At 34.4% G+C, this 72089-nt stretch overlaps 1 pseudogene; it reads right to left on the bottom strand.

Annotated features, from left to right (window-relative positions):
* Positions 1–14946: 14946 nt before the first annotated feature.
* Positions 14947–35460, bottom strand: LOC149561355 (uncharacterized; annotated as a pseudogene).
* Positions 35461–72089: the final 36629 nt, after the last annotated feature.

A 72089-nucleotide genomic window follows, 5' to 3' on the forward strand; every position in this document is an offset into this window, starting at 1 on the left:
ACTTTTGTTGGTTCAAATCTCTGTTTGGTCCTTATGTTGGTTCACTGGTAAGCCTTTCATTGTCATCTCTAATCTTGATATGCTTAGACACCCTTCGAGCAATTAGTCTACTCTTCTCATCAACACTTAAGTCTTCAACTCAAATTCACTTATTAACAACAACATCTACAAGCTTTCTTTTTTAGCTTTGCATCTGTTCACTTGTGTATTTTTTATCAACCTTTCTCTGTATGACTTCCTTCACATACAAACTCACACACACTAGTTGGGGTTGGACTGAGCACCAAATGTTTGGTTCTATATCACCTTAAATAGGCAATTCATGCTTTATCATTTTCTACATCCACCGTAGATCTCAGGGTTTACGATCATGCTCAACTCAATTTAATGTATATGTACATCTTCTTGATCATCTTCTAGAAACTTCTCTAGAATCATTCTATTAGGTCTTTACCTAATCACCACCTTGAATTTAATCATCCAACTCATCAATATAATCTTCAACACATCTTACATCTCCCAAGAAATCAACTAAGTTGATTTGATCTTACGATTTCTTTGAATTTGATCTTTTACTGTCACTCAACAATCACTAAATTCTGACACTCGATCAATATTAAAATACTTAGTCGTTATTTAAGCTTTCTGGCTCGACATTAACTAACTTTCTTGGTCAACACATGATTTTCTTGACACTTATTGTGGCTATGCTCTGTCAACACTGGATTTGCTTGACACTTATTGTGGCTCAGTTGACACTAGCATTACTCAACACTCCTTAGTATTTTACTCTTTCGCTCAGTTTGGCTTAGCTTTCTTGACATAAACAATTAATTTGCTTTATCAAAGTCTATCTAATGAAAAGTCCATTGTAGCTTCCTTTTCATAACTTCAACCTTTCCTCTAGGTCCTATGGTTATGAGTAACTCTCAAATCCTCTTCATCAATCACCTAGATAAGACATTTAGATTAGGTAGCAATATGTTTCATCCATAAATATGACATCAATGACAAGACAACAATTGTTCCAATTGTAAGTTTCCAACATAGCTATATTATATTTTTCATCCTAGTCAATGCATTAGGGAGAAGAGGGTTGATCCATTGTATTGTTGGAATGAGATGGCAAAAGTTTGGTGTAGATTTTATAATTTTGATTATGAGGTGCAATTTATTTGTTTCCATTGATAGTGTTAGAGTTTGCAAATACAACATTAGTTTAATCACCTAAAACTAGTACTTCAAAATAGATACCCTTAATATCAATTATCAATAAAAATAATCTAACCAAAAAGGCATCTCAACTTCTATCAATAATCTGATTTGAGTATTATTATTACAATTATATAGTGGAACTCCACTTTCACTTAATTTTTTTAAGCTAATCTGAGTATCAAATTGCATAAAATCCTTAACTTTCAATAATCTCAAAAAATAATTTAATTACTAAATATTGACACTAATTGACAATTAAATTTTCCTAAATTAGTTGATTTAATCAATTGTCCTAGCACATTAATTAAATCTAACTCATTTGCCAATTACACATAAAAAATAAATAAATTTGATTAAATTCAATTAAAAATATCAACTATATCAATTATTAAATTAACTCTTTGTAAATTGAGAATATCTAATTATTTAAGATAAATATTCAATTATCCTCTCAAAACTTCTACAAATCCTAAATTTGAGGGAAAAGGTGGGTTTATATCAATCAATCAATCAAAAAAGGAGACAAATCAGTTAACTCAAGATCTTAACCAAGCTTTCTAATTAGATGGAATAGTCAACTCCTTAAATCACTCTCAATTATGAAAAGGTGATAATGTTGTTAACTAAGCTTCTCAGATCTGATTGCTCTATTAACTCCCATAATTGATTTGTTAACTCTCCTAATTGATTTGTTAACTTAGGTGTGACTCATATTCAACTCAACTCTAACTAAAACTGAGGCTTACTATAAAATGAGGCCTCTCACCTCTCATTTCAATATGTACAATTAAAGAGTAAGGACACATTGTTGGAATTGCTTGGGAGATATTGCACATCAAGCTTGAAAATCACATTTACTATTTTGTTTTGTTATCATTTAGATTCATCTTGTACACTAGATTATTACTAGCTCATCTAGATTCATTCATCTTACTTTCATTCAAAAATACAAAAAAATAGCTTATATAAATCCTTCGTTACAATGGTGTCTAGAGTCACTGATGGCTTTTGATTCTTAGAGCATTCATACTCACGTTAGATAGAAGGCAATAATCGACTTTGTTAGGTTATTCATGCTTATTTCATTTGATCATTTTATTTGATTTGCCTAAATTCTTATGACTTATTGAAGTGTGTTGTAACATCTGGAGGACCACATTTTACACACACATTTCTAACACCCATAGTGGGGCCTAAAAATTAAATTTCTAGCCTCATTTTAATTTAAATCCATCTTTTTTATTTTTCCTACATCATCATAAACTCTCATTTGGGAAATTCTTTTATCATATGAGGCATGAGTTTTGTCGTATTGTGATTAATACTCACTTGTTCAAGCATTTGACCTCTTTAATATGTCGTGTAGAATCTAATCCAGAGTTGTATGAGAAAACATTATGTCGTATGAGTTTTTTCATTAGTCTATTCTATTATTTACAATCAAAGAATTTTTTTTAGGGGTTTTTCAATTGTGTTTGGGTTATTATTGGCATTGACTCTTGCTTGGTTCTTTATTGTCCTAGTTTTGAACAACATAACACTTTTTTGCTGGATGTTTGCCAAAGATACTATAAAAAATTTCTAACACTTTCTTGTAGGACACTGATAGAAGACACCTTAGTCAAAGGATATCATTCAAAACTTCTAAGACTAAAGCATGATCAAAGGACACTTTTCAAAGATTATCATGTGAAACTACTGACAATTGCGTGCAAGTTCCCTTGTGGAGCTTGAAACATTGTGTCTTCTTTAGTTGTTTTGCTTAAAAAATAGTCTATATAGGCCTTATTAAAATCCTCTTAGGGTCTTTATATTAAGACAAGGGGATTATGCTATTTGTTGCATAGAAGTAATGACCATGGACAAAGTACAAACCTAGACCTCTTTATGAGATAAACTATTTTGGGAGTAAGGAAAGGTAGTGAATCACTTAACTTGTTTATTAGTGAGGCGAGTATGTTCTTTTCTCCTTGAGGGAAAATTAGAAACCTAAAATCTTTTGAACTTTGTTGAGAGAAGAACTAGCTCGGTAATGAGCATGTTCTATGTGTTTGAGGTGAAGTGAAGAGGATAGAAGAGTATGCTCTTCTCCTTTTAGGAGAATCAAAAAAATTGAACCCTTAGATCTAAACCATTTAGTACCAAGAGTCACCTTTAGAAGGCCTACCAAACAAGGGAAAAATATCTCCGAGAGCGACCTAAGTGGGTACACTCTTTGCCAATGATTCCACCCCTCTATAATTAATAAATTTTCTAGAGCCAAAAGACTCCAAAACCATGTCAGTTTCATCCTCTTCATTCATTATTTTCACATATCTTGGGGATGCCCTATTCATTGTACTAAGCAACATGAATCCCAATCTTGATTCATGCCAAGGGTACCCTATTTTTCATCATTTAATGGACCCTCTAAGAGGGAATAAAATGTAAATACTTGAAAGATAATATATCTTGGATGCTTTACCTCTATTGTTGCTTAGTCTACTATCATAACAACTTTGATTATGCTTTAGATTAATCCTACAGGGTAGGAAACAAGGGATTTTTTATTTCTCTCAAAATAACCATTAAAAACTTCTAAGATTGTAAGATATGGTAGTAGTCCCAAGTATCTAGTCATTGGATTTTGTTTCATGATTAATGTAGGCATGTGAAGGATATGGTGAATCCTAGCAAACTGTACTACTAAAATTTTGAATCAGTGACGATAAAAGGATAATATTTGGCATTAATTCTTATTTGTTAAAATGTTGATAGTGTGTGTGGTCAAAGGAGTTTAAAGTATGTTTAGACAATCTTTTTAACATGATAAATATCCACTATTAATGAGGAACATATTTAAAGATAATGAACACAATGAAGGTCCTTATTGACTGTTTGTTATAATAATAATAAACTATAATGTTTGTAACAATAGTTTTATTTGCAATAACTTATGAATGGGCATGATCAATGGAGTAGTGGAAATAGTGATTGATGTAACACCTAGTCTTGCTCCTTCCCCAATTTCTTCTAGGGTATCCTTAGGTATTTATCTTGACCTAATAGGGTTTCTAGCTACCCTATCATCCTTAGGATCTTATCTGTGAGGTCATAGTCCCTTCAACGAGTGAACACCAAATAGGTAAAACAACAACTCTTCCACTACTTCCTAGGCTTGTTTAGCCCCATCTTGTTTTCTTCACACCAACTCTACAATCAACCCCAATGTCTCAAATAACACTCCAAATTAAGGAATGGTCATCTAGGAAGGCATTAGGATCCCCTTCAAGACCTCTAACCACAATTGGAATTGAATCCCTAATCTAGTTCCAAGAATCAGGCAAAATTGCACAAAAATGCTTGCAATAGGGCTACAAGCAATTAGCCCTCATATTGAAGAAAATTCTGAATATCTTGCAAAATTCCTTAACAAGGAGGTGAACTAATCCTTGATCTAGAAACCCTTTTCAAAGAACTTAAGGATTTTGATGGAACTTAAGGATTTTTGTGGTCTTGGGTTCCCAATTAGTCCATACAATATGACCTAAAAATGTGCCTAAAAATAAGGTTTTAAGGCTTTTAAAGCATGATTATCAAGAACTTGACTTTGACCTCCTTAGATATTTCACCAATACCTCCCATTGAACTTGGGGATACTACTCTCATGCTACTACCTTCCTCCAAGCTTGATTGAAGCTATATGTGCATTCAATCCCTCCTAAGAACTATGTAACTGTGGCTTGCCTAGGGCATCACCTTAAAAACTCCATGCATGCTTCCTAGGCCCCCTCCTTTACTATAAAATATGTACATGGAGTCATTTTCCTAATCCTAGAAGCCTATATAGATCCTACAGTAGGAAGAAGCTCTATAACTCCATCTTTACTAGTTGCCTGGTTTAGGACAACAGATAGGCAGGAAACTAAACAATTTGATCAACCAACTATAGACCTACAAAATCACAAACTATTTGTATATGGAACCTTGAAATTAATTCGTCTAACACTTCCAAACACCAAAAAACCAATTTCAATCCATAGAAATGCCAAAATACTCAAAAAAACATAAACTATATCTATATTCTTATTGTCCAGTCTGTACACACAAATCAACTAAAACTTCCAACCCATTGAATAGGTCAAGAATGACCTTATATAATTATCCAATGGTCAATCCTAACTATTTTAGATAGTTATCAATCCCCAACTACAATTTTTCTCATATGCAACAAAAGTTGTCAATGTTGTTAATGACAACATTGACAAATTTTAAACAACTTTTACATATTTTTGAGTTTGGTCCTAAAACTTGTTCTAAAGACTACCAAACTTCACCAAAAGCTCCAAAAGGACTTAAAAGATGTAAGAAGGACCTTAAATCACTTATTTGGCCATTATACCCTCCAAATCACAAAAATTCCCTGTTAGACCAAATCATGCAACTAGGAACAACTAAGGCCTAATAAGGCTTCCCACACTTAACATACCTCAACTTAGGACTACACTAGTACCTTTATTGTCCTAGTGGTATGGCTAGCACCACTACAATCCAAAACAGACACAGGAGCCATAGGTCTTCATGAGCCCACCTAGGCACCCTTGCACCATACTCCCCCATAGAGAAAAACTATGTCACTCCTATAGACAATAGATCTTTGGAGATGCCCACCTTGTTAAAATCTACCTTAGCAACCCAAGTTGCCTCTGAATCTGGCTTGTGTCTCCACTTGATGAGGTGTTCCATGTACACCTTGTGTTTGGTGGCCTTCTTGACTATGGAGTCCAACACTTGTTCAACTTCTAACTTGCTTGGTGAAGGCACTATTGTAGGTTCCAAATCACCATTGACTCCTTGACTATTGTGAGCAATCTCAAGTAATGGACCTTTGAACTGAATCAAATCTTTCACATTGAAAATAGGAGAGATGCCCAAATCTAATGGCAAATCAACCTTATATGCACTGGCTCCATATTTTGCTCTGATTTTACAAGGTCCCACTCTTTTCGTCTGCAACTTAGTTGGCACACCTTTCTATAATCTAGATTTGTTCAAGTGCACCATGACATAATCCCCAATAGAAAATTTAATGTCTTTTCTCCTTTCATCCACCTTGGCTTTCAACTTTTCGGTGCTATATTGAATGGCCTTGTTCACCTGCTCCTAGATTTCCTTCATAGTTTGGGTGAAATCCTCAGCATGTGCACTCCTATATTCCATGCCTCCAAGATCTCTCAAGTCACATACACCCCTTGGATGCATCCCATACATAATTTCAAATTGGCTTCTGCATGTGGTTCTATTCTTACTGTCATTGTAAGGATACTCTACTTAGGGAATGATAACATCCCATGTTTGCCCATACTCCTTAGTTAGGCACCTCAAGATGTTACCCAATACCTTTTTAACCACCTCAGTCTAGCCATATGTTTGGGGATGGTAGGTTGATCCAAAAGAAAGTTGTGTACCAAGTCTGATCCATAAGTTCTTCCAAAAATGACTCATGAAATTCACATCTCTATTTGAAACAATGCTCAATGGAAGTCCATGAATCCTTACAACCTCCTTAAAAAAAAAGTGTGTAACGTGGCTAGTATCAGTAGTCTTGGATGGAATGAAGTGTCCCATCTTACTGAATCTGTCAACCAATACATTTATACAGTCATATGCCTATTTTGTCTTGGGTAGACCTACTATGAAGTCCATGTTCACACACTCCCATGGGCTATTTCAAATTGGTAAGGATTGATATAAACTTGCATTACTCATTCTACCCTTGGCTTTCATACACCATGCATTACTCAACATACTTAGTCACATCCCTGGCTAGTTTTGGCCAATAGTAGAATCTTTGGACTAATTCTAAAGTTTTGCTCACACAAAAGTGACCACTTAGGCTCCCACTGTGATTTTCTTGAATTAGGTTTTCCCTTATTGATCCCCTTGGTACACATAACTGGTTTCCCTTAAATAACAACCCATTCTACAAGGTAAACTTAGAGAACTTGCCATGGAAATGATTCTCAAAGTCAAAACATACCTTGTAAGCCTCTGCAAAGTTTTCATCCTCCTTATAGAGACTCTTCAAGCTCTCTATCCCAATGCTATGTAACTGAACTTCTTGGATAGTTAACAATCTCCTACTCAATGCATCTACTACCTTGCTCATCTACCCTTTCTTATGCTTGATTGTGAAAGTTAATTCTTGCAAGTAATCCATCCATTTCAAATGTCTATTACTCAACTTTTCTTGAGTGTTGATATAGCTTAGGGCTTGATTGTCAATAAACACAACAAATTCCTTGGATAACAGGTAATGTCTGCACTTCTTAGGAGACTAAACTAAGGCATAGACCTCAAGGTCATAAGAAGAATACTTCTTTTTGGCTTCATTTAACTTTTCATTGAAGAAGGCTATTGGCCTACCTTCACGACTTAACACTCCTCCTAGTGCTAAGTCACTTGCATACTTCCATCACATTCTATGGTGAAGAGCTTCTCAAAACTAGATGATTGCAAAACAAGTTGGGTAGCTACTTATTTCTTTAGAATCTTGAAGGATTTCTCTACCTCTAAAGTCCACTTGAACTTCAACTTGATTCCACTCTTAATGGTATCTAGAAAAGGTGTGCACGTGCCACTAAAATTCCTAATAAATTTTCTATAAAATTGAGCTAGACAATGAAAACTTCTTACCTCAGTAGATGTAGTAGGTGATAACCAATTGATAATAGTTGCAACCTTCCCTCGATCCATTTTAAAGGACCCATTTGATACATAAAAGCCCAAATACATAAGCTCTTGTTTGAAAAAGTCACACTTCTCAAGATTGATGGCAGGCTTCTCCTCATGCAACCTTTGCAGTACAACTTCCACATGCTTAATGTGCTCCTCCTTTGTCTTGTTGAAGATAAGTATATCATCTAGATATACAACCACAAAACTTCTTATGAAGTCTTTAAGCACTTCATTCATGAGCCTCATGAATGTGCTAGGATCATTTGAGAGGCCAAATGGCATCACAAGCTACTCATACAACCCAAAGGTTGTCTTCCATTTATCTCCCTCCTTAATCTTGATTTGGTGATATCCACTCTTCAATTCCAACTTTGTGAAGTACATTGCCCCTCCAAGAAAATCCATGAGATCCTCAATTTTGGGTATGGTAAGCCTATAATTGATTGCGATCCTATTTATAGCCCTTGAGTCTATGCATAGTCTCCATTTTTCTCCCTTCTTGGATGCTAGTACAACAAGGAGTACACAAGGGCTTATACTTGTTGGAATTTACAAGTGGGAAGATTTACTTCTGAGAGGGGGGGTGAATCAAAAGTAACAAACTTTAACCTCTAAAAACTTTTTAACTGAGATCAATAACATGCATCTAACATATCTAATAAACATGAAAGTAAAGACATGCATGAAAAAGATAACACAATATTTTGGTCACCCAGAAATCCTCCAAAATGAGAGGGTAAAACTGGGGTGGGGATGACACCCACAACTTATCACTGCAACAATATGTAACTAGTTGAGGTTACAAAGTTTGACCATCAACATTGGTCTACCCTATGAAAGGCTTGCCCTATTAAAGGCTTTACACCCTATTAAAAGTGACCTAGTTAAAGGATTTACAAACACTCACTTGGAATGTTACCTTGTTAAAGGATTTATCACCTTGTTAGAGGTTCTACAAAATAGTTGTTAAGCCAACCTATCTTCATAAGATTTTCATTCTCCTAATACAATGGTTAGAAAGTATAGTAGAATGTCTTGACCTGATGACTTACAGTCTTCAATTGTTGATTCTAGATCCTTGTTCTGCTCAATTTGATCCAATCCTTCCTGATCTGATATAACTCTGTTCGAAGTGTTGATACTCTATTCTTGACCAACTTGATTCTGCAATGTTGCTCTTCCTTTAAGTCTTCTCACCCCTTTCAAAAATTTGCTAGCATTTACTCATGCATTCCCACACGACCTCTTTCTCTTCCACTCAACAACAAATTATGGGGTTTCGACCTCCTTATAAAGGCTTCGAGACTTAAGGTTAGGTATGAATCTACAATCAAGATTCATCCATCTTTTCTTGCTCAAATCTTTCACTTTTCCAATTGGTTGCATGATTTTTCCATTTTTTTGATTGGCTGCATGCTAATTACATAGGAAATGTAATAGATTTGATCTTATCTTTTAGATCCTTCGAGATTCATCTTGAGTTGGCTCAAAAGTGGTTTATATATGAGTTTGTGAAGGCACAAACTCATATGTTGATTCTGTGTTACTCGACACTTATTGATTACTGATGCTCGACACATATAGGATTTATGTCTCGCTGAGCTGCTACAGTAACTCTATCTTGCTTGACATCTATACTTTACTCAACATCTATTATTAGTGAACATCACTTGTCACTTGGCACTTGAAACTTTCTTAGCATCTGAAGTTGACTCGACACCTGTTGAATTTCTGGCTTGGCACATGCTATAGCTCAGCATCTATATTATACTTGACATCAACATTAGAATTTTCTTAAGTGTGTTGACACTCAATTGTCAAAACCAATCTTAGACCAACAATACTTTTCTTGATCAGACCTTGATGCAAGAGTTCTTGTACTTATCTTTCTAATTCCAGGTTTTGGTCAAGAGTAAGCTTATATGTTTCCTTTTTTGGAAAAGATGCACCAGGAACAAAGTCTATTTGGTAGCTTATCACTCTTCTAAGAGGTAAAGTGGCAGGAGTTCCATCACTTACAATGTCTTTATATTTCTCAAGCAATGCTTGTACCTCTACTAGCAATGGTTCTTTAACTATCTTTTCCTCTCTTTTGGACTTCAATACAACTACATAGATTTGACTCTCTTCATCCTTGAGATCCTTGACAAACTATTTACCACTACATAGCAACACACTAGGTATCTTGGACTGTGGTTCATCTCCTTCCAACAAAGATTGAATTTTAAAAGTTCTACCACCTTTCTTAAAGGATATGGAATTTTCCTTTCCATCATACATTGCCTCTCTATCAAACTACTAGGGTCTACCTAATGGTAGATGGAAAGAATCCATGGGTAATATGTCACATAACAACCTATCCTTGTACCCTGCTATGAAGAAATCAACCCAAGTTTGTTCATTCACCAGTATAATTTGACCCTTGTTGAGCCAAGTCACCTTATAAGGATTCACAAGGGTATCTTGGTTAGTTTAAGCTTGCCAACTACCTCTTTTGATACGATGTTATCAGTAGATCTAAAGTCTACTACTACCTTGAAAACCTTCCCAAGAATCTTGCATCTGATCCTAAACAAAGCCCTCCTATGGTTAGGTTCATCAGGAGCTGGTTGCTTGATCAATACCCTTCTAAACATGAGGTTCTCACCTTTTTCTGATTCTATGTGATTCACCTCAGGTTCCTTACTATTGGAGTTATCCTCTTTGTGCATATGTCACTCTCTTTTCATGGATAGAAGAAGAAGGCTTATCAGGGCACCTATATGTTGGATGGCCTAATTGACTACAGTTATAACACTTCATGCTAGCAAAGTAGGAGTTACTTTTGCTTGATCCTCTGCCTCGATTAGAGCCTTCTTGGTTACCCCTTCTTCTACTATAACCTCCTCTAAGAGTGCTTTCAGTGGTTTGTTCAATGAGATTGGTTTGACGTTGGTTCCTCTACTTATTATCTTTGTATTAATATCCTCCTCTTGTCCCCTCTAATTTCTTCCCTTGCCTCTGTCTTTGAATTTGGAGTCCCCTTTCTTCCTATTCTTTCTTCCACCTTTAGGGCTAGTTGATGGCACCTTTGAATAGTGGTAGGTGTCCACAAACTGAGCTCCTCTTAGATATTCCACTTTAAACCATCCAAGTACCTAACCACTTTTATTAGCTCCTCTTCTTGCTTCTTGGACCTAAGACATAACCTTTGAAACTCCTCTGTATAAGATGCCAAATCCATGTCTTCTAGTTTTAGTCCTTGTCTCCTCTTGCAAAGTCAAATCTCATAGTCCTTTGGTAGGAAATTCTCCCTCAATTTGATTACCATTTCATTCCAATTAGCCATGGGCTTCTTACCCATACTAATCCTCTCATCTTGGACAGGTTTCCACCATATCAATGTTGAGCCTCTAAGTTAGACTTAGCTACTTTGACCTTTTGTGCCTTTGTCACTCCTTTACATTCAAAATGTTTCTCCATCCCATCTATCCAATCCATCATTGCATCAATGTCTAATTTTCCACTAAATAGTGGCACACCTTCCAAAGCCTTCCTTCCTAGGGCTTTTATGGCTTTCAAGAAATGATCTTCATTCAAGACAAGGTCCAGCTCAAGGACAATATCTTCCTCTGCTACCTCCTTACCATTGTCATTGCTTTCTTCATCATTTTTCTTGGTTGCATTAGCAATTGCATCCAACTTTGACTTCACCTCTTCCAAGGCTTCTTGAAGGAGTCTATTATTCTCCTTTTTCTCATCAAATTATTTGGCTAGCTCTGCATTTTTCACCATGCTTGAATCACCCACTGACTCTCCAGTAGCTGTAGACATACACTAGATTCCCAAGTCTTTAACCTGCTTTGATACCACTCTAATGTAACACATAGTCTTGCTCCTTCCCCAATTGCTTCTAGGGTCTCCTTAGGTATTTCTCTTGACCTAGTAGGGTTTCTAGCTACCTTATTCTCCTTAGGATTATATCTATGAGGTCCTAGTCCCTTCAACTAGCGAACACCAATTAGGTAAAACAACAACTCTTCTACTACTTCCCAGGCTTGTTTAGCTTTGTCTTGTTTTCTTTACACCAACTCCAAAATCAACCCCAACATCTAAAATAACACTCCAAATGAAGTAATGGTCATCTAGGAAGGCATTAGAATCCCTTTCAATACCTCTAACCACAATTGGAATTGAAACCCTAATCGAGTTCTAAGAATCATGCAAAATTGCACAAAAATGCTTGCAATAGGGCTACAAGATATTAGCCTTCCAATTAAAGAAAATCCTAAATAACTTGCAAAATTCCTTAACAAGAGGGTGAAGTAATCCTTGATCTAAACACCCTTTTTAGACAACTCAAGGATTTTGGTGGTCTTGGGTTTCCAATCAGTTAGTACAGTACGACCTAAAAATAAGGTTTTAAGGCTTTTAAAACTTAATTATCAAGAACTTGACTTTCACCTCCTCAAATATTTCATCAATACCTCCCATTTAACTTGAGGCTTCATCTATGCATTCAATCCCTCCTAACACCTATGCAATCTATTGTGATCGCCAACCATGCAATTGTGGCTCGCCTAGGCTATCACCTTAAAAACAACATCCTTGCTTCATAGGGCCCCTCCTTTATTGTACAATATGTACATGGAGTCATTGTCCTAATCCCAAAAGCCCGTATAGATTGTATAGTGGGAAGAGGCTCTATGACTCCATCTTTACCAATTGCCTGGTTTAGGACAACAAACATGTAGGGAACTAAACAATTTTATTAACCAACTAGAAACCTACAAAATCACAAACTATTGCTATATGGAACCTTGAAATGAATTCCTCTAACACTTCCAAACACTGAAAAATCAATTTCAATCCATAGAAATGCCAAAATACTTAGAAAGCATACACTATAATTGTATTCTTTTTGTCAAGTCCGTACACACAAATCAACTAAAACTTCCAACCCCTTGAACATGTCAAGAATGGACTTATATAATTGTCAAATGGTCAATCCTAACTATTTTAGATAGTTATCAAGCCCCAACTATAAAGTTTCTCATATGCAATAAAAGTTGTTAATGTTGTTAATGACAACATTGACAATATTGAGCAACTTTTACATTTTTTTGAGTATGGTCCTCAAACTTGTTCCAAAGGCTACCAAAGTTCACCAAAAGCTCCAAAAGGACTTAGAACATGTAAGAAGGACCTTAAATCACTTATTTGGCCATTCAACCCTCCAAATCACAAAAATGTCCTATTAGACCTAATCAAGCAACTAGGAACAACTAAGGCCTAATAAGGCTCCCCATACATAACATACCTCAACTTAGGACTAGAATAGTCCCTGTATTATCCTAGTGGTGTAGCTAGAACCACTACAAGACAACACCAACATAGGAGCCCTAGGTCTACATGAGCCCACCTAGGTGCCCCTGCGCTATATATATGCATGATTGGAAAGAAAAGTTTCTTTCATGTGATGGTCTTGAACAGTAAGGTCAATCTATATAATAGTGGTAGATTGTCATGATTTGGACAATAGAAATTTTTTACATTTCATGGTTTTTGTGGGAAAGAAGTTAAGCACAATTGTGAAGGTCTGCGTACCTTGTAATAAACCTTTGTCATAATATAGTAAGATAAAGTCTACAGTTGGATTAGACTATGATAAGTGTTGCTCATTTGTTTTCATTATCTTCATGAGAGAAATTCCTATAAGGGATTAACTTAGATATTCGTGAAAGGGTAGATGATTTAATGAATGAGGTGGTTGTGAAACTAACCTTTTGGTAGCAAGACTTAAAACAGGACATGGCTAGAGCATGGTAATGAACTAAGTGCATGTGGAACAAGGAATCAAGGACCTAAAATGAATATATATAAGAATGATAAGGTTGGTGTAACCAAAAGGCATAGAATTTGATCTATGATTGGTTATATTTTACCAAAGTTGGAAATAATGACCTATGTGAATTAGTTTGTTTGATTTGGAAAACCTAAAGAGATGTGGTATGGAGGTGATTCAAAGTATTCATAGATCAATTATGTGGAAAGATAATAATTTGGCCTTAATGTAAAGTGTTTGCATGTGTTAATTTTGGTTAAAGGGATAAGGAGACTTAATAAAGACTCAAGAAAGCCTCAAGAGTACAACCTAAGGAATAGGTTGATGAACTAATTTTGGATCCTAATGAGATGACTTCTCATGCCTCTACATCACTTTTAGTATTAAGGTTTCATGCTAGAGATGTTTATTTCTCTCAATTTTGAGATGCACCTAACCCAACACCCATTGGAGGTGTCATACCTTCACCCACACCATGAAAGAATATTAGTTTGGTAACATTGGTCATTCTCATAATAAATTGAGAAAGCATTAATTTGTTAAAATGATTTAGAGTAGGCATGACATGGTCCATAACTAGGCATAATACAAATTATTTCATTGACCTAAAACTAATGGGGTGTATTATCTAGCAGATCTCACAAACCTCAATTTGGAACCATCGTCATCATTTTCATTATCTTCCTTTCTTTGCTTCAATCTCTCAAATATGATATCTAATGATTCAATTTGATAAATTTATGGTATGAACTTCTATCTTTCTTGAAACTATTGTAAGGGAACAAATCTTTTGGTTCCAAGATTTTCTTTCATACTTCATAGACTTGACTTCATTGACTCCCCCTTTGTTGCTAAGCTAGAAGGAATCTCATACTACTATCTATTGTTAGGCATGTTTTTAGAGTTACTGGGTTGAGTAGCATTCCTTATATCTTGTCTCTATGGTTGTATTACTCTTGATTGAAGATGAGACAATTTACTCCAATGTTCTCTAAAATCAACATACTTATAATAGAACCCTTACTCCCTTGGGTATGAATCTCCTCTTTCAAATTCTTTGACTGAATACCATTTACATCATATTTTTTAAGTGCTACTTTCACTTATGTGCCAGTCTTACCACTCCATTTTGATTTCATGGGCATATTCTCTACTTTAATGTCCTCACTTAAATTATTAAAGTTTCAGTTCTATGGAACTACTTTCTCTCCAATCTACCTATCATTGTTCTAGCCAAGTTCTTTCTTTTTTAAGGATTATTGAGCTAGATTGGTCAAAACCACCAACATCTTTAGTCTCTATTTCAAATCTAAACTTCCGCCAGCTCCCAAAAAGGTCAATGACTTGATCAAAAAAATGGTTGTCTATTAAAATTGTATAGGTAACCATGAACAATGAGCACATTTTTTTGAATTGTTTTGGAAAAAATGGGACAATATCATCCATGTTAGCCATTGTCTTTTCAAATGTTGTTTTTTTGTATTCTCACCAAGGTGAATCATATTCAATAAGTTAGATGATATTAAAGGAGCATACCGAGCCACCATTGAGCATACCATAAGAAAGCTCACGTAACTTGTTTGTTTTGGTGTCAAAGATTGAAAAGTGAACATTCCAAGCTTAAAAAGTGAATAGTATGTGCAAATGCACTTATACATTAGTGGGATGAATGTAGTAACCTACACAAGCATCTCTTTCTTTCCCACAACTTTGAAAAGGATAGAGAATAGGGGAAGATAACCCTACTTGGAAATTATGTGGCTTTTTTCTAAAAGAATGAGATCTAACATACAACATATAAGAACTACCAGTACATTCTCAAGATGCTCCCTAAAGATACACCACCGAATCCACTCTATTGCATCTATGTATTGTGCAAGAGAACTAGTGTGAGGAGGATAGAAACTTAATATGTAGTGCCAATCTATAGAGCTATCAAACTCATAATTCTTAATCATATCCTCACGTTTAGGGGCATCATTGGCATTGCTCATATGTTCACTCTTTTAACAATAATATTCCTCCCTAGCTTTTCTTAGTTGACACCTAAGGGTGACCATTGATTTTTCATTGACATCATAGTCTGTATCATTTTCCCCCAATCTTCCTCCTGGTAGTTTAAAGTTTGGATCTTCTCTACTCATTTGTACTAGCATATTATCAATATCATCCATATAGGGACATAGTGGATCTTGCTTGGACATCTGATTTGAAGTACTTATCCCATGCTATTACAATTTTATTTGAGAGTTCTTGATGACCATCATCAAGTTTAATAGCCATTTTAGCAACTCAATGCAACAAAACTTTCTATTGAGAGATCTAATTTGCATTTCTCCAAATGTTGCTAGGAATTTCAATCAAACCATATCCTAGAAGAAAGGTACCCATAAAAATACCAAAAGTATTTGAGCATGTCCTGGCCAAACCAATTATCGAACATCCCCAAGTTTTGTGCATGATAATAAGAATGATAATTCCAAGCAATCCATTAATAGAGCCCACACTTAAATAGAAGACAATATTTCCTTGGAAACTTGTTTTTAATCTCTCTATGACTATGAAATTTGTGGCATCTTCATAGCTATTAATAGTTGGTAGTATAGACCATGTAAGAAGAAAAACACTCTAGTAAGATCAACTCTAAAAGAAAATAGTTTTTCCATCATCTTTCCCAAGAATAGTCATCTAAATATTTGTGGCCACAAATATAATGATATGCAATGAACAAAAATAGGCATATTGTTAGAAATTATTACTCATTCACATCACTTAGCTAGTTATAACCAAACTATTGAACTTGGTTATTCAAATACTTACCAATATATCATGCTATCCAACTAACTATTGAATAAATAATTAATGTTGTTGTAAATGAAATGATGGATTACTTCTACTACAGCTTGAATTTTTCCACATAGAATAGTTAGCAATTAGTTTTAATCTAAAATCTAAAAACTTATCCTCTAGCATATGACTATTAAAAACCCTCTATAAATAGAGGCACAATCTGGTGCAGGAGCACCTATGGTAAGGTCAAACCCTAAGTCTAATTTTTGGTTTTAAGATGTTATAACAAACCATGGAGATAATAAGGACCAGTTAGAAAGTCCCAAGGTGTGTTTAGCAGGTTTGAGTTGATAGGTTTTGGTTTAGGAATATAGTTTGGTCAATTAGGTCTTGATAAGAGGAAATTGCAAAAAATTGCTCTAGGAGGAAAAATGAGGTGGAATTCCATGAAAAGGGGCAGAGAGGTGTGTAAATATGGCCCTTAGATGGTACAAGGTCATCATAGGAGGGGATAACATTCTTTTCAAGTTTGAAGAGTCTAGGAGCAAAATTACAAAAGTTGTCAAAAAGTTGCTTTGATAACTTTGCAATTTTGCAAAGGTGCTTGACAACTTCTTAGACAATTTTTGCAAAACCAATGAATTGGGTAGTTATGGTTAGAATTTTAGTGTAGAATTAAGTATGAAGTCTACTTAAGACTTTTCCAACTCAGTTCCAAGGGTTGGACAATTGGATGTACGGACAACACCTGTAACAGGACAATTTTTGAGCATTTGAAGTGTAGTTTGAAGTTTTGGTTGGAATTTTGGATTGAATAAGGAACTATTTTTTATGGAGTAGGATCTTGTGTTCACGTCTTGAACCTATGTGTAGTTTTCTTTTTTTCAAATAAGCATTTAATAAGGTTTAGAAAATTGTTTGTTTTTAGTAACCTTGCTAATTAGTTTTATGTAACAAGTATCGAATGGGCTATAGCTTGAGTGTCCTTGGTCTAATCAACATGGATCTTGGAGACCAAGAAATAACCTTTTTACATAATGTAAATATGGTTTGTGGAGGTTGTGGAATGCCAAATTCTATTTTTACAAGCAAGACCTAGGCAAGCAGACAAGCTTGGCAAGGTGCAAGGAGATGCTTGTAAAGAGTTAGTGTGAAGAACACATGATTGGTATGGGTCAATTCCAAATTGGTAATGTATGAGAAATATTTTAAGGAAGAAAAACTCAAAGGAGGAGGTTGGATATGGATTTTGGCACTTGTGGAGAAGAAAACACAAACATTGCTTCCAAAACCCTTAAAAGTAGGGTTGTTTGAATCTGTACAGTACAAACATTGTTGGAACCCTAGAATTGTAATGTCTTCAAGGGTTGGTCAAAAGGAAAAAAATTATAGTGTACACCAAGGATCCTTATTAAGGGTTTTTGTGAGTTACAACTCCTTCCTTGTTTCTAGAAGGGCTAATAGGTGCTCTTAGGACTACAAGGCTTGACTAGTCATCTTGGTGATTTGGGTGAGTGAGACTTGAAATAATGGTGAAAAATGATGTGGAATGAGCCAAGGATCTTAGAAGGAAGGTATAATATTATTTTTGAGGCACCTGATGTACTTGAGGAAGTTTTGGCAATCTAGGTCAAAGAATGCATTTTGGGTGAATAGGGAGAATGGCAAAGAAGTTTGACTTGGTGGGTGACATTCTTGGAGAACAGAATTGTAGATGGACCCTCTAAACTAGGGTTAGGAAAGAAGAACCTATAGTGGGCTAGGAGTATATTGGGAATAACTAGAAAGCTCTTAGTTGAAGAAACTCCCCATCAAAGTGGTATCAGAGCCATAAGATTAGTCTCATGGTGGCATGTTGTATTCCATTGAGTCAAGTGGATCTTCCAAGATGGTTACCAATGCAAAGTTGGCAAAGGAAGTAGATGAGCAAAATAATCTCGTAGAAGATGAACAGGGCTCTAGATAAGGCCCTAGAGGAGATGAAAGATAAGTTGAAAGAGATAGAGGATGCATCCCTAGCTAAGGAAGATGAAGAATTTGGAAAAGGTAAAGAGAAGGTGAGTTTAGAGGATGAAATACCTGAACCAGATCCTTTGAACCATTCCTAAAATCTCTCAGATTATTTGGAGGGAAGAGTCTAGAGAATATTTCTTTATTCCATGGAAAGATGGATGTAGATGTAGTCTTAGAATGGCTAGAAAGCATTGAGAACCACTTTGAATGTAAAGGAACAATAGAGGCCCAAAAGATGAGGTTTACATAGTCTATATTGACAGGCCAAGCTTTGACATGGTGGAAGTTTGTGCAGGAAGAAAGAGAAAGTGAGGGGAAGAACCCTATAGCTAATTGGAAAGAAATGGTGGCAAAGATCAAAGAAAAATATCTACCAGAGGATTATGAGATTTAGATCCATAAGGAGGGGCAGAATCTTAGGTAGAAATATCTTGATGTAGCTACCTATACTGAGAAGTTTCAGAAGTTGGCACAAAGATCAAGGGTGCAACAAGTAGAGAGTATCAAGTTGGCAAGGTACCTAAATGGCCTTCAATGGTCCATACAAGATGAGTTGAGTCTATTTATCCTTACCACTCTTTAGAATTGTTTTCAAATGGCTAGGAAGGTGGAAGAAAAGTTAAGGAAGAAAGGTGACTCCAATTCTAAGAACAGGGGCAGAGTTAAGGACTTTAGAGGTGGTTCAAAGGGAGGTTCTAGTGGCAAGGGTAATGAGAAGAGAAGCTATGGAGACTCTAAATAGAGTGAGCATGTAGTGCCTACCCTCGTTCACATCTTTTCTGGACATTGTTGTTGTTATTATCAGACTATGTTGGACTAGTTTTATGTTGATAGATTAGTAGTATTGATTTGAGACTATCAGACATTATGTTATGGATTTAGTGGTTATATGATGAGATCATTTAGACTTTACATTTCATGTATGCATGATGATCATTACATTACTTTCAGTTATTGTTGATGATTAGTTAGATGGTTTATTATTTCATGTGCTTTATTATGGATACTTACTCCATACTTGCATGTGTATGGTGTGTGTGTTTTCTTATTGTATGGCATTTCTGATGTGGTTAAGGAAGGGAGTCGTAGTCACCTGCTTAGTTGGGATCTACACGATGCACCACTTCCTGCCATTGTCTGTTTAGCTTAGCATTATATATATTGTATGTACATGCATGGTTTTTCTGCAGGTTGCAGGTACCAGGTATCGACTTCCCTAAATTGCCAAGATGAGCGTACCCTATTATACTATCTCAATGATAAGAGAAGGGATATGAATTCTCAAGTCCAAATCCCAAACCCTTAAACTATTTGTCCTAGTGAGATAGGATAAGTATCTGGATATTTTACCCACCAAATGTGTTAGATGACATATTTCGTGACTTTTAACCTTTTAGACTGATTTTGTGTGAATTGCTCTATGATGGGTTTTTATATTTTATCTTGGAGGTCAATGGTGAATTTTCTATTAATTAAGTCTTAATAAATGGATTTAATTAATAAATTAATTACTTGAGAAAATTAATATAAAATATCATGATATTTGATATTTTGTTTATAATTAATTAAATGAGAATTAATTGAGGAAAAAGGAATTAAATTAAAGAAAATTAGAAATTAAAATTAATAACAATAATAAAATAATAATAAAGTAATAAATAAATGATAATAATAAAAGTTATAAAAATTAAAATGAAAGTTATAAAAATTTAAATAGAAATTATATAAAAAGTAAATTGGAGTTATAAGCTTGTATGGGAGTTAACGCACCTTTTCATTTCTCATATGTCAACAACACGGGGGTTAGTGCATCAATTAAGCACATGGTGTCTACAACCCTATGACTCATCTAGAAGGTTGGAAAAGACACATGCTTAGTTGGTGACACCTTCTAGCTATTTCTAGAAGCATTCTAGATGTTTCCTGGGAGCTCTTTATATTCAAGCATTTCTAGAAGCTTAGACATAGCGTTTGGAGAGCAATTGGAGCATTGGAGGACTCGAGAACTCTGAAGAAGTGAGGAGCTTGCTCTGCGAGTTTTCTGAGGAAGAATGAATTAGCATCAGAATCCGGATAGATTCTTGTGATTTTACTTATGCTATTTTCACATCTTGCATTCCCTGTCTTGTTCGTCTCTTCCATATGTCTTCTGAGAATTTTTTCTATTTTAATTCTATATATTCTCAATATGGGTAGTTACATTTATTTGAGAATCTTATATGAATAAATCTGAAAAGAACACGGGGCTAGGGTTTAAATTGTAGCAAAATCCATTAGATTAATATTTGGATAAATTTGAGATTAAAATTTTATAGGAAAATTCTGAAAAATGGAATTTTTAAATAAACTGTTGATATTTTTGAATCTGCATACACACACACATGTATATATACATATATATATATATACATATACATATATACATATATATCTATATATATACATATATATATATATATACATACATATATATATATATGTATATATATATGTATGTATAAATATGTATATATGTATGTATATATATATGTATATATATGTATATGTATATATATATACATACATATATACATATTTATACATACATATATATATATATATGTATGTATATATGTATATGTATATATACATATATATATACATATATATATATATATGTATATATGTATATACATATACATATATATATATGTATATACATATATACATATATATATATATATATATGTATATACATATACATATATATATATATACATATATATATATATATATGTATATGTATATACATATATATATATATATATGTATATGTATATACATATATATATATGTATATGTATATATATATATATATGTATATATATATATTTATACATGTTTATATGTTGCGATGTTTTAAACTCTGCATGTATATATATATATATGTACATATAGATATATATACATATATATACCTTAATATATATATACATATATTTATTTATTTAATTAAAAATCAAATATCATACCATTAATCAAAAACATTTTTAAAAAAATGTTAAACTTTATTATAATCGAAATCGCATACCGGAGAATGGAAAATCGCTTATGCGATTTAAAAAAAAGAAGTGATATGCATTAAATGGAAGGGGACGAGACCCGCACCCCCGTGCCCACTGCGATCGCAGTGTACCAGCTGTCGCAGGTACTGCGACGGCAGGGGTACACAGTACCCACTGACGCGTACCGCCGGTGGTACACACTAATATATATATGTGTGTCGATTCATATGAATTCGACTTTCATTGTTATTAAATTTTCATATGGTATAAATCAAAATTATTAATTCGATTTTATAAAATGCAATAATAATAATTATTTATATATTTATATATGTATGTATATATATATATGTGTGTGTGTGTGTGTATATATGTAATATGTAAATATGTTATTAATAATTTGAATTATTATTATATAATTGATAAATGATTTATATCAAAGGTTCATTTTTATAATGGTGAACTCTTGTATAATTTTCAAGATTTAATTAATTGTTTTATAAAGTGTATGAAATTTAATTGATAGTTTGGTGGGGGACATTTTCAAACAAAGATTATAATTGGAAGATGGATTTTAAGGAAAACTTTTATTCATCCAAAACAATACATGTGTTAGGAAAACTGTACAAAATGTTCCTCCATTCATTCTCCAAACTTGGAAACATAAACTGAGACCTCTACATTTAATTCAAGTTTGTAAATTTAGCAAAACCAAAACATGTGTTTTCATTGTATTCTTTATGCTATTGTTTTGAGTTTTGGGTTGACTAGTGTTGACTAGTTATAGGACATCTACCAGAGGCTTGGGGGTTATGTGATTGTGATGTCATGATGATATTTTAATCTCGATCTTTATAAACCCAACCATGGTTATGTGATGGAATGCTCTATGTATTGGTTGTAATTACTGATTATTATAGTTGAGATTCTTATGTATGAGACACTTGACTTAACCATTTTTGGTCATCAATCAGTTATCCTTGGTTATTTTCTAGTCGCCATGATGGAACTGTAATGTGGATTTATTCTTGATGATGTCATGTTGTGACATGCTTGACTCAACCATTTTGGAGTCTTGGATCAGTATGATTGAGATATATTTTGGTTATTGAGAACCAATGGATACTTTTGATTATCAGTGATACTTCAGTTGCCAATAGAGAGCTGTTGTGATCATGATTTTCTATGGATGCTTGCTCATGGAGATTTGATGCTTTTATGCATATTTGATGATTTTATTATGGATTATCTTTTGTGATTTTGAGATTTATGATTCCATGAGCTTAAGGTAGGATATCTGCATGTAGTGTCGGGAAGTGGTTTGCAATGGGGGTCGGGGCCCTAAGAGGCTGCCAGGGTAACTCATTGTAAGTTGGATTAATAAGTGATAACATTCACATCTAATACTAACTATATGAACCTAAAAAGATAAGTGTTTTGGTTCTCTCCCATGCCTTGAGTGCTTGTATAGACTAGGATGGGAGTAGAGAGAACGCATGGTTGCGACCTTGCATTCCATAGTATGCCTCGTCCGTATGAGAGGATACTAGTGGCCGCATGAGATCAGTATGGACCCATGGAGTTTAGCTAACTACCAGTGTTACTTGTACGTGATAAATGCGATGACACTTTTCCGCTTGCATAGTAGGTTCCTACATGTCTTTGTGTGCCTCTAGGATTAGATGTCGATTTTGTGTTTGGAACCTTTGAGTTAGTATACTTTTAGGATTCCTGGACTTATACAGATTTGTGTTATGTGATTTTGATAGCCTGTTTGGGACTTGAGATTATCTCCTCAGCACGGTGGGAGTGGACCACTTAGGTACCACGCGGTCGGGTGGTAGTATTTTTTCCACTCTTATCATTTGAGATTCATTGAGACATCATGGCTGATGCGTCCTTCATGATGGTGGATATGTATCCTTTCATTGATGATTATCATATGTTAGATGATGTTATCTTATGCTTATATTTGCATGTTAGATTACTTTCTGTATATGATATAGTATATGTTAGGAGTGACATTCCTACTATGTTAATAATGATGATCTCTTCGATGATTTGGAATGTTACGCACGGAGGGATGGCTAGGGCCCACGATGGTCTAATGATGCTATTAACAGTTGGGAGGAACCGTGCACTTAGTTTATTATGTTTGATTTTTATGATGGATGTATATGTCTTCTATGATAAAGTATCATGTGTATCATGTGATTATCTTTACTTTGATGTATCATGGATTAGAATAGGATGCTGTACCTTATTCTACATATGTATATTCTTTTGAGCTTTTCATACCCTGTGACATGTGCAGTGGATGATTGAGCAATTGAAATGTAATGTATGAACATTGGACGTATCATTATTATTTCATGTGGTTATTGTGTTAGATGGATTCAATAATGTTAGTTGACTTGGATGTAATTCAACATTAAGGGATCTTAAAGAATGTAATCTGTTATGTATGTTATGTTTATTTTTAGATGGACATTGCTATTGCTTCCGTTATTTTGCATAAGTTATACGTGGTATTTACTTTCTTAAAAAAGAAAAAGAAAAAATGCTACCAATCTTAGTGAAATTCTAGGTTAATTCTTTGAATCCCTTGGCAGGGCATTACAGAGCAGACTAGTGAAACCATTCAAAATGAAGGCTCTAGCAGAGGCAAAGGATCATAGCAGAGGTAGCTATGGAAATAACAATAGAGGTTCACATTTCAGCAACATGAAGTGCTATAACTGTGGTAAGTTAGGAAACCCTGCTTATAGATGTCCAGAAAAGTCATCGTATTCTTTTGGGGAAAATAAAATTACATTTGTTCAAGAAGAGGACATAAGGTAGGAGAAGTGGACCTTGATGTGGAGAAAGGTGAAAACCTCATATTGAGGAGGGTATTGGTTAAGGAGCCAGTTAAGGATGAGACAAAGCAAAGGAGAACATTGGTTAGAACTACATGCAAAATATTGGGCAAAGTATGCAAAGTGATCATAGACTTAGGGTCTACTGACAATGTCTTGTTAGAGGAGACAATACAAAAGCTTGGTTTGACTAAGATTCCACATGTATGTCTATAAAAAGTGACTTGGTTGAATAAGGGATAGAATATCATAGTGAATGAACAAGTGTGGTAAACATAATATTGGCAAGTATTAGGATAAGATCTTGTGTGATGTGCTTCCGGTGGATGTTTTTCACCTACTATTGGAAAGACCTTGGTAGTATGATAGAGAGATAGTATATCATGGGAAAGAGAACAAATATTCCTTTAAGAAGGATGGTGTCACTTATAGGATCCAGTCTATAGTGCAAGAAGACAAGGTGGAGAAGTCTACTGCTAAAGCATTACTAATGAGTGGAAAAGAATTCCTTAAGGAATTGAAGGAGGGTGAAGGAGTAGGCTATGCCATTATGATAAAACCTAAGGAGGAAAAGGTATCTTCATCTACAATTATACCTACAAAAGTGCAAGGGCTATTGGACTAGTTTAAAGACATCATTTGTGATGAGGCACCACCAACATCACCACCTAAGAGGGCCATAATTCAGCAAATTGAATTCATACTAGGAGCATCACTACCAAAAAAAATTGCATACAAGATGACTCCAAAGTAGAACAAGGAGATTGCAAGGCAAGTTCAAGAGTTGCTTGATCAAGTGTTGATTAGGAAGAGCATTAGTCCATGTGTTATACTTGTGGTCTTGACACCTAAAAAGGGAGGTAAGTGGAGAATGTGTACTGATTCTAGAGTAATTAATAGAATCACAATTAGGTACACATTTCCTATTCCTAGGAGAAGAGACTTGATGGATTATCTAGGTGGAGCTAGGTACTTCTCCAGAATTGATCTCAAAAGTGAATACTACCAGATTAGGATGAAAGAGGGGGATGAATGGAAGTTTGCATTTAAGACTATCGAGGGTCTCTATGAGTGGTTGGTAATGTCATTTGGCCTTACCAATGCACCAAGTACCTTCATGAGAGTCATGAATGAGATCTTGAAGGACTATATAGGGGTATTTATTGTGGTATATGTTGACCTTTAATTTTACACGATGCTTAACAATAAGAATCCTTTCCAACTCCTCACTTGAAAAGATAATCTGGGATCAACTCCAAGGTTCTAGGTGATCTTGGGACCTACCGAAATCTGCTCAGTAGAAGATAAATGTGAGTGTTCATGAGAAGGCCTTTGTTGGTTCTGACCAATTTTGGATAAGATGTTGAATCTGCTTGTTATCTCAAAAATAGCAACCACACAAAAGTAAATATATTTTTGTATTTTTTCTATTTATGATGAATGTAGTTTTAAATATGCAACTATTTGAATTACTAAATTAACCAAGTGTTTGTAAAAGCAAATAACGAAGATAGGGTAAGAATAAGTTTAAGCAAATGACTTGAAAAATAAATCCCTAACAAAGATAAGCCATGGAAACAACACGTCTATGAGTTAAGCCTTTAAAAAGATCAGTAGCTAACCAATAAAATAAGATCAGTGCTTCCCTAATTCCACTAATGCAATCATCAATGGGAATTTAGTAACTGTAAGATGTTTCACTTTTCATCAGATTGCAAGGCCACAGAAAGTGCACTCATGCGAGACAAAAATCTATGCAAGAACAATAGGGTGATCTCTTCTCCAAGTAAGTATGACAATGGAATATGTAAACACATGGAAAACACATGAATTAAAAGATCTCTCAATCAAAATAACACAAAAAAACTATTGACTCCATTACACTCCATGAACATACATTCACAAAATATAACACACTCAGGCAAGAATAACTACACTCTGAATGAGAGAACCAATAGCATATATTATTGCATCAAAATAATCACCTGGAGTACATATTTAATTCCTTAATTTATAGGAAATCTTCTCCTCAATTTGTGTTAAGAGTGAGACATCTCTTCATGCAAATATATGCTTCTAAACTAATAAAACAAATCTATTTATGTACAAACTAACTCTCTAACTAGTGCTAAGTAGGACTCCACCCTTATTTATATCATTTAATGGGTGCAAGAGCCTTTACATGTCTTAATACAAAGAAAGCATGAGAAAATAAGAAGAAAGCCATTAAATGATGTAGCGGTCTCTGCAAATGCCAAAAATAGAAGCTTAACCTTCTTTGGACATTTGTAGGAGTTAAACTACTATCAGAATATGTTTTTGATGCAGGGAAAGCTCTAAATTTGGAACTGGTAGTTAATTGTCAGTGCACCTCCGACTTCTTCAAAAAAATTCGGCACACTTTGGAAGATAGGTCCAAAAAATGCAAATTTTTTCCCAAGTGTCAAAACTAAAATTCTAGCTTCTCGATTTTGTTCCCCTTCATACCAAAGCTATGTTTGGATGTTTTCTCTTGAATTTCTCAATGATCTCTATCACTTGGGTTGAATTTTGCAAATCCAAAGCATCATACTTATCTTTTACTACTTGTTGATAGCTGCCCACTTCTATATGAGGCTTCGCAAAATCTTCGAGCTTTACATCCAACTATAGCAATGCCTCCTCCATCTTGAATGCTTGTCTAATGTCTTTATTAGTTGACACTTTGTCAAATATCTTTTGAAATTGTTTGACAACTATTTGCATTGGCATGAGTTTATCTCGACTCATCTTCAAAAATGTCAAGGCACACATCACTATAATATTTCTCTACTTCCAAAATTTTCTCTTGGGTTTGATCCTTGAGCCCATGAATATCCACATGTAATGTTTCAATTACTTTATTACCAACTGCAATCTTCTCAATCCAATCATCTATTTTATCTAACTTATCCCCTATATATACATCTGTCAACATACAATACCTTTGACCTTTTATTGACTACAAGGATTGAAGGTCATTTCCCCAGGTATGTACCTCATCCATCAACCCAAAATCTTGGTTTAAAATAGCAATTAGTTTCTCCACATGATTCTAAATATGGTGCAATAACTTGATTCCTTAGAACTTTCTTGCCATAACTGACAAGCCTTAAAAAATTGATCTACCTGTATAACTATCTTTTCTTTATCTTTCTCTCTAAAGCTGCTTCAAGAGTGGCCTCTAGATTATCTGGGTTAATAGGACCAACCAACTCATGCAAAAATCCCCTCATGATTTTATTCTAGTTTCTCAACTTAATCAATTTAGCCTCATCTTTATCTAAGTGATTAAACACTTCTTTAATTCCTGTGGTGACCATTAATTTAGTCGTGTCCACAATTGGCTTTCCTAGCAAGACTTCTTAGATCTAATAATCATTTGTGGTCAAATCTTCAGTATCTTCATGTAGAGGAGGAATAGCAATGTGAGTGAATAAGTCCTGATTTTGGTCCTTCATAATGAAGGCCAATGTACGCGCATCACCGTTAGGTAATTCAGGCTTCTTAAAAGCTTTAACTAATTCTCTCATTCCCTCTTCCTCAGTACAATATAGTTGCATTTTATGCCTAACCATCACCTCTTTTCTCAACTACCTCAGAATAATTTCCATCGACAACTTACACTTGGGTGAAGAGGGGGTTTGTTTTGCTAGAAACTTTCCCTTATCTCTCCTCTCTGGAGTCCTTTCTTTCTATTAGGGATCTATATCAGGCATCCCTATATCTATTGAGTCCACCGTTTGTACCTCCATATCTTGAGAATTGTGTTGGGGTTCTTCATATATTTCTACATCCTCTAATACTTTATTAGTAGATATTTGTTGTGGCTCTTCTTCTTGCACTGGTTGCACCAATTCTTCATTGACCAGAGGGAGAGGAGTGGCTAAACCTTTATCCACTAAAGATACATCTTGAGTTGGTGATGGTAGGGCACCTAGAGGTCCTTGTGGAGAAGAAAGCAATTGACTCTAATCCTCTTATGGAGGTTGATTTGTCAGTGTACCCCTTATCTTGTCACCTACCATTTCAGTGCCTACAGGGATGAAATCAAAATCTAACATCTTAAAGATATCAACCCCTTGGTCCTCTTGCCCATCAATCGAGTGTTGTAACTCATCCTACAAAGGTGTGACCTGAATAGGTTGTGTAGAAATAAATGGCATCATTATAGTGGAACTCCTTCTTCATTCTATCTTAGTAGCACTAGCTAGACAAGTCCTTTGACTCAAGGGAAGGTTATCCTCTTTATTTTATTCATCCTCCTCAGCTCCTTCAGGAATAACTTATGGGACTAACAGAAAAGGAATAACCTTTCTTATCACCTTTTGTCTCCTTGTCATTTTTATTGGAGTTTTCATCTTTTTCTTCTTGAGAGTTGATGGAGAGGCTTCTTCTTCTAGAACCCATGGAGACACCTCTTGTACTTGATCTTCGGATCCATGTCCCTATTCTAGTGGTGGCACTTGTGGATTATCTTGAGCTTGGGTGGCTTCTTGGGCTTGATTCCCATCAACCTCAAGCTCTACTTGTTGTGGAGAAACTCTTTTCCTTTTATTCTTGCCCTTTTGTGCCTTGAAGTACCCAACTTCCCTATCATGTTGATATACTGTCTCTGGCCTAATTGGAGATTGAGTTGTGAATGTTGGTATTGTAACCTTTGTTCCTCTACCTTTCATTGGACAAGTTGTAGCTCAAAAAACTACTATTTGTGGAACTAGATTTGGCTTGAATGGTCTCTTAATCCACTCCTTGGTCAATTGGATGATATGCCTTGCCCTATGATTGATATCTGCTTTTTCTTCTCTATCAATTTCAACATTCATGATTAGTCGATGACATATCCTATCTCAATTATATAGGGGATCCAAAACATCTAAAGTGTCTTGTTGAACAACCTCCAATGGGACCTTTATTTTCAAGGCGTTTCCTGCCAAATAAAGAGTCATCCTACAATAATCCCTTATTTGAATCTCATAGTCATCTACTACATTCATTTAATGATCCTCTATGGCATCTTTGTGTTTGAACTATTTTCTTGCCAAGTACCAAACTCTACTAATGTTGTCAAAACATGGACAAGAGGAATTATAATCCTCCAAGGGATACTAGTCCCATTTTGACTCAAAAGTTGTGATATCCTACTTCTACTTGACACCAAACTTACCTATGGTGATGGGGTATACCCAAGTCTTCTTATGTTGCTTCCTTACTCTATCATATGTAGATGAGAGTTATCGTGCAATCTTTGGCAATATGAATCTATCACATAGATATCTAGGGAGCTTCTTAGGATTTACAATTGTACGCAACACCCTTAAGTAGGTGAATGTCTTGAATTGAATGTAGCAGGTGCCTATTTCTGTAATTTTTGTTGTTGCCTCTTCTGACATCCTTTTTGCATAGTCTTCCTCAATGAACCAGATGATTGCAAAAATGAAGGCATCATTCACTATTATGTATTCTTTATTGTGATCTGAAAGCTTTTTCTTTACCAGCTGGGGGTATATCACATATGGCCATGCATTAGCATCTTTCATATTACCCCTCTTAAACAACCCTAGGTAGTGTATAGTCCTGGCTACTAACAAATACACCAAATAAGATGTCATATAAAACCTTAGACTATTTTTCACTACCACTAGCTGTTCATCTAAATTCTCACTGAGAATAGTGGCCTAGTCAATTGGGACCTTGGTTGTTATGATGGTTTCAATGAAGTGTATAATCCATATGTTTAAGTGTCCTGTTGTTGGTAATCCCATGATTCTACTTAGGAGCACTATGGAATGTCCAATATCATCCTTTATGTAACTTCTTGTCATATCAACTTGTTAGGCTTTTCTTCCCAAAGATGTTCTATCAATGAGATATGAAGATTGAATATTTTTTGTCACTTCTTGTTCATGATCTCTATACCACCTTTTTGTTTGATGGTATGTCAGTCTTATGTATTGATCTGCCCTCAGAAGATGAAATACTTTCTCTATATTCTTGGGTTTTAGATCGAGAATGATCTCTCTAGTTATGCTTTTGGCCACCCTCTCTTTTGAAACATAATTCTTAGCCAAAGCCATGATCAACTCAGAAGATTATACTAAAACTGGGTGTGAAGCTACATTTACTAACCTGATCTTATAAGTCTAGACACCATTGGGGGCCTCTCATTTGGTTTGTTGCATAGAACCAAGAATACATTCCAGTCAATGTGACCCATTTCTGTATCTCAAATTTTTGAATGCACATCCTAGAAGTGTGATTTAGGTTGGACACCTTGAAACTTGAAAACCACCAGTTTTGGAGCAATCTTTGTAGCGAGGGGGGACGAAAAGGAATCTATCTTATCTACACAAAAATAGACATACATTAGTCTAGAAGATGGAAAATAGAATCCTAAACAAACCCTGTTTAGGAAAAAACAAAACCATGAACCTTAAAACATCATAAAATACTTTAAAAACCTATTATTTGCCTTTGATAGACAAAACTTGGTGCACCTTGTACACCTTAAAGGTGCATTAGATGTGCCTTTCTCCTAAGGGAAAACTTTAATCATTAAGAGTGTGCACCTAGTGCACCTTATGGAATGTGTTATGTGTGCACCCTTATGGTGTAAAGAATTTCTTTAAGTGATAAAAAAGGATGTGCACATAGCACACCTTGTGGGTTGCATTATGCGCGTAACCTTTCAATACTTAGGAGAAAGCTATCTTTGAAAGGTGGACATGTGTGCACCTTGGATAGGCATGCACATGGGTTCCTTTCACTTAGGTTAATGTGTTCTTTATTTTTAAGTTTCATTAAGTTTTGTAAAAAAACGGTGCACACCTTGGATAGGTGCGCACCTTTTTCCTAAGTGTGTTATGTGTGTGCAGGTGCAAAAGATTGGCACACCTCACAAAGTGTTGAGGTGCGCTCACTGTGGATGTAGAAGGGAAAATGAGGTAAGGAAGAGAAGGGGTCCTGGGCTTTTGTAGGCCCAGGATGGAGCACACCTTTGGAGGTGCACACCTACGCATGTGCACACTTCCAAAGGAAAGCATTCCCACACTAATGCACTTAGCACACTAGCGCACCTTGAAGGGTGCACTGGGTGTGCTAGGTGTGCTAGTGCACACCTTTACTACCAAAGTTCACTTTTCTCTCAAAATCTCCAGTTTCTAACAATTGGGTTTTTTAGGTAGAGGGCTAGAATAGGCTTAGACACTAGGTAAAACCCTAAAAAAGACTAAGACCTGAGACCAAGGAGCCTAGAAAAGCAAAAAATTGCTAGGGGGTCCCCATTTCTAAGGAGAAATGGGGTGTGCATTGTGAAAACCACAACAATATACCTAGATGACATTCTCATCTTCAACAAGACCAAGGAGGAAAATATGAAACACCTAGAGTTGGTATTGAGGAAGCTCCAAGAGGAGAAGTTGACAGTAAATTTGGAAATAAAATGAGTTCATGAAAGAGGAATTGGTGTATTTTGGGTTTATAGTATGTCAAGGGAGTCTTCAAATGGACAAGGAGAAGGTAGAGGCTTTTTTGAGTTGGCCTACACCTATATCTGATCTGAGGTCAGGAGTTTTCATGGATTGACACAATTCTATAGGAAGTTTGTAAGAAGGTTTACTAAAATGTGTGCCCCTATGATCGATACAATCAAAGGGTGCATGAAGACTAAATATATGTGGACCAAGTCTGTAGATTAGAGTTTTGAGAGGTTGAAGAAGGAGGTAGGAACCCAACCTATCTTGGTTCTACCTAGTTTTGAGAGATTTTTTGTGGTGGAATGTGATGCTAGCGATATAGTAGTTTGAGTAGTTTTGAGCTAGGAGAGAAAACCAATAGAATTTTCAATGAGAGGCTCAATGAAGCCAAGACAAGGTACTCAACATATGACCTAGAGTTTTATGCACTTGTCCAAGTCATCAAGAAGTGGAGGCACTACTTGTTGCTTAAGTAGTTTTTTGTCTTCACAAATAACCAAGCTTTGAGTTTTATTAGCTCACAAGAGAAGCTAAGTTTGAGATGCATAAATTTGATGGAGTTTGTATAGTCCTATACTTTCACTATCAAGCATAAGAAGGGGACAAACAATAAGGTGACAGATGCTTTGAGCAGGAGATTGCTGACAGTGCAAGAAGCCAAGTTGCAAAGCATTGCCTTGGATAGTTTCAAAGATCTATATGAGGAGGACACTGAATTTTTAGAGGCTTATAAGATATGTATTGATTTTGCTAATCATTTCCATAATGATTTTGCTAAATATACCCTGCATAATGGACTATTGTTCAAGGGTCAACAGTTGTGCATTCCAAGGGGATCCATGAGGGAGAATCTCATATAAGAGAAGCACAATGTGAGCATGAGTGAGCACTTTGATCTAAACAAGACATTGGACCTTGTGGAAAGTTTTATTACTCACCTAAAATGCAGAGAGATGTTAGTAGGTATGTGGAGCAATGCAACATATGTCAGAAGGCAAAGGAACTTTCATCAAATGCAGGGCTCTATCAATCTCTCCCCATTCCAAATAGGCCTTGGGAGTGCATCATCATGGACTTTATAGTGGGATTACCAAGTACTAGGACAAGGATGGATAGTGTCTTTGTGGTAGTAGATAGGTCCAGTAAGATGAGCCACTTCATACCATGCAAGACTACACATGATGCAAGTAATGTTGCATACCTATTCTTCAAGGAGGTGGTTAGAATACATGGCTTGCCAAGGAGCATAGTAGCTGATAGGGATGTTAAGTTTATGGGGCAATTTTGGAAGACCATGTGGAAGAGGCTTGTGACAAACCTAGCACATAGCTTTTCCTACCATCCTCAAACTGATGGTTAGACATAGGTGATAAGCAGGGTATTGGGCAACCTGTTAAGGTTCCTCACCAAGGAATATGGTCAAAGTTGGAAGCAAGTTATTCCCCAAGCTGAATTTGCATACAATGATAGCAAGAATAGGACAACAAGGTTAAATCATTTCCAAGTGGTGTATGACACTCACCCAAGAGGTATAATGGAGCCGAGGGACCTACCTTCATATAACAAGATTAGTGGACAAGCTGATGACTTTGTGTAATAAATGAATCAGGTACATGATCAAGTGAAGCAAATTTGATGGAAGCCAATTAGAAATTTAAGGAGAAGAAGAATGACGAGAGGATGGAGTCATAGTTTCAAGTGGGAGACTTGGTAATGTTGCATCTCAACAAGGCTAGGTTACAAAAGGGAATCCCTAGCAAGTTGTAGATGAGGAGGATTAGACCATGCAAGATCCTTGAAAAGTATGGACCCAATGCCTACAAGATAGATCTACCAAAGGACATGTATCTTTCTCCAATCTTCAATGAAAGATCTAGTACCACACAGAGGCACTAATATGAATGACATTAAGTATCAGGAAGATTTGAGCAAGGATGTAGTAGACATGAAGATACCTGAAAAGAAGCAACCATAGGTTGAGAAGATATTAGACTACAGGGTAAAGAAGAGCACAAAAAATAAGGTCTACAAGGACCATTTGGTGAAATGGATGGATTTACATGAGGTTGAGGCAACTTGGATTGTTGAGGGTGACTTCAAGAATCTAGGCATCAGTAATGAGTTCTTATCTCCACCACTACCTTAATTTCTTCATGCAGGGGGAGAATGGTGCAGGAGCACCTAGGGTAAGGTTAAACCCTAAGCCTAATTTTTGTTTTCTATATGGTCTAACTAAACATGGGAATAATAAATACTAGTTATAAAGTCCCAAGGTGTGTTTAGGAGGTTTGAGTTATTAGGTTTTGGTTTAGGAATCTAGTTTGGTCAATTAGGTCCCAATAAGAAGAAATTGCAAAAAATTGCTTTAGGAGGAAAATGAGGTGGAATGCCATGAAAAGGGGCAAAGAGGTGTAGAAATTTGACCCTTATATGTCCTAAGGTCATCCTAGGAGGTTTGATAAAATTCTTCTCAAGTTTGAAGAGTCTAGGAGCAAAATTGCAAAAGTTGTAAAACCAATGAATTTGGTAAACTTTTTAGGCAATTTTTGCAAAACCAATGAATTTGGTAGTTATGGTTTTAACTGTAGTCTAGAATGAATTATGAAGTCTATTTAAGACTTTTCCAACTTAGTTCCAAGGGTTGGACAGTTGGGTGTATAGACAACACCTATAGTAGGACAATTTTTGAGCATTTGAAGCGTAGTTTGAAGTTTTGGTTGGAATTTTGGATTGAATAATGAATTGTTTTTGATGGAGTAGGATCTTGTGTTCATGTATTGAACATGTGTGTTGTTGTTTTGTTTTCAAATAAGCATTTAACAAGGTTTAGAAAATTGTTTGTTTTTAGTAACCCTGTTGGTCAATTTTGTGTAACAAGTATGGAATAGATTATAGCTTGAGTGTCCTTGGTCAAATCACCATGGCTCTTGGAGATCAAGCAATAGCCTCTATACATAGTTTTAGATTTTGAATGCAGTAATAGTATAAGAGAAATTTCCTCCACGTGCTTCATTATGAAAAAAAATTAATAGCTTCTCCTGCTGTTGCTTATCAACACATCTTAGAAATGTACCATCAATAGCCTTCCAATAGAAAACATCATAACAAATTACATACCTTAAGGCCTTTGTTTTCAGATCCCTTATTTTCTTAGTATTCAATCCATCAAGGAATTCACCATATGTCAGAAAGTATGAAATATTTGAAAACCAAGGATCCCAAAGACTTACCATAAGAACCTTTGGAGTATCTTCCTCACCAACTTGTTGATCTTCTGCTAAAGCTCTACAAAGTGCATTTCCTCTTACTAGTTTAGTTGGCTTGATATCAATATCACAACCTTGGACCTTTTTTATCCAAACACCTCTATTGTTGCAGCTAACCTCTTGCAGTGTCAAGATGCTTTTGACTACGGAATCTGGCACATATATCATTGAATGAGAATGCAAAATATAAAACTTGAAATTTGTAAGTGCTCTCCCCACTGTATATGCATGTTTCTCCATTTTTGAGTATCTCAATTCTTGATTTTTTCATGGCATGCTCATAAAAGCAATTGGGGCTTGTATTCCTTCTTTGTTTTCCTGCATCAATATAGTTGACATGGTATGTTATGAAGCATAACAATATATAATGAATTCTTTAGTGTAATCTTAGTGAACAAGAATAGGGGCCTTGGCAATAACACCATTGATGTCTTCAAAAGACCTCTTTTCAATATCACTCCATTTGAAAGTCTTATTACCTTTCATCATATCAACTATACACTTAACTATTTCTAAGAAATTAGGCACAAACCTCCTCAAGAAATTTACCTGGCCAAAGAAAGATTTTAATCCAGTTTTGCTCAATGGTAGACTTAATTGCTAAATGACCTTAAATCTATCTGGATCAATCTTCACTCCTTCTTGAGATACAATATGACCAAGTAATTTTCCCTCGGTTACATGAAATACTAATTTCATGGGATTCGATGAGACAACATGATCTCTACACCTTTGTAGCACCCTTTCTAGGTCTTAGATATGATTTTTTCTCTTCTTGGAAAAGACTGTCAAATCATCATGATATATGACAATGATTATATCTTTTAAATCACCAAAAGTTGAATTCATTGCACACTAAAATGTTGCACCTAGATTAATTAAGCCAAAAGACATCCTACTATATGCAAAAGTACCCCATGGTATGGTGAAGGCTGCCTTGAATTGATCTGCTCCATCTACTTGAATCTAATTATACCTTAAAAATCCATCTAACATAGACATCATCTTTGACCCTACAACAATCTATAAGAGATGATCCATGTTGAGGAGTGCAAAGTTATCTTTGAGAGATGCCTAATTTATATTTCTGAAATCCACTCAAATCCTTATCTCTCCATTCTTCTTCCTCACTAACACAATGTTAGCAACCCAAGTAGAGTGATGAATAGGATATATAATCCTAGCTTGCAACATTTTCTCAATCTCCTTAAAGATTTCTCCTTCAACTATAGGGTTATAATTCCTTTGTTTATGTCTAAATGGTGTTGCTTCTAGTTTAAGAGGGATTTCATGTTTGAATTTTCCATCCATAATTTTTTAAAAAAATCTTTGTAGCTCCAAGAAAATACATGTTGAAATTCAATGAGTATTTTTCTTATCTCTATCCTCTCCTTTTGTGTGCAACACTTTCCTATATTTATCATTTTTGGACTAATTTATGTCCCTATGTTTATTCCATCATACTGACCATAGGATTTTCCTTTTTTATCTCTTTCTCTCTTAATGTATGCATCATTTCTATCAAAAATCTTTTCCAAAGAAATTAGATGAGGTGGAATCTTATTACCTTTCAATTGAATCACTTCTAGCTTTGATTTCCTTTTGCCATCTATCACTGATTCACCACTTGAATTAGTGTTTCTTTCAAAATACAAAATTGCAAAAGGTTCAAACCCTTCAATGAATTGTTGTATGTGTTTTTCATCCTCAACCACCTGCCAAGAATCTTCATTATCAGGAACACTTGGCTTGAATAGAACTTCCACTTTATAGATTTGATCTTTAAAGTCAGGATGTGGTAAGAGCAATGATGCGGAGACTGCCAAAGAATCAGCTCTTGAATTAAATTCCCTTGGTACTAAAATAATTGAGAAAGCATTCAAACTCTCAATTTCATCCCACACCTTATTACAATAATTTTTCAATCTTGATTTCTTTACTGCATATTGGTTTTTGACTTGTCTTACCACCAATTCTTCATCTCCTTGAGCTTTGAGTATCTTGACACCTTTATGCTTTGTTGCAATTATACCAAGGAGAAGGGATTCATACTCTATAGTATTGTTGGTATTTTTGAAATATAACTTATATGACAAAAAAGTTGTTTCTCCACTAGGTGATGTTAAAACCACTCTTGCACCTGAACTAGCATTAGTACAACTACCATCAAATTCCAAAGTCCACAACTGATCACCTTTAGTTTGCTTTGGTTCTTTTTTAATATAAGGGATATCAAAGAATAACGTATAATTACCAAATTGCATTTCTTGATATAAATTTTGAGACCTAGGATCATTTGATTTTAGGACAGTGAATTTTGTCTTTTATTCTGGTTCTAATTTCTCCCTCTTGTTCCAACTAGAATAATAGCATAGGACCAATCTAGTTTTATCTCTCCTCCCATGTCCTTGCAAAAACAATTTACTTAGGAGCATTCCATAACTTGCAAGGATGTTTGCCACTAGAATGGTGAGTTTAAGTCTCTTGGAAGGGTAGGCAACAAGGGCAACTTGAGCATCTTTTATCTATCCAAGCAAGGGTACTTGTTTTGCATTCATCAAGTAAAAATGGCCAAAGGTTTTAATCAGTGGATGCCCTAGAGCTTTAGCTACAGAGGCAGGCATTACATTATCAAAAGCTCCTAAATCTATGATACAATTACTCAATCCATTTCCATTGATAAAAAAGGAAATGTAAAAAGGTTTTGGTTTTTTATTGGGAGATGTGGCCAAGAAAATGGATTCTTCTTCTTAGAATAATTTAGGTAGGGTAGAATCTTCATCAACTAAAGGATTTCCACTAGTACTGGCTTTGTTATGATGATCGATATTAGCATTAATACTAACATGTCCTCCATCTTTATTGTTGCAATGCTCAACTAACCTTTATAATTGATCAAGATTAGACTTCAAGTAATCCAATGGAGATATCTAAATTATCACCTCTTTACAATATTGTATTATGTTAAAGGAATTAGATGACTTATCTTTGTGCTCCTTTTGTGAAGTTGAAGGTACCATGCCATTGTCTTTATCTTATTTGTTTGATGATGCATGATTTTTAGCAAGCACTGCATTAGAGGATTGATTCTTATTCTTCTGACCCCTGGTCATGATTATCAATTGAGGTCCATCTAGAGTTGCAAAATTGTCACCTCCTGTCTCTGAATCTAATTCATACTCCAAGAATTTTTTTTCATATTTAACTACTTGTTCTTTATTGTCCACCATCTGCTTATATCTGATCATATCAACACATGCATCTCCATCATGATATGCCCTTAAGTGGAAAGCACACATATTTTTTCTATTTGGAGCAACTTCAATCGCTAACCTTTTGTTGAGTAGGTGGTATTTGCAAGGTCTTACCTCCATTTGGATGTTTGGAACCTTCTTGATAAGGTCGATGAAAAGAATGAGCAGGCTTATTGATCTATTTCTTCAATGAAATAACCTCATTAGACAACTTTTAGAGCATGGAATCTATATTATTTGAAGTGCTAGCTACATTACCCATGGTTCCAGATTGAAATTCTATTTTCTACTTACCAGAGGATATCATGTCATCTTCTATCTCCACAGCTAGTGTTTGGGTAGCTTGTAAATTTGCTACATTTGCTCTTCTAATTTGATATCCCAAATCAAGAGGCATAGAATTAATGTAGAAGTTCTTCTTATTGTCATCTATTGGTGCACTTACAATAGGTATTCTCTTGATGAGTTTATTAAACTTTGCATTAAAATCTCTCATAGAAACTGATGGTTCTTTCTTAATTTGTGCTGATTGTAGCAACAACACTTGTGAATCTTCTGTACTTTTATAACATTATTCAAACCTTTGCTTCATGTCAATCATACCTATGACAAACCCTACAAGTAAATCTTGGAACCAATCAGCAATATTTCTACAAGGGTATCTACAAACATCCTGATAGCCACATCTTCATGTTGAGGATTCAGCACACCATAGGCTTTATAAAAAGCACTTAGGTGTTGTTCTACAGAGCTTGTGTCATCACCATTGAATCTTTGGAAATTATTTCTTGATACTCTGGGAAAATCATTATTAGCTATAAGGGTGAGAGGGCCAATTGCATTTCCCCAAGGAACTGCCATAGTTTTTGGTACAATGATCTGGTTTGTTTGGAAAGTAATAGAAATAGGGAATGTTGCACCAATTAACAACAAAACATCAAAGGTAGGAGGAATAGAAGTCTTAGCAACAAGAGGAGAAGAAGATTGACTTCTCCTTGTTCTAGTAGGAATAACTGTGGATAAGTGAATTTCTTGAAGTTGTTTAGCTACAAATTCCCTTGCACGTGTTATTCCTCTTCTACAAATATTTTCTAGAATAGGAAAGTTGACCTTCTTGAGTTCCTCGTATATTGGGTCAATCTTTCTTCTTTCCTTAGCACTCCTAGTATACTTGGAATCTAGGATGTATCAAATGCTTAGAAAATGGTGTTTTGAGTTTACCTTAACCTTTGTGATCAAGGAAACTTTACCAATCTTCAACTTTGAATTAGCTTCTTATTTTCTAGCAAGTTGAGGTTGTAAAACTGGTATTAGTTTCTTATGAAAAAAACTTACTTCCACAAGACCTGTCCTACAACTCAAATATATGGAATTAGAGTGAAAACTAATTATGTAGGGGGAATTCTTCGAAGCTTTCATTTGAATTTGTCCCAGTAGAGTGCCAAAAATTGTCGATTAATAGTTTGTTCTCCTATTAGATTTTATAACCTGACTCTTCTTATTACCCAATGTTTTGGAGAGACAAAAGGATTTTACCAACAAATGGGTCAGTGTATGTGTTCTATCACTGCCCTTTAAATTACAAGGTACAACTCCCTTAATATTTGCAATGATAGGCGATGAATATATCTTTCTTATATTAGAAGTTTATAGCAGAATAAGCTCTTAACCTAATAGCAATAAAAGCTAACCAAATTTCTTGTAGGCACAAATAATTTAGGCAAAATAGATGAAGAATGTTAGAGTGGGGTTGTTGTTGCACCAGAAGAACAAACTATCAATGCCCGATACAACCACTCAACTTATAGTACACAGGAGGTGGTTAAGCCCTTGTCACAAATCTTGAGGGGAGCATTGACCAAATTTCCAACAATCTCCCCCTCAACATTACCTGAGGGTCTAAGGATTTGAACCTTGACCAAGCTCTAATACCACTTGTTAGAGTGGGTTTGTCGTTGCACCAAAAGACTGATCTATCAATGCCTAATACAACCACTCAACTTATAGTACACAAGAGGCTGTTAAGCCTTTGTCACGAATTTTGAGGGGAGCACTAACCAAATTTCCAATAGAAGACAACCTATAACACCCAATGGAATGACTATAGTAGGTTATCTTGAGATTTTTTGACTCTTACTCCCATTCTAAATGTAGATTAATTATCTAAATGCAAAAGAGGAAAGGAAGAAGAGATGCACATGAGGGCAAATGGAATTGCTTTCATTATTAGACCTGGATGGAATGGAATCCAACAAGTTACTAATAGATTCAACCACATTTATTCTTCAATTCCCAATAAAACTACTTCTAACATGCCATGAAATAAACAAGAGGAGAAGTAGAACTATGTAGTGCCTACCCCTAGATTGCATTTCTGTTATCATTGTTGAACTCTTTTAGGCTAATTTTATGTTTGATGATTAGTAGTATTGTTATAAGATTATCAGATATTGTTTTACATTCAGTTTATTATGTGATGAGATTACTTGATACTCTACATTTCGTGTATGCATGATGATTATTCAGTGATTTCAGTTATTGATAATGATTATCATATGTGTTTTCTTATGGATACTTACCCCATACTGCATTTGTATGGTGTGTGTGTTTGTTTTCTTTATGTATGGCGTTTCTGATGTGGTTAAGGAAGGGAGTCGTAGTCACCTGCTAGTCGGGATCTACATGATGCACCACTTCCTGCCATTGCTTGTTTAGCTTAGAATATTGTGTCTGTACATATGTGGATTTTATGCAGGTTGCAGGTACCGGGTATCGACTTCCCTGAATTGCCAAGATGAGCATACCCTATCGCATTATCTCAATGGTAAGAGAGGGGAGATAAATTCTTGAGTCCAAATCCCAAACCTTTAAGCCATTTGGCCTAATTGAAAATTAGGACAAGTATCTTAGTCAGTACCCTCCGAATGCATCGGATGACGTTAATTCATGATTATCACCCTTTTGTTTGATTTGGTATGTGTTTTGTTATGATGGGTTTTCGTATGTTGTTTTATGAGTCTTTGGCGTATTTTCTATTAATAAGTCTAATTAAAAGATTTAATTAATGATTTAATTTTATGGAAAATTATTATGATATATCAATATTTAATTATATTTAATTAATTGATAAATTAATTAAATAAAAAGAATTAAATTTGAAGATAAAAGTTAAAGTTTAACTTTAGAACATGATAATATTTATTTAATTTAATAATAATATATTTAGAGTTCATTTTTAAATAAATGCTAAATATTATTGTTATTTAAGTTAATAAATATTTTATCAATTAAGTTTCTAAAATAAATTAAAAGTGAAAAGATATTAAATTATTAAAAAATTCTACATTGCATGATGTGTGCATGAGTTTAAAATAAAGAAATTAATTAAAAAGATAAAGCATGTGAACTTAATAAAGATATTTAATTGCATAAAAGTGCGCATGGGATTAAAAGTAATAAATTAATTTAAAATAGAAGTCAAGTGAAAATTAAATAAAGTAATTTAATAATTCACTTAACATGCATGAAAAGATAAAAGAAAGATTAATAAAAGCTAATTTTAGAGTTAACTCTGGTGAGCAAGGAGCCCTCTCGGGTGAATGCACAATTAGTGCCCCGATTTGAGGAGACAACTCCTTATTATCACTTGAGGGTTCATTTTTGAAAAAGAGGGCAATTTGGAGACGAATTTGGACGTGAATTTTGGAAGTGAATCTTCTCACAATTCTCAGGTGGTTGCTGTTAGCATCAGGTTCAGGTAGGGTCGTGTGTTTTGATCTCTGATTGAATTATACAATTTGATATTCCTATCTACTTTATGATTGTAAGAACTTGTCTTCTCAAATTTCATTGTACGAATGTGTCAATTCTTCGCTCTGAATCTTTTGTTGTTCAATTTCATCTGTATATAGGGGTTTAAAGATCTTTTAGAAAACCTTGTTGAATATATTATCGGGAATTATATTTTATTTGAATAAGGTTGATTAAGAAGTGAAATAAATCTAAGAACCTCCTTCATAATCAAATGTTGAAAATCGGGTTTTGGGTTTGAATTTTTTTTAAAAAAAAAAAATTAAATTGTGAAATTAGAGTTGGCTCGAGAAGGATTTGAAAATAAAAAGAAAATCTTTAAATTAAAAATTTTGATTGGTTAAATATATTTTTCCTATTAGACTAAAGTTATAAATGTTATATATATATATATATATATATATATATTGGGGAGGTCTTGATTTATATACATATAAATTTATTATAAGAATAATAATAAAATTGTATTAAAAATATATACATAAAATTAATGTTAAAAGAAACTAGTAACATTGTAATAAGTTTTAATTTAAAAATGAAATAAAATTACAAATGGTGGGAAGGGGGTTTTACCACCCCCCCCAGCCTACCTTCATTGCCGGCGGACCTGCTAACACAGGGGACCGCACGACCTTTAATATAAAGCCTGCGACACTCTGTCAGGAGGCCGCACGGCTAACAAAAGGGTTTGCGGCTTTTAAAAGCGCCCCCTTGTTTTTTTTAATTAATATACTTGCATGATTCGCTTCGTCCAATGAATTTGATTTTTGTTTTTAAAAGATATATGTGTTAAATTTAAAATATTATTTATTAAATGAAATTTTATTAAATATTTTAATAATTGATTAAAAGATGTTTATTAAAAAAAAGTTTAATATTATTGTTAATTATTAATAATAATATTATTAATAAGATTTGAATAATTATTTATTAATATTTAAATAATATTTGTTAATAAAGTTTTATTGTTGTAAAGCATTTAAATATAGTTTATTTTTAATTAAATATAGCTTATTTTTAATTAAGATTTATTAACAATAAAAGTTATTAATGAGGTTGTAAATTTAATCATTGTTGTTAATAATTAAATAAATTATTAATGAATGAAATATGGTTAAATAAAATTATTAATTGACTTAATTAAATTTGATTTAATTAGGAATTATTAATAACAAGAGTTATTTAACAAAGTTGTAAACTCATTTATTGTTGTTAATTGAATCATTAATATTGATAAAAATTGTAATGATTCAATTAAAAATTAGTAAAGTGTTACTTTTATAACTTAGATAAATGAATGATTATCTTTGGATTTTTTTATAGGGTAATTGTACAATCATTTAAAAATAGAAATGGGTTAATTGCAAGGGTTAATTGCGAAAACTTATTATTTGAAATCATATATGAACTGGACATAGAAACCTTATTTTAAATCAACAATATTTTATCATTCAAACTCAACTATGAGACTATGATGTTTTCTATGTACTGTTTATGCTTTGGGTGTTTTGGGGTTGTTTTAGCATTGACCAGTCCTAGGTTGTTACCAAAGGCTCGGGAGTTATGTGATTGTGATATTATGATGATTTGTCCTCGATCTTTCTAAACCCAACCTTGGCGATGTGTTGATATGCTCTATGATGGATGTATTCACTGGTTGTTATTGCTTTCTAGTTTCCTTGTGTGAAGCTGAGGTGTATGTATTTGAGTTACCTGACTTAACCATTTTTGAGTCATTGATCAATTATATTTGATTTTCTTTCCAGTCGCTTTGAGAGGACTGAGATGTTTTGAGTGATTTGTTCTTGATGATGTCATGTTGTGACATGTTTCGACTTGACCATTTTGGAGTCTTCCATCAGTATTGTGATCTATTATTGGGATTTTTTCCAGTTGCTTGTTGGAGAACCATTGGATATTGTGATTTATCATTGATGCCATTAGATGCTGATAGAGATCTGTTGTGATCATTATGATTATTATTTGATGCTATTCAGTTGCTCATGGAGAACTGATGTGATTATTGTGGATAATATTTATGATGTTTTTCAGTTGCTTGTATAGGACTGTGGTGATTTTATTATGATTCTTGATTTGTGATTTCATGAGCCTAGGGTAGGTTATCTATGTGTAGTGTCGGGAAGTGGCTTGCAATGGGGGTTGGGGCCCTAAGAGGCTACCTGGAGAAACCCATTGTAAGTTGTTTTAATAAGTGAAAACATTTACACTAAATGGGGATTAAAATGAACCTAACAAGATAATTGTATGTACTCTCCCATGCCTTGAGTGCTAGTACAGACTAGGATGGGGTAGAGAGAATGCTTGGTTGCGGCCTTGCATTCAGTGGTATGTCTCATCAGTAAGAGAGGATACTAGTGGTCACAGGATCACAGGGGACCCAAGATTCCTAGGGGATTGCTCGGGTAACTTCCAACGTGATTTGTGTGATGACACTTGCTTGCTTATATAGAAGATTCCTATGTGTCTTTGTGTGCCTCTGGGTCTAGAGATCGATCTATGTGTTGGAACCTTTGAGTTAGTATACTTTTAGGATTTCCTGGACTTAGAGAGTATTTGTGTTATGTGTTTTGATATCCTGTTTAGGACTTGATACTATCTCCTCGGTGCGGTGGGAGTTGGCCATTTAGGTTCCAAACAGTCGGGTGGTAGTGCTTTTTACTCTTACCATTGAGATACATCTGTAGTCACCGTGGTTGGAGCTTCTTGGTATGTTGTTTATCATGTTTAGATGATGTTGTATACTTATGCTTTATTCTAGTATGTTAGATTTCTTTATGCATATGTTGTAGCATGTTTAGGTGTGACATCCCTATTATGATAGTACCAATGATCTCTTTGGTGGCTTGGGATGTTACGCATGGGGGATGGCTAGGGCCCACGATGGTCTAATGATGCTATTGATGGTTGGGAGGAACCACACACTTAGTTAGTTGTGCTTTATGATGTTATATCTTTATGATGGATAGATGTACTATGTATGTTATTAGTTTCATTTATTTTAGTGCACTTGTATCATGGATTTGAGGATGGTGATGTATTTCTATTTCTACATATGTATATTCTTTTAAGCCTTTCATACCCTGTGACATGTACAGTGGATGATTGAGCATTTCGGATTTAATTTGCCAAGAGGCATTCAGAACAAATGTATAATATGGACATTGGACTTTCTGATTATTCTTTCATGTGGATGTGGTAGTTGATAGACTTAGAATTAACTAAAATTAAATGTGACTCAACGTCTTGGGATTCTTAAGGAATGTAACCTGTTATGTATGCTTATAGTTGATTGTATGTTATTGCTTCCGCTACTATGTGATTGATGTGAATGATTTATCTTTTTTGTTTTAAAAAAAAATTTATGTTGGCAACCTTAGTAAAACTTTAGGTTAATTCTTTTGGATCCCTTGGCAGGGCATTACAAACCATATGTGAAAAAGTAAATGGAATTACTTATACTATAAATACCATGGTGGAATGGAATCCAGGAGGTGATCACAGAGTTACATGTAATCATCCTTCAACTCTCAATGCAAAACTAATCTATGGGCAAAAAAACATGAAAATAAAATTAGGTAAATGGAATTACAGAGACAATTCACCATCAAGTTTGCCAACATTTGTATTATCAAAAGAGATTACATTCATAGTTTTCTGTCATTCCTCTATTCTGGCAGAGCAATAGTCACATAATAAAAAGAAGAATAGTAATAAAACATAAAAATATATAATCTGTAGCATGGTATGGGCATGTGGCATCTTTCCATCAATGATCTTGACTTCATGGCACTTCTAAAACATATGATGATTATTTATCTTCATACTGCTTTAGGAACCCTACAAAAAATCTTCATTTCCTTCATATTCTATTGTTGGCACCATATTCATATAATTTCAATTCCAACGATCGCTACAAGTTTGAATTCTAACGATCAATCTCAAATTAATCATCAAGATTAAAACATAATCATGCTCTTTATTTTTCCCCATGGCTTCTTTTTATTCATTCGATATCTTCTTCCGATGGGACGATGTGATCAATTGATTTTCATTATTTCATTGAGTTAACTCATGATTTATCTTTAACCCCTTTGACCATGTGATTCTTCTATTTTTTCTTTGTCCCTGCCTTGACCTGTGATTAACTTAACCTACTTGCAACCCTACAATCATGTGATTTATACACTTTCGCTCTATCGTTGCCTTACCTTTGGGCTAGCTTTAATCACTCGTGACCATGCAACTCTTTGTTTTAAGGTTTAACTATTAATGCTTTTGTCGGGTCATGACTTAAAATATTTTGAATGCTTCTTAACGAATGACCTTGCGAAAACTATTTACCTTAACCAATATTGTCTCTCGCATTGTCGCAACCTTAACTTTAGATTACCTTTAACTGCCTATGACCTTGCGATCTTTGGTATTCGTGACTTTGCTAAGTTGACTTTGGGTTATCTTTACCCACTCATAACCATGCGACCATTCAAAATTTTTGATCTTGGGTTACTTTTCGCAGTTTCAACTATTAAAGTCTTTTAACTATTTTACTATAGGTGATGTTGCAATCACCTCACACTTAACTATCTAGATCACTTTTTGCAACTTCACAAGTCAAATTTGAGAGTCAGCTTAAACCTTTGTGATCATGCAACTAGAGTAGTTACTGCTTTGCAACATTAACTTCAGGTTCCCCTTAACTACCAGCAACCATGTGAATCTTTCATTTTTGTTGCTTCATGGACTTGACCCATGATTAACTTAACCTACCTGCAACCCTGCAATCATGAGATTTATACACTTTTTCTCTATTTTTGCCTTAAATTCAAGAAAGCTTTAATTGTATGTGACCTTGTGATTCTATTTAGGACTAATTGTTACTACACTTGCTAGGTCACAACTTAAAATATGAATACTTCTTGGCTAACGACCTTGCGCACACCCTTGATCTGATCTTTATCTGATGGCCAAGGATCTATCTTCAAAGGTAATTGACTTTCAACCAACCAATCACATTTTCTCTTCTATTGATTGACTTTTCTACTCATCAACATAGTTGCTTGATACAAATCAATTTCTCTACATTCTAAGCCTGATCATCTATGATGTCCTTAATGAAAATTGTAACACAACATGAATCTTTACCTCCAACATGATTAAGAATAGCAAATGATGGATTAGTAAAATATCCAAACTACCTTCTCATCAGAGGATTGCATAAACAAATCCTCCAAAACCTAGTCACCTAGCCTTTTGACTAGTGTATTACTAGCATGATTTCCCGCATTAGGTTAACTCAAAGGTATGATGAGAAGAGAGATCACCCTATGGGCACTCTAGATTAAAACTCAAGACATGGACATATTTAACTTGACTCAAAACTAAAGCAAAAATGAATGAATTGAAAATTGGGAAACATTCCTAACATTTGAGTCTTGAGTTAAATAAAATAATATTTTTAGATGAGGTTTGTTGTTGTTCCAACTCCCAAAGAGTGGGAATCATTAGCTTGTGTCAGAGAATAAAAGGATGTTACCCTTGATATAATTTTTTGAAGAGGCCTGCCAAAATGAAAAGGAAAGTTGTCATAGTCTCAAGCCTAGTGTGTGAAGAAATAAAGGTTGGAAAAGTCATATTTATAACAAAATTAGGTATTGTGTATTTTTTGAGAGATTGTGTGTGTTGAAATTATCATTGAAGATGTGTTTTTAACTTTGTAGGAAAAAAATGAATCTGGAAATAAATATAGTCTAAGCTTATTTGTTTTAGATCTGTACATGAATGAATTGTATGAGTGTCTAGTGTTATAAATTGGTTGCATCAGTTAGCATTGGTTGTTCCAATGGCAAAAAATCTAAATAGGAGGTGTATTGATATGCTAAGTTTTTTGTAATGGTTTTTTGGTTATGGGTGTCAAGTCTTCGTGTTGTTGTGGTCATGCAAAAGAAATTTGTAGAATTTATATTACTTGGGAAGTTCTTTAAAAAAGGGCCAAATTCTAAATAGTGTTTAATTACAAAGTCCAAGAATGTATTGTACCTGGTCTTTTGTAAGGAGTGCATTATTGGTAGTGTCTAACACCCTAAAAATATTTTTGTTTTATTGATGAACCATATATCTAAACAACATTCCTAAAGAGTTGGTGAGCACAGTGGTTGGGTACCCATGTGTCTTAGTAGATAATTTTTTTATCATATGGACTCAATATTTATTATGTAGGAGAAAATTTTAGAGTTGGTTTCCCCGTCAATGGAATAATATTTGTGTGAAGCCTAAAGAGTTTATGGTAAGCCAAAACTACTTGTTAAAGTGAAAAACCTAAAAGTCTATTGAAGGGTTTGTGGCAAACCAAAACCACTTGCTTGGGTGAAAAACCTAAAGAAAAATCAATTGTATTATTTGGGGGAAATCCCAAATGGTCATGGGTGAACCAGTCAAAAACCCAGAGCATAAGGCTAAGAGGACCAAAGTTTCCAAAGTGGTAGTAATAAGGAGAACCAAAATTTTATATTGTAAATGGGTGCCTAAGAAGTCTTAATGTTGGACCCATCTTGATTTATTTTTTGTTTAGTAATTTCTCCCACATAAAGAGTCTTTAGTGGTAGAAATTAAGGGAGGGTGTTAGAAATGAATACTCGTCCACGTCACCAAGTCAGTTATAAAAAAATTGCAGTTTGGTTATTCAAGTACTTGCTAGTCTGTCATGCTATCCAACTAACTATTGAATAAATAAAAATAGTACTATTACAAATGAAATGATGGACTACTTTCACTACAACTTGACTTTGCCCACGTAGAAGAGATAACAATCAATTTTAATCTAAAATCTAGAAACTTCTCCTCCAACATATGACCATTGAAATTCATCTACAAATAGAGGCACAATCACAATAGATGTATTGTAAGCATTGTAATTACAGAGATTTATCAACAAAATTAGCTTTAATTTCTTTGCTCTATTCTTGTTCTTATTTCTCTCTGTGATATAACAGTGTATTGTCCTATATTTAATTTTTCAACACATATTCCATGCTAAAGAGAATGTAGCAAGAAAAATTTGGGCCATTAAAATACTTGAGTGTGACAACCCCTATGCCCAACATTAGTGACAATGAGATCAAGTAAAACACCCATATTTTTTCCCTATCTTACTCAACTTCAAGGCATTAATTTCTCCTTTCCTAGAATTTACCTCGATTGAACTCTACACTTACTAATCATAGCTTCATTTTAAAAAAGGCTGAAAACGGACTCAAAATGACATGATCTGGTTAAATTCTTTATTAATTGAGTCAAAATTGGACAAGAAATGGCAAATTTTACAACTATTTCGAAGGCATGTTAAAGAAAATAGGAAGCATATTTTTCTTCAAGAAATCAACACCATCTTGGAAAAGCTTTCCTCTTTAGATCATCATTAACCAGTCTTAAGTCAATTTTCATCAAAAGTCTCTTGTTTCATTATTTTAAATGCTATAAAATGTGTAAAAGGAAAAAAAAAACTCTATCATGGTTAAATAAATTTTAAGATTTCTCAATGAAGGAAGTGAATTATAATTAGATTTTAACATTGTCTTGTTAGAAGGGAGCATTACCTCATATGTAATCTTGATTGCTTCATTCCATCATCAATGATCATCAAATGGTTTGGCTTTCAAAAATATTAACAAACCATACACATCCTTGAGGTTTTTTTGTATAGGTATTTCAGTAACATACTAAGGGTGTTGAGAAGTCAAATGCATTGTCATTGAGTTGTTGTCATTATATTAGACTCAACTATTTGTGCTTCATCCTAAAACAATCACCATCAACAAATCTTTGTTAGTGATATTGGCCCAACTAGGTACCTAGTGAGAAATTCCATAAACATGTGAGGTTCCATTGTCAAATATTATTTAGGGGGCAAAAAAGGATGTTGCATCAAAAAGAAAGATATCTATCATTTGACATGTTTTGACAACATGAGGCTTATATTTTGAGAGACACCCAATTCCTTTCATTAACGATGATTGTCATATTGATATGAAAGAATTTTTTGTAGATTAAAAAATATATATCAGTAATCATGGATCTAACACTGAGAGGAACATGATGAAGAGGGGAGCTTCATACTTGAGGACTCATTTAGATTTTACCTACCAAGTTAACTTATTTAGAGTATGATTATTTCTTCTTGATTCCAACACAATGATAAAAACCACCTAACTTCCTAGAAACTAAAAATAACAAAGTAACCAAATTTTTTACTTCTTAAGTGATTTTCAAAAATTTAGAGCTGAAATTTCATTTGTATTTTACAAAGAAAATATATTGTATTTATAGAAATATTTTTTGACAAGAACAACTACAAAAGCCTATCCAAAAAGATATGAGTTAGATAATAAAACACTCATAATGAATAACCAAGAGGCAGCATGATAAAAAAAATACATGGTAGATTATTATATGTTGTATTGTATTCCCAATAACTAAAGACAAATTAACTTGAAAATATTTTAAATGTTGTCCAAAACAAAAGATTATATCATAATAAAATTTGATAAAAATTTAAAAAAACCTAGGGCACTCAACTGATATTTCAAGAATTGTAGGAAATTCTTTTTCCAGTGGGCTAGTAATCAGGTGAATAATTATCTTGATTCCTCATTCATCCATGTTGCGTGTCCCCTTGGCTACCTTGCAACATGCTCACTTGGTCAGAGCATGTTGAAAACTCATTCAAAGATGAGCATATATGATTGGAGCTCCTTTTTTCATATGGAGAAAAATAATTTTTGTGTTGACTCTATCGATATTCATTAGATGTTATACATCATCTAATCGATTCTATAAAGTAAGATAGTATCTTCTTTAAATAGATGAAATTTCTTCTTTCCTATGCAAGCAACTAATAATGCTCCTCTAATTATTTTTCCTTTCTTCCAAATTTTGGACAATAGGCTTGCAATTTTCTAAATTGAGTGCATGTTTCTTGTTTTGGGATCACTGGCACCCCACTACCCATTAAAATTAGTTGTTCTATAATAGGAGGATAGATAAGAAGGTTATTGATTAAAACTTTTGGTAAATGCCTATTTGCAATTAGGGTAAGAACAATTAGCAGGGAAGTGAAATTTATAGGTTTAAATTTAGAGGAAATATATATGGAATGAAGATGAAAATAGGTAGTAATAGGATTTATTCTAAGGGTTGAGATACTTAAACTAGTGCAATAAGAAGTGAAGATGTGGGATTAATGCTCTAGTTTCATAATCAATTCACAACAGTTTAAAACCTTGAAACACTAAATTATTAGAGATCTTAGTTAATAGGAAAATGGAGTGGAAATAAAGTGAATCCTAAGAGCACTCTTATCATTATTTCAAGAATAAATCATAATTGACAAACTCAGACTTACAGAGTACTATGTATGCCAAAAAAATTGACTCAACAAATACTTGATAAAAACTCAATAATTTATTAAGAACTAAGAACACAATTCTCTTAAAGAAGCATACTTACAATAAAAAAGGTTACAAAATGTATTAAATTAAAAATTAATATCTTTAAAGGAAAAATGTAGAAGTTGATGAAAGATCAACCCCATAGCTCCCAAGAATCACCTGCGTGCAAACACTTGTCATAGAAAGAGAGAAGTAAAAGCTATGGAGGCTAGAATTCCTAGATCCACATATGTGACATTCTTGATGTGCAAAAAATAAATTGCAATTATATTGAATGAAATATTACAAATAGATGTGTGGCAGCGAGGGGAAACCCCAAGTGTATCAGGGTGTAGATGTGTGGCAAGACACCATAAGGGTAACATACTTGTGTTTACAACTAAACACTTGCAAGATGGTACAATTAACACTATAGAATGTTTTGCTACTAGGGAAGCTTTGGGATTAGGAGCAAAAATTGGATGTAAATGTATACATTTGGAAGGAGACTCAAAAATCATTATAAATGGCATTAAGAGAGGAAAGATGGAGGCATGGCATCGAGATCAAAGTATACGACAAATCGAGGAATTTCTTCTGGACTTTGATGATTTTAAAGTTTCACATTGCTTCTGGGAAGCGAATAGAGTGGCGGATTGGTTAGTCAATTTAGGTGCCAATTTAGCATTGTTCCCTCAATATGAATTTTTTGAGGACTTCTATCACCTTCGTGATTAAATAAAGAGAGAAAATTTCTTTGGCCATTAGATTTAATAATTCACTCATGTTACTCTAATTTGGAGTCTGAAAGGAATGGCATCATGATTTCAACTTACGATGACATTAATCATCTCATAGTATGCAGAGATCTCCATGTTACCAATGTATCCCTTGTGCGTGTCAAAGGAGTGCTTGGGTTGCTTTGGTACTTCATTCCAGAGAGTTTTGAGGTAGTTATATTTGGGCTGAAGGTAGGGAAAGTTCATTTGTTTTTTCTCTGAGTTAGAAATGGAAGTGAATTTTTCTCTCAACTTGGATTCTCATATATAGACCTATGAGGGTCAGATATCCATGCGGTGCCTAAAACATATCTTTATTCTTAATGACTTGAGTTTTCTAAAAGTTGTTCAACAATTATTAGGGCTAGAGTTTCTGGAGCCTTTCTCAAAGAGGAGGTCAAAATTGTAGCATCGCTATTTGTGGCACTTGTGTTGTTGGTGGGGGGATCGAAAGAAGAGGTTCATCGAGTCATGGCTACAAGTGTGGATAGGAAATGGCTTCTAGGACTAGATGACATTATTGAGCGACCTATTCTAGGTGTTGAAATTGAGATGGGGACTGAACCTTGGCAATTGATTAGCGGAGGGGACTCTTCCATTCAACCACTAGTGGTGTGGACTTCTTCAAATCCGCAAGGCACTCATATCCCCAAAGTAGAACAGGGTTGGAAAATGATAATGAAATACCTGACTGAGCACATTTGGGTGATGAAGGAGGAGGAGTGAGGCTTTATGAAGGTGATGTTGAGGAAGAGCACCATAGCCCCGAGACAATAAATTGCCATTAGATTGTGAAGAAATCTCATCTACACGAGGGTGCATCCACAATAGAGGGAACATGGGTCAATGCCTCTCTACTTACTAATGAGGGGAAAGATAGTGGAAAGTGTTGCAAGATAAGTCAAGAGTTCTTAGTAAAGTATGATTGCTCAACCCCAACCTTTACTCATGAGGAAGTGGCGAATTGGTTCAAGAAGTAGTTGACAACGAGGGTGGTGGCTCTTTTTGTTTTAGAGATTAGTTTAATGTATGGGTGGGTGGTGTGTTCTATCAAATTTTTTATACTCTATTTTTTGTTTATCTAATGGTATCTGTAAGGATAGGGTAAGGGTAGTTTAAACTGAAAGGCTCTCAGCCATATTGCCATAATGTACTCTCTTTATCAATATCAATACAAAACAAATATTACCTATAAAAAGAAAATGATTTAATAATTAAATCAATATGATTTAATTAATAAGAAAAATAATTATTACTCTAACAATTCCCCCCCCCCCCCCCCCCCCCCCCGCAAAGATAAATTTAAGGAGTAGCTAAAAACCTAGAAACTACTACTCAAAGTAAATTTGGGTCTCAAAAACAAGGTCTAATGAGGTACCCAAAAACAACCAAATCTTTGAAAAGAGGAGTAATAGATAAAACCACATGGGAAAAACCCGACTCCAAAAAGAGATGGAAATCATGTTGAAAAGAATTAGTGAAGGACTGAAGAAGCCTCCAAACTAGGGGATGTCCCAAAAGATAGTAACAAAATATGATTATGAAGAACACCACTAAAGCATGTAGAAACTGCAAAGCTTTGTTAAAAGTAACTGTTGATTTGAAGAACCTCCACTAAAATAGAACTTGACTAGGTAGAGAAGACTATATATTTGCATTGAATCAGGAAGCACACAAAGGAAAATAGCTAAACTCGAAGATATAGATGGCATGAAACACCAAAGTCTAAAGATTTGATCAATCAAACATGGAAGGCTACAACCAAAGTAGGAATGAAAAAAAGTGTCTGCATGGTAAATGATCCATCTCACCAAAATGCATAGGTAGCCAACCACTGCATTCGCCTAGTACATAGGAACAAATTCTAAATACATATCTCACTCCATCAAACCAAGGAAGCATGAGAAACAACAGAAGAACCTCCACCCCCCAATGTAAACAAGGGTGAGGTGATATGAAACTGGAAAAGTGGGTCAATAGAATTACATGTCAATGAACCACAATCAAGATGTACAAAAGAATACATATGTGTGTACTAAGGTGATCAATCTTAGACATTTCATGAGACTAATGTCATAGAAGGGAAACTCACTAGACAAAGGAAGATGTCAAACAAAGGCAAAACATCAACCCCCCATGGCACTTTAATCAGAGCAATGCATGTACAATAAGGCACAAGATATGGTGAATCCCAAGAATACGATAATCGGTACGAGTGTCCTCAAATGACATTGCTCGAATTAGAAGGAAAAATAAGGCAAAATAACTAAAATGAAAATACACATGGAATATGGCACTTTATTTCAGTGTGTTTACAAAAATACTACAAAAGGATGTCAACAAAGATTAAAAGAGACATAAGACTGATACAAGAGATAATACAACCCATGAAAATCATCTGAAGCAACAAAATAGATCTTCAAACCTTAAACAACCAGATAACCACCAGAATGCAAAAAAGCAAAAAACTGAATGGGTTGCGCCCGGAGCAAAATCTAGAAAATAGAATGTCTCAAGATATGTCTCATAGAGTGCAAAATAGAACCTTTTAATTTGACTACATAAACTAGCAACCAAATAAACTACACCATCATGACGGGCTTAGAATCCTCCTTCCATATCTCATTTTTGAAAAATGGAGTCTAGATGACCAAGTTACGGCCAAAAAACCACAGGTGGGTCAAAAAAGAGTTGGAAGGGCAAACAAATACCACCTCAAGACTAGTGCCAAAATGCATTCGGAACTGTGGACACTAGTACTAGAAATTACCTCAGGAAGTATAGTAGTTCATACCATAAATTATCTTAGGAAGCATATAGGTTCTGTACTAAAATTACCTCGAGAAGTGTACTGGCCAATACCAAAATTCCCTCGAGAAGTGTGCCAATTTTGTACTAAAAAGCCTCAGTTCACGTGCCAAAAAATCTTGACTTTCAAGCCAATAAATCTTGATTTCCATACTAAAAAATATTAAAATCACCACCTCAAGAATTGTGCCCAATCTAGGAGTAATATTTTTTTTGCCTCAGATTCCAATTGTGCCCAAATTAGACAAATTTTATATGAAAATAAGGTTTTTGGGTGCTCTAAGCTCAATGGTGAGGTCTGTTTGGGCTCAAAGTGCACCAAAAAAGGTGACCCCTATATCGAATACAAAAAAAACTCTTAAAAAATGAAACCCTCTAAAAGAAAAAACACAAATATGGAAGCCAAGCCAAACCTCTCATAAATAGAATAGGGTCATGAAGATCTAGAGCTTTGATACCATGTTGAAGTTGATGAAAGATCAACCCCATAACTCTCAAGAATCACCTACATTGTCATGTCCCTTAATTATATAGGTGAATTATTTTAAATAAATAAATATATTAAATTATTAGAGTAAATGACTCTATATAATCATATTATAATTTCATGATGAATAAAAATACTTATGAAAATATAAATTTAATAATAAAATAATATAAATAATAAATAAATATAATATAATAATGAACTATTAACAATGTTAAATTTTTCATTGCATAATATATTATAAATATGAGAATTAAATATTATTATATAAAGTAATGTATTATGCAATATTATTAGTATAAATATTAATAATATATTAAAGAGAAATATAATTTATATTACTAATATAAATTATTATGTTAGTAATATAATATATATAATTAATATAATAAAATTATTAATATAATATATTATTTATTTATGAAAATTTATGACTTTTAAAATATAGAGTATATATATAGAATAAAATAACGTTGAGAAACATCATTCAAATTTTGGAAAAAAATGGGAATGGATTAGGGAAAAGGTGGAATATATTCAGAGAATGGATATACGGATAAATCAGAGGAAAATATTTGAAGAATCGAGATTTATAATCAAATGTCCTAATTGAGGACATTACAGTGGTATCAGAGCAGATTTTCCTGCCATCTTGTAAGGAATATATCTGCATAAAAAGAAGAATATTAATTTATGTACATGATTAAGCATCCAAGTATCCAAGAAGATTATGGAAAGACATAGATAAGACTCAGAAATAACCTTAACAAACGGAGACAAAAGAACGATACAATATAATAAGGGTAATGTTTTCCACAGTCATAAATACTGCTAACATGAGCATCTTTGGCTTGTCCTCACCTTTGTACAATTACATAAGGGAACAAAAAATTTCCCAACATCCTACCATTTGCACCATTAAAGTCTTTCAAAATAATCTATGGAAAATCAAGTGTAAACATATGGGAACACTAACTTATGAGAGGATCAACAAAAGCTTGGAAATAAGAAAATATTTAAAGAGTATAAAGTCATTCCCGAATCCCATATAAAGGAAAGGGAAAAATTAATGGACAAAGGAGATTGAAGTAAATGAGATTGATCAGCAAAACAAGAAGGGATAGGCGATCATTCAATATTCCAGAAAACAACAGCACAATAGTTTCCTTGAGAAGGATGATCAAATGAAGGAACCATCACAATCAACAAACTTAATACTAAAACATAATGGACAGTATGTTACTGGTGATAAGTTTCCCTGCAATATCATGTTAATCGAATATTAAAATAGATGTAATATTCAAATATTAAATAATATTAGATGTGCCAGATACAAAAATTGGCATTAATAATAATAATGATAAAGGTTCATTACCATGCATGCATCATTCTCTCCTAAAGAGGAAGAACCAACCATTTGGAGGCCAAACTCATACCAAGTTTAAAGTATCAATGAGGAACACGATAATCCTATAGATTGACACTAATAAAACTTCATTAAGCTGTGATCATCATCTTTCAGAAAAGACACAAACTAAGACTAAATAACAACTATATATCATATATTGGTCACACAATTTTAGTCGTGAGAAGCCGTGGATAGATATATTTAAAACACTAGAATATAACAATAGATAATTGCATAGAGATAAGGATGAAAAGTGGTGTATAAATAGAAAAAAGAAATGGAGCACATTAGAAATGTATCTATAGAAATAACAAGCGAAGGAAGAGAAAGGATGATCAAGTAAAGAAGAAGAAAGGACAAGCAACGAAGGAAGAAGGAAGGATGAGCAGTGAAGGAGAAGGGACGGGGATCGAAGTCAACACACTCTGCTAAAGTGGTAATAGGCTTATATATGTCTAGTTACTTGCTTTGTTGAAATCTAAGACAAGAATATGGAAGAAAAAGATAGAGAAGACGAGAATAGAGGAAAGGAGTTGCCGCTTTTTGTTAATCATACTATACAAGACAATGAATACAAAGATATTGAGTAATATACCAAGGAAAATAATAATCTACCTTAGCTCTTCTATTATAAGGATGATAAATTACTTATGAGGAGGTTCATTAGTAGGGTCATCGAAAAATCAAATGATCTCTATGCACAAAGATCTCCATTAGGAATGCTTGATAAATGGACAAATCAGAAAAAATAAAGGCATTAGATTTTATATGAAGATATTGAAATGACAAAAAATTAAAAAGTAAATATATATATTATTTTGGAATGAAGTACAAGCTTCCAAAACTACATCGGTGATTGGGTAGAATAAAGGGTAAAATAAATAACAAATAAGGGAACTCCAAATTTACAGTGGTATCACAGTGATCACATCTTGTAGCAGACTCCATTCACATAAAGGATAAGACAATGTGGAGAAAGATAGGATCCGCACAATCCTATGTCACCCCCGTATCACATCATCCACACAGGAAATAAGGTGAAGGTAAAAGATGGTTTTTAAATAAATTTTAATATTGATTATGATATTAAGGGCACGGATATGTTTTAATGTTAAAGAAGTAATTTAAAGAAAAAATAAATATATTTTAATATTAATTATATGTTGTTAAATGAATGAATAAGTCTTAATATTAAAGAAGTAATTTAATTATATAAGAAACAATTATGTATAGTGTTAACTATGCTATCAAAGGTGCACTTAAGTATATCAAGAGATTAAAGTTATTAGATGAACATGTTTTCCGAAATTAAATAAACATCTAATCAATATAATTGATAATGAAATGATCATGACTTGAAACAATCCCAAGAATTACATTTAGTAAGAGCTAGCTGGATAAGAGGGTAGAGCTGAGTCCTAAGGCAAGAGGAGGGAAAAATACCCTCTCTTGGGTTTAGGTTTATTGAGATATGGGACCCCACCACAATGTTTGAGGACTAAGGTATGGTATAGCATCTAGGCATGGTGAGAGATGGAAAACTCACATTTGAAAGGTGAGGTTCAGGGTCTTGTCAAGCCTTTAATGTGGTGTCCTTGTCCAATCTTCGGATGACCTAGCCTATACGTACAATGTAATAGTCTAGGAAGGGAAAATATACATATATAATGAATCAAGCATGGTGAGAGATGGAAGACTCACATTTGAAAAGTAGAGAGCAAGGTCTTGTCAAGCCTTTAATGTGGTGTCCTAGTCCAATTTCTAGATGACCTAGCCTATACGTACAATGTAATAGACTAGGAGGACCAAGGTCTTGTCAAGCCTTTAATGTGATTTCCTTGTCCAAACCCAAGGTGATCTAGCCTATACATACAATATAATCGACATGAAAAGAATGAAGAATGACTTTTGATTATATATGCAATAATTGATTCTTTACAAGTAGGAACATTATAGTAGAGCTAATTTTCCTAATTAAACTATTAGCTTCTTTTGGAAATATATTTATATGTACTAACTTGAATTCCTTGGTATAGGTACATGAATGTGTATTAATAACTTTGTGGTTGCAAGTTCATAATCAAGTAAATTGCATAACATGTGTATTATGTGTCTTCATCGTGTCTTCATGCATTAATGTGTCTTCTTTGTGTATGCTTCGTGTCTGCAAGTACTTATATATTTACTATTATCCTTTTGACCTATCAGTTCAAAAAGAAAGGTCGTGCTGCTGAAATGATTTATTCCTAAACACTTGATATTTCATTTCCATAATCCATAAATATTTATTCCTAAACACAAGCCATGAAACTAACCAGTAAGGAAAAATAAATCAGAACCAGATTTTTACATATAAATGCTAATACAGAATGAAATAATGTAAAAGCAAAAGGGTTCATAGGTGCTAGCCATTGCCTGGAATGACTGGCTTATTTCTGGTTGCTCACACGCTTGCTTCTTTTGTCCCATCTTTCCATGCTCCTATTCTAGATCTAGCAAATGCAAAAAATGAGTTAGATCATCTAAGCAATGACCAACAAGCTCACCCTTTGCCCCGCACATGCATTTGCATCTAAAAATCCCAAAAAAATCCTGATCTATTTTTTTTCGAACATGTTTGTTTCCTGTGCAACATCCAAACTCTTAACAAGTATGCAGATATAACCATAGGCTCCCACAAGGGTTATTGAGCCTGGCGTGCTTATAAAAGATTGGAGCATCAAAGCTTATTGAAAGTACAATACAGATATCAAAAGGGCATATTTATATCAATCTGAAACCTTACAGTTAGCTGCAATATTTCATAATCAACTTGGAAATGAAATATACTCATGGTAACAAATAGGAAACCAGACATCTAAAGATCAAGTGCAACCAATGAAGTGAAAAGAAGAGAAAGCCTATTCAAGTGATAAGTTTGCATCAAGAAGACTACTTAGATCATCTAAATAATCTCAACGTGCTGCTAGCCTCAATAAAATTGCTAATATTGCATTATGAATAGGTGAAAACAGTATACTTATGGACATCCGAGCAAAATATAAAGCAATAAAAGCAAGCAACTCCTTGAGCAAAGTATTCAACAAATATACTAGGAAGCATCCAGAGCAGACTGATAAGATGAACAAAAAAAATATGAATAAAGTTGCAAGAATAGATCCTCCTACTCCAAAATCAACTTGAAAAAATTAGAAGAGATTGATGGACAAAACAATATGTTTAATAACCATTGCACAGAAAATGTGGGGAGTGCTAAAGCAGGAGCGCATGAAGGTCCAAGAAGTCCAGGAAACCTGGAAAAAGATAAATTATTCTGGAAATGCAAATCTCATTATTAAAGGATCTAGAAGAAATCATGTAGCAATAATTGCCAGTACTATTGGAGCTTTTTCACTTCTTTTGACAGTAGCAATTACTATTTTCTATGTATGCTTTTGGAAGTGCTCAACTAAAGAAGCTACAGGAAAATGTGATACAATGGAAAGTCAAATAGTCACCCACATATCTCCCTATCAATAGAGAGTGAAGATGTGATGAAGGATGTTCAATAGAAATGACTCCCTCTTTTACATTAGCTGAGTTAGAAGTTGCAACTGAGGGGTTTTAAAGGAAGATTGGCTCTGGGGTCTTTGGACCTATCTACTATGAAACCACAAAGGATGGCAAGAAATTGCAGTAAAGGTTCTGTCAAAGTGATTCCTAGCAAGGTAAAAGAGAGTTTCTGAATGAACAACGATTTTAGATTCCACGCTTCAATCTATGGGTCAAATTATAATCACCAGAGGGACGTCTACAAGCTCTAAAGTAATCAGATTTAGAAACATGAATTAACAAAAGATAAAGCCTGTTCACGCTCCAGCAAATTAAATGGTATGAAAGTTACAGATCTGCATCAAGAATATGTGGAAAATATTCTTTTTAATTCTTTTCCTTGTATTAACAACAAATTGAGAACATAAATATTCAAGGAAAATGTGTCTACAACCTCATTTACAAGCTCAAGTGATACGGATATGAAAAACAATAAGCAAATCATTTGAAAGACTATCTGAAATGTCAAAGGAACCTTCAAAATAATCAGAGGTAGCTGTTTCAAGTAATGCAAATAGTGACACAAGCACAAATCAAATTTGTAATCCTCTATTTGTTCATGCTTTAGCTATTCCCGAAGAAAATCTAGAAAGAGGGGATAATCAAGTTGTTGTTGTGGCAAGAGGAGATGGGGCCATTGAAATTATTGACCTTGAATATGAAACACATATGGGGGTTTCAAAAAATAAAACTTGCTACATGCTAACAAATTTTCTCAGGCTAAATTGGCTAAAAATTTAAATGCTAAAGCAATCTTTACAGTTGAAGGGATAGAAAAACAAATGAGGAAAAAATGACATGTTGGTCTGGGAGGTCACACAGTTGCTGCTTCTTTTGTGGCATTCTCAAAGTTTGGTGAGGCTGGGAAGTTCCTTATTTCTAGAAGCAATGATGCATCTATCAAGATATGGAATTGGACTAGAAATATACAAACCATTGAAACATGCAACAGAGATGAGGGAAAAACCCGCATAGATATGGGTGAAATAGTAAAATGCAAGAACACGTCTATAGGCTCCAAAGCCATGGCCATTTTAAAAAAAACCTAGAAAAATATCAATTCTTTTTGTATTTGAGAAAAATCTTACCAGCTGGAAAGGTTATAGCAGCCAATAACAAATTTCAAACACTAATGACATTTCCAGAGTGCATGAATTTGCTGAAGAATGATAACAGTTAAAACCCATCCAAATTCCAGCAAATATCAAGTGCAGAAAATGTTGTTCTTGTTCCATATTCATATCTATAATAGCAATAATAAATCATGCAAGGCAAAAAACTATCAAGACAAAATGAAGACGCTGAACCTTAACTCCATCTCATGGAAATTCGTTGCATTTTTCTCCTCAAACCCTAGCCAAGTAAGCTCCTCCAGCTTTCATGAGAGACCAATTGAGTTGAGTTTTAACACTCAACGTTGATAAAATGTGCCCCCAAGTTGAATTTCATAAATTTTGAAATCTAAAAACCTAAGATGGGATTTTTATCTTTTTTAGCTAAGTTTTGTTTGTAACTTTTGCCGTGTGAGGGGGTTCCTTAGTCCTAGGAAGTTACCATGTCTTTTAATCATGTCTTTTAATGTATTATTATACTTTGTAAAAAGAAAATTATTTAATGGTATTTATAAACCATTTAAATATGTTTGTCATTTTTAAAATGCATTAAAAGATAACAGGACATGTGTGTTTTGGTTTTATTGGGATGTTGTGAGTTATGAGTTAGTTTGAAGACATATGCAAGGAATATAGGAGACTCCAGGTCAAATTTGACCTGGACTTGTCAGTTAAAAAGTTTTCATGGCCAGTTGGAGCGTTTTGTGGTCAGTTTAGAGTGAGTCATAAGGGTGTTTATGACTTAGTGGATATTTTTTAGGGGTGAAACTTTATTGTGGAAGTTTCTAAGCCCTCTTTTCTAGGCTTTTTTCTGGCATCCAAACCCAAGGATTGTTGGAGTTGTTTTAAGTGTGTTTTGAACTCATTTTTTATTTCAGTTCTGGTTAGCGATGAAAATATTTTTCCTCACTCTTTTGGCATCATTCTCTCTGTAACTCGTTTTCATTGAAAATTGATATATTTAATAGGTATTATTCCATTTGCAGAGTTCTTTGTCCTACTTATTATTGCATTCAGTATGTCATGTGATTGATGAAACATGAAATAAAAATGTTTTTCTTATAAAGCATTTTGTTTTTTTTTTTTTGTAGTTTCTATCTCACTTAGCTTCATCTTTCTGCAAGTGACTTTTAGTGCAGGTTATTAACCGTGTTGTAGAGGTGCTTCGAATGCTAACTTGTGAAAACCATCCTTCTTTGATAGTGTTTGCATCATTCATACCTGTTAATAAAATATTTATGCAAAAAAGGTCCATAATAGGTTGTGGCATTTCCTTCTTTGCATTTGAGACTGAGTATTTTACAAAGTTGTTCACCTTTATTTAAGGTTTTGTTTTAGTTTTCAAGTTCATCTTTCTTTTTAAGCTATCCTTTTCTCTTCTTTTTCTATAAAAATAATAGTTTTGCAGTGTGAGAAAGCTAGGAGCCAACCTTATCTAGAGATTCACTTCTTATATAGTTCACCTACAGCTTAGAAGTGTTTCCATTGTTCTCTTGAAATTTTTAAGTTATTCAAATTTAATGAGGGTGTAATTTCAAGAGATAATAGTTTTTGGCATGCCCAGTGGGACGTTTAGAAGACTACTTATTTTTACTAGTTTTACTGTGCAAACTTGCACTTTAAGTTTTTTTTCAGCACAATTGGTGACTCTATTGGAAAAAATTTAGAAGAATCAGTGTTGTTAGGCTTTTATGAAACAACACACAAGAAGGTCAGGAAACTTTCAGTACACAGAGTTGTCTCCTTGCAGAAGAGGAAAAAAGGTCCAAGAAACCCTTGTTTACACAAGGAGAGCATGGTCAACACCTCCTGTTGAAAGAGTTAGTGATGTCATAAGTAGTTCAGCTCCTCAGGTCTAGATACCAAGAAGTAGAACTTTACCAACTCAAATTACTAGAGCTTTTGCCACTTTTAATCAGGGTAGCTTTAAACTTGAATCAACATGATGATATACCGGTGGTAGCCCTCAAAAGCCTGCCTTATTTCTCAAGAGAGGACCAAGTTACCTCCACTGAGCACATTCAAGATGTTGCAAATCTATGTGCCTTACACCATATTATTGAAGATATTGTTGTTGTGAGGCTATTAGCTGCATCTTTCAAAGGAAAGGCTTTGGAATGGTATAGAAGATTAGCTGCAAGATCAATAGCAGATTAGGATCAACTTGGTGGAGCACTATGCGACTTTTTTAAAGATAATTCTGATCATCTATTGTTGGTTCAATAGCTGGCCACCATTCAAAGAGCACCATATGAGCAAGTCTCTAATTTTAATTTTAGATTTCAAACAACTTGGGAAAGAATTCCTGTGACAGTGAGACCTACTGCTGAACATGCGCTTTTATATTATTTACAAGTTTCTAATAGCAGTATTGCTATTACGATCCAAACATGGGGTGACAATACCTTACCTACAACTTATCAGCTAGCTATTAGAGTAGAGAATAATTTGATACAAGCTGGTCAGATAGCTCCAAGGCCACTAATGCCTATTTTCCCTACGGTGCCAGTTATACAGCCTATAGTACCACTACAAGAGGTCCCATTAACAATCATACCGCCATCACTAGCGCTACCAACTCCAAATTCATAGCTAACAATAGTTGCAAGTGGCATGTCAGCTCAACGGAATGATTTACATGAAATCAAAGGTATTTTACAGACATTCGATAATGAGTTGACAAATATTAAAAAGCAACAATTTCAAAGTTCAAGGCCTTACCAGCCAAATAATAATTTCCAACCGCAGAACCAAGGCAGGTATCAAGGGTACAAGCAGAATTATCAAGGAGAATACCAAGGAAATAGGCAGAATGTTAATTCAAGGCCATTTCAACCATATAATTCTGCCGCAGCTAGTACTTCAAAGGATATAGTACTTGCTCAAAATAATCTTGCTTTTGATTATGAGTGGTGTTTTCCATGCAATCAACCACATAATCAAAGTACATGTGCAAACGGTATGATCAACCAAGCATTGATGGTACAGAATGTGCTAATGGCCCAGCAAGAGGTACCTCATGATGACAATGTTCCACATCAGAATCAACCTCCAAATGATACTGGACTTTTAAATTGGCAAGGAGAGGAGTTCTATGGTGTAAATATGGATGATCCTCCAACTACTGTTTACACTAGAACTAAAAAGAGAGCTTTGGAGCTCAATAATGCAGCTGGTAAAGTAGTTGATGCATCACAAACACCAGTTAAAACAAATAATAAAGGTGAAGCAATTGCACAATCATCCACTCCACAAATACATGTGCTACAAAGAAATCCACCCATTGCATCAAAAGGACAACCTCATGCACAAGTTGACCGTGATATGGAACAACTTCACTAAAAGATAAAACCTACTATACCATTCAATATTGTGGATATTATGAAGGAATTAAATGTGAATATGTTAGTATAGGACACGTTGGCAATTCTAGGACAAAAGGACATGTCATGAGTTGCTTTAGAGGAGCTAAAGGGCGAAATTTGATCTATAACAGTAGTAAGACACAACGTACTTACAAATCATCCTCAAGACAATGACAATGTATCAATCAATGAGGTAGTGAAAGACCCTAAACCCCCTCCTTTCTATTTAATAGTGATTGTGGGTAATAAACTAGTCCACAATTGCATGGTAGATAGTGGTGCCAACAGTTTTGTTATGCCCAAAGAAATAGCTGATAAGTTAGGACTCAAATATCAACCTTTAGAGAAAGGTGTTGTAAGGTTAGATGGAACAATAGTAAATACCCTAGGAATCATCAAGGGGTTAGATCTTACACTTCATGCTTGTCCTAATTTTGTTGTTCCCCAAGATATTTGTGTAATTGACTTACCCCCATACTTTGCCATGTGTCTTTCAAGAGATTTCACAACCATAATAGGTGGTTATCTGTCTGTCAATTGGTCTCATATGTTGTTTAGGACCTGATATGGGACAAGAGTTACCATTAAATTAGAAAGGTTGGCCAAAGAATGTATAGAACCGTATTTTCCTAGCACTATAAATGTAATTTCAGATGCAATAATAGTGAATCATGTTGTCATGAGCAATTTAGATACTGTTATTCATGATAGTTGTGAAAATGGTACTATTCCTAATGTTTTATTATGAGAATGCGCAGAAGGAAATATTGTTGATAGTCCTTTTGATAAAGTTGTGGAAACGAGCATGGGGAATTATGTCATTTATGAGTTGGATGCAGTGATTCCTAATTTGGAAAAGGGGAATGAAGAGTTGTCCAATCAGCAAAATGAGTTGTGGGAAATGTATTTTGATGGCGCTCGTAGTAAAAATGGTTCTGGAGGAGAAGCTATGCTTATATCGCCTTTTGGAGAAAGGTATTACTCAGCTTTTTGTTTTGCTTTTTCTTGTACGAACAATACTATTGAGTAAGAAGGATTAATAGCTAGTCTTGAATGGGCAAGGAAATGTGTTATTAGCCTTGTGAAAGTTTATGGCGATAGTGAGTTAGTGTTAAATCAGGTTAGAGGCCTAAATATTGCAAAAAACCATGCTTTAAAATGCTATAGGAACAGGGTATGGGATTTAATTGAAGATTTCAATGCCTTTAATGTCATTTCAGTTCCTAAAAATCAAAATAAATACATAGATCGACTAGTTGCTATTGGTACTCAGTTTGATCTAGTAGAAGATATTAAAAGAGAGAAGGTACAAGCACATGTGAAGCTAGTTATCCAACCATCTATACCTGATAATGATGTCAACTGGTAGGTTTTTGATAGTGATGAACATATTCTAACTTTCTTGTTGGAAGAAGAGCATTTTGCTATTACAAATCAAAATAAAATAAAACAACAATATGACAATCAGATTATTCAATTGAAAAATAATAAAGTTCCAAAAGGACTAGTTGCATTAGAATCCAATTTCAATAGTGATGATCAACTGAAGAGGGGAAAAACTGACATGCAGGTGAAGAATGATCATTTTGAAGAGCTTGAAACGGTGGAAGGCAAAATTTTGAAAGTTGGAAAAGTTTGTTCAGCTAAAGAAAAACAATAATTTAAAGAATTGTGCTAAGAATTTCTAGAAGTTTTTGCTTGGCAATATTCTAATTTGAAAGGTTTTGATCCAAGGATAGTGGAACACACAGTTGATTTGGACCCAAATTTGAAATCTGTGAGACAAAAAAAAAGACCTATAAATCCAAAGTTGGAACCACTAATGATTAAGGAATTAACCAAGCTTGTTGAGGGAGGGATCATTTTTCCTATCAAACATACATCTTGGGTATCAGACTTATTTCTAGTGAGGAAAAAGAATGGTGAGATCAGATTGTGTGTAGATTTTCGTGATCTCAATAGGGCATCTCTTAAAGATTGCCATTCACTACCTTCTATGGAGTAGATTCTTTAGCTGGTAGTTGGTTCTAAAAGGTTTTCCCTTTTGGATGGCTATTCTAGTTACAACCAAGTGCGCATCAATGAAGCTGATAAGTTCAAAACAACTTTCACAACAAAGTGGGGTACTATGGCCTATAAACGGAAGCCTTTTGGGCTGTCTAATGCTAGTGCAACATTTTAGAAGGAAATGGAGCACACATTTCAAGGTCTGCTTTATGATTTTTTATTAGTATATCTTGATGATGTGACAATTTTTAGTAAATCTACAGCTGAACATTTACTTCACTTAAGGCAAGTTTTTGAAAGATGCAAAGAGTTTGGTATCTCCCTAAATCTGAAAAAGAGAATTTTCATAGTACATGAGGGTAAGTTGCTAGGACACATTGTGTCCAAGGAAGGAGTAACTGTTGACCCTGAACGAGGGCAAGCCATCTTGGAATTACTACTACCTAATCACAAGAAAGGTTTGCAAAGTTTTTTAGGAAGGATAAGTTATATCAGAAGATTCATTCCAGATATGGCAAGGTTGCAGCAGCCACTAACAACAATGTTGAGGAAGAATATAGATTTCAAATGGACTAAAGAGGGGAAGGATAGTTTTCAAGCCATCAAGGAGTCATTATCAACCTCACCAACTCTTGTCAGTCTAGATTTTACCAAGGATTTCATTTTGTACGCCTTTGGTAGTATTGACAACATCTCTGCAATGCTTGTATAGAAGACTAATGACAACTATGAGTAGCCCATAGCTTTTTTCAGTCAATCTCTAGTTGATTATGAAACCAGGTATACATTTGTGGAAAAATATGTGCTTGCAGTAGTATGCAGCTTGAAAAAATTTAAGCCCCTAGTTGCTGCCAATAAAATACAAATTTTGGTAACCCATCTGAGCGTAAAGGATTTTTTATTGAGCAAAGATTTGAATGATAAATGAGCTAGATGGATTACTAAAGTCATGGAATTTGATGTGGATATCAACGTCACAAAGATGATAAGAGGTAAAGGACTATGTGAGGAAATGGGAGCAAGTTCAAATGATGAAAAGCATGCAATTACAGTTGCTATTTTGTTTAATAGCGATGATGCGCTAGATGACAAATCACCAAAACATGGAGGTTAGGTGCATGATATGACTCATTTTTTGAAAACTAGTGAATGTCCATTGCATTTAGATAGAGCTAAGGAAAGATATTTTCATTTACAGTCTATTCTTGATGTCTTATTGAATGATGTGTTGTTCAAAAAAGATATCAATGGTGGGTTATTACGATGTATTGACTCTAAACAAGTGGAAAGAGTACTTAGAGAATTTCATGATGGAGACTCAGGAGGTCATTTTGCACCTAGAACTACAACATGGAAAATCATGTGTGCTAGTTAATATTGGCTAGAATTGTTTAAAGACTGTTATGCATGGTGTAAAAAGTGTGCACTTTTTACAGGGAAGGAGAAGCTTTCATCCATGCCCTTGCAGCCAATTCAAGTTGACCAACCTTTCATAAAATGGGGATTGGATTTCATAGGACCAATCAATCTGCCTTCCAATGCTGGACATAAGTGGGTACTCATAGCAACAGACTATTTTACTAGGTGGACTAAAGCTATTGCTTTAAAGGATGCAACAAAGTTATCTATTTTGAGCTTTTATGAAAATATAATTACCAAATTTGGTATACTGAAATCTATAATATTAGATAATGCTTTGGCTTTTGTTGGTTTGAAGATAACAAAATGGGCTGTCAAAAATGGTATTTATCTAAGTACATCCTCAAATTATTATCCTTAAGGAAACAATTTGGCTGAGAGCACCAACAATAATCTGATAAGGATTACCAAACGAGTAATGGAAGATAATCAACAAGTTTGGCATTCTTGTTTAAAGGCTGCATTGTGGGCAGATCGTATAACTTCTAAAAGATCCATAGGAAACTCTCCTTATATGCTGGTCTATGGGAAGGAAGTTTGATTACCGTTATCTGTTGAACTTCCAACTTTGGATGTTGTGCATCAATTACAAATGTTTGAGGAGGAAGATCCCATGGCTGTAAGATATACAGAATTAATGGAATTAGAAGAAGCTAGAAAGAAAGCCATGGAAATAATGGAATATCATCAGCTTCAAACGGAGCGGGTTTTTGATAAGAAAGCTTCTTCTAAAAATTTTGTTAAGGGAGATGTTGTGTTAAAATGGGACATGTTGAAAAGCAAGCTAGGAAAGCATACGAAGTTTGATAACTTCTGGAGTGGTCCATTTATCATTACCCAATGCAAAGAACATAATGTGTTCCAACTGTCTAAAATGGAGGGTGACGTGCTATCGATTCTAGTTAATGGAATCCACCTCAAGCATTGTTTTGAGGTTTGAGTTCCTGTACAATTCTTTTAGCTTTCAATAAGGTGTTGTTGCACTATGTTTTGTGGTTTCATTTTCCCTAAGTGCTGTCATGCACAGGTTTTTCTAGGTTTTTTCCTTGAGTTTTCTATTTTCAATAAAGTTTTCAAGTCATGAGGAACTGAAAAGTTTAGGTGAAGCCCACATACACACAAATATCTTGATCCACCAGGCATATTCCTACATACAATCCATCCAATAGCCTATGAACAGTGGTAAAATGTTGTAAATGACTTATATATACAAACATGACTGATAGGTCAACATACTTATGCATATAAGAGCCTTTGTGTTTTGTGTTTTGAGTCATTTTTTTTGTTTACAGTTCTATGATGTTGTAGAAAAAAAGATAAGGCAATCCTACATGTATGCAGATATCCTTGCTACATCTTCATATACCTACATAAACCCTATGGATGTAGTGTGTTGATAGTATGAATCATCTCTATAAGGCATACATATGCATGTGAACACCTGTTTGAATTTACCTACATACATACAACATTGTTTTATCTTTTGACCAACTTCTATGTTGATGTTTTCCTATATGCAAGCATGTGCCATTATTTCCATCAGCCTAATGCTATAAACACAACTCCTAATGATGAAAGGAAGCCTATCTCATCATCACCAATCATGCATATACCGTCATGCAGAAAGATGTAATCCCACATGTTTGCATACCTAAAGTGACTCTAAGCCCAATGGAAATGTTAAAGCTACTAGTTTTCTATGTCTAGTAGGCAGACACCCTGTAGAGGTCGCCAATTTGTTATCCTTTTGACCTATCAATTCAAAAAGAAAGGTTGTGTTGCTGAAATGATTTATTCCTAAACACTTGATATTTCATATTTATGGATTATGGATTACATTTTATGATGAAAAAGCATAAAAAAGGCAACATATAAAACAAGTACTACATGTTTTTTTTGAAAATGTAATTTCATTTATTAAATGTCCATAGTGTTTCACATAAGCTGTGAAACTAACCAATAAGGAAAAATAAATCAAAACTAGATTTTTACATACAAATGCTAGTACAGAATGAAATAATGTAAAAGCAAAAGGGTTCATAGGTGCCAGCCATTGCCTAGAATGACTGGCTTGTCGTTGGTTGCCCACACACTTGCTTCTTTTGTCCCATCTTTCCATGCTCCCATTCCAGATCCTACAGATGCAAAAAATGAGTTAGATCAAAATGACCTAAGCAATGACCAACAAGCTCACCCTTTGCCCTGCACATGCATTTACATCTAAAAATCCCAAAAAATCGTGATCTATTTTTTCCTAACATGTTTGTTTCTTGTGAAACATCCAAACTCTTAACAAGTGCATGGATATAACATAGGCTCCCACAAGGGTTATTGAGCCCGACATGCTTATAAGAGATTGGAGCATCAAAGCTGATTGAAAGTACAATACAAATATCAAAAGGGCAGATTTATATATATCTGAAACCTTAAAGTTAGCTGCAATATTTTAGAATCAACTTGGAAATGAAATATACTCATGGTAACAAATGGGAAATCGGACATCTAAAGATCAAGTGCAACCAATGAAGTGAAAAGAAGAGAAAGCCTATTTAAGTGATAAGTTCACATCAATAAGACTACTTAGATCATCTAAATAATGTCAAGGTGCTACTAGCCTCAATAAAATTACTAATATTGCATTATGAACAAGTGAAAATAGTATAGCTATGGACATCTGAGCAAAATATAAAGCAATAAAAGCAAGCATGAGAAAATTATTCAACAAAGATACTAGGAAGCATCCAAAGCAGACTAATAATCTGAATGAAAAAATATGAATAAAGTTGCAAGAATAGATCCTCCTACTCCAAAATCAGCTTGAAAAAATCAGAAGAGATTGATGGACAAAACAATATGTTTAAGAACCATTGCACAAAAAATGTGGGGAGTGCTACAGCAGGAGAACATGAAGGTCCAAGAAGTCTAGGAAACCTGGAAAAAGATAAATTATTCTAGAAATGCAAATCTCATTATTAAAGGATCTAGAAGAAATCATGTAGCAATAATTGCCAATACTATTGGAGCTTTTTCACTTCTTTCAATAGTAGCTATTATTGTTTTCTATGTATGCTTTTGGAAGTGCTCAACTAAAGAAGCTACAAGAAAATGCGATACAAAGGAAAGTCAAATAGTCACCTCACATATCTCCCTATCATAAGAGACTGAAGATGTGTTGAAGGATATTCAATAGAAATGACTCCCTCTTTTACATTAGCTGAGTTAGAAGTTGCAACTGAGGGGTTTTAAAAGAAGATTGGCTCTGGGGGCTTTGGACCTGTCTACTATGAAACCACAAAAGATGGCAAGAAATTACAGTAGAGGTTCTATCAAAGTGATTCCCAACAGGGTAAAAGAGAGTTTTTGAATGAACAATGATTTTAGATTCC

This window comes from Cupressus sempervirens, chromosome 4 (genome assembly GCF_028749045.1).
Source record: "Cupressus sempervirens isolate cs-2001-9-10 chromosome 4, ASM2874904v1, whole genome shotgun sequence".
In the NCBI taxonomy this organism is placed as follows: Eukaryota; Viridiplantae; Streptophyta; class Pinopsida; order Cupressales; family Cupressaceae; genus Cupressus; species Cupressus sempervirens.